The sequence below is a fragment of the Mustela erminea genome, chromosome 4 (assembly GCF_009829155.1).
Source record: "Mustela erminea isolate mMusErm1 chromosome 4, mMusErm1.Pri, whole genome shotgun sequence".
NCBI lineage: Eukaryota > Metazoa > Chordata > Mammalia > Carnivora > Mustelidae > Mustela > Mustela erminea.
Window position 1 is genome coordinate 105,506,369 of NC_045617.1, and position 72,089 is coordinate 105,578,457.

At 35.3% G+C, this 72,089-nt stretch overlaps 1 pseudogene; it reads left to right on the forward strand.

Moving 5' to 3' along the window:
* The first annotated feature begins 18,043 nt into the window (after nucleotides 1-18,043).
* Nucleotides 18,044-19,764, forward strand: LOC116589369 (annotated as a pseudogene).
* The last annotated feature ends 52,325 nt before the right edge of the window (nucleotides 19,765-72,089 follow it).

Genomic DNA, 72,089 nt, shown 5'->3' on the forward strand with positions numbered 1-72,089 from the left:
ATTTCCAAGTGCCAAAAATGAAAGGGTACTCAAAGCTGAAACTATAAATATGTCAAATTCTCGATAATTATAAGGAAATTGCAACTGTACATCTACTTGAAGACCTGAGTTTTCGGTTCTTTGGGAGTCAGTTGAACCTGCAGAGCTCCATGCATAAACCCATTAATGGGAGAGATTTCCCTGCATCTGATGATATTCAGTAAAGTGTTATCAGTGAATGGGAACAAACAAATAAAACATTTTACTTTGAACCAAAGTTAGAAATTCCCAAAGAAGAGTATCTCCCAGAAGAGGCAACATGTTTTGATTTGCACAAATTTGCTACATTGACTAGAAGTGATTTCATGTTTAGAGGCTAGATCATGCCAAACCGCATAAGCCATTTTAGGAAACCCTGGCTTCATTTTGGGGACAAGAGCAAGACATTACAATTTTCAGTGAAGGAGGGTGATATGATATGATCAAGTTTTTAATTTGAAAAATAGCATTAAACATATTAAGTATGGGTAGAGTACAAGCATGCATATATTGAACACTTCGGAGGGCATGGCGGTAATGCAGGTTAAAAAGACAGCATGGGTTATTGTAATTGTGGTTGAATGTAGAAAAGGAAGAGGGACAATCAGTATTTATAGATATAGAGGTGCATGGGTAGCTCAGTTGGTTGAGCGTCTGACTCTTGATTTTAGCTCAGGTCATGATCTCAGGGTCATGGATCACGCCCTGAATTGGGTTCTGCAGTGAATGTGGAGCCTGCTTGAGATTTTCTCTCTCCCTCTCATTCTCCCCTTCCCCAGCTCTCCCTCTCTCTCTCTCAATAAAAAAGGAAAGAAAAAAATAAAGAAAGGGACTAGTTCTTCCTAAAGATATGAATATGATGAGACAAAGAGAGAAAAAGAGATATCCAAAATTGCTCTAAGGATTCTGAAATGTGGTGATGTTCAGAGGTGTGCAAACTGAAAGGTCAGCTTTGAAAGAGAACCTGAGTTCTGCTTTGTATTTGATGGCTTTTTAAGATGGCTTAGGCTACCCAACAGCAAGTATCCAGTGTAAAGTTGGCTATATATTCCCAAAAGTTGTCTGGGCCTGAGCATGACTTACAATGTGATAATAATAGAATCTGCAGATATGGGTGATTTTACCTAAGGGAATACAGACTTACTAAGATGAAGTTTTTAGGACTTGAAATATCTTCCAAATAGAAAGGATGAGCAGTCCAAGAAGACCAAGAATCAACACAGATTGCTATTGAGAGGTCCCGAATAAGGTAGATTTTGAACATCTTTTGGAGTTAGTGACTTAAGATATTTTTTCCGTGAAGTGATGGATCCAGAAACCAGATTAAATTAGGTTGATTTGAAGAGCAGAAAGAGACGTAAGAATCTGGTAGCGTTAGCTGCCTTAGGAGAGAAAAACCATATGTCTGGGAAATGAAGAAGGTGAAAATATTATTTTTCACTGTATACCTTTTGCACCTTTTAAAATCTGTATCCTGTATGTTCTGCTTATTCAAGAACCAGACAAGTACAGGGAATTGCAATAAATGGTAAAATACAAAAATATAAACCTAAATAAATGTTTGGTTTTGGTACATTACAAATCTCATCAGACAATGAGTAATACACAAAGATGGCTCTCACGCATAAGCCCTCTGCTAAAGATCACTCTTTTATTATGTATAGCCCCTTAAAGAAATCTCATGTATAAGATTGTTAACAGCTCTCAATGACCTATTGTTACCAATGATCCTACTGAAATGACAATAAAATTTCAACCAGTCAATGTCATAAAGAATAGACCTACATGAATCAGATGATTTCTTATAGCACATAATTGTTATGATGCTTTACAGTGACAGTAATATCTGTCCTCATGCTGCTTGCTATTTAGTTATTGTGATCTGTGTGAGATATGGTCTGTTCCCTCAGCAATAATGTACAATGAGGGCACCCCTCCTGCCCCATCTTCACCCATCCCTGCCTAAGCCAACCCCTTCAACCCACATACCTCCCAGCTCTGTTCTACTTAACCTATGGTGATACCTATACCTTGTGAGACATGGCCACATCCCCAGCCAGCCTCTGCTTTGGAGGCTCCTGTTTTACAGAATCCACTTGGTAGTGGCTGATGCCCCCCACTTCCCAGCACTCAGTCCAGCAGCTAACTCCTAGTGTGTCTCTCTCTTTTTCCAGGGGCTCTGGGAAACAAGAAAAGTCTAATTTTCAGTCCCAGGAGGCAGTGGGTTCAGGCCATCTCTGAGACCTATAACTTCTCAATCTATTTATCTCTGTTTTGTCTCTCCCACTTCATCTCCAGCAGCCTGAAAAGGAAATATCTTCTTTGCACACCAGGAAACTTCCCTTAAGTCACTTTCTGCGTTCTTTTTATCCTGACTTAGAGGACCACAAATCTTTACTTTATTCTTTTGAAATTCTGGCTTCTGCAAAAGAAATCCACACTTTTAAGACTTTTCCTTCTTCTCTGGAAATTAAAAATTATTTTTGAAAATAAAAGTTGTCTGTAACTTCTTTATGCATTTTCTCTGGCTGTATCTCCCTTTCCCAAAACAAAGAATGCCTTAATTTCAATGAATAGAGTGCTGAAGAACAACATAAATTAGTGAGATTTTTTAGTGTGGTATTTCAAAAGCACTGTCTCACAATTACATTTATAAAAGGATGGGAATTGACCCATGTTTTTAAATCTGTTCCTTAATTGTTTCATACCATGTTGATGGTCCAGCACAAGTTCTTTGCCTATTATGTGATTATATGTATTTATAAGTTTTATAAAAATCAAATGGGGATATTATCATGGATTAGGAATATTCATGGTAGATAGATTCTTCTTCTATATAATTTTCATTAGAAATCAGTAATGTGTGTGTGTGTGTGTGTATAAAATTATTGACCAAATAATTGAATTATTATGAGCAAAGTCATTTGAATAAACATCTCTAAATTTGATTTTTTAATTAGCAAATAAAACTAAAAAAATGCATTCCCCCATATTATTCAGGTCACTTCAATTAATCATCCATGTATACATTTTTCACTTGTTTACCTTAGAGTATACATAAATAACTTACATAACTCCAAGCTCAAATTCTCTAATGTTGTGTATGTGGGTGTGTGTGTGCATTTATCTTGGCTTTTCTTATAACTAAAATAACTGTCTTTTCAAATACTGCATGATACCATATATATGGATATGTCAAACTCGTAGGAGCATAGAGTAGAATGGTGACCAGGAGCCAAGGGGTGGAGGAATTGGGGGGATGTGTAAAGGAACAAACTTGCAACTAGTAGGGAAATAAGTTCTGGACATCTAAAGCACAGCATACATATTATAGTAAACAAGACCTTATTATAAACTCCAAAGTTGCTAAGAGACTAGCTCTTACTAGTTTTCACCACAAGAAAGAAATGATAATTATGTAGTGTGATGGCAGCATTAGCTAACACTACAGTAGTAATCATATTGCAATATATGTGTATCACATCAATATATTGTGTACCCTAAATTTATACAATGTTACATGTAAATTGTATTTAAATAAAATAAAATAAAACTGTCTCTTAATCTGCTTTGAAAATCCATTAAGCCAAAAATCCAACAGAAATATGATCTCAGTTGGGTTTTTTTTTTTTTTTTGCTTACTTCCATGAAGACTTGAAATGGCATTATTTGTAGACTCTCTCCCCTTTCTTTACTTGGTTCTTCAATTTTTACCCTATCAGCTATTAAAACACACAGCTGTGCACTTACTTTATAAAGAATACAAGTATCCTAGCACTTGTCAAGGAGTATAACTTCAAAAACACTGTCACTAAATAGAAAGCTTTCAAAAGCTCAGTAGAGAGAAACGGAGTTAATGGATATTTAGTTCGTTATTCCAGCAATATAGCAGGAAGGATATGCAATTCATTCCTTTTTTAAATAATTTAAAATCTATCCCTGAAATAAGATAGATCATCAGAGAGCCACATGCCTTAGTCCCATTACTTTCTTTTCTTTTTTTTCTTTTTTTCTTTTTTACTTCTGTGTGCTTGTGCTTTGGTATTATGCTACCAACTAATATAAAGAAAGTGCCCTATGAAATATGTCACTAGGTTTATAGCAATAACTTGAATTTCAGTATCAAAATAAACATGTTTCTGTTTAGAAATATGATATCTAATAAACTGTAAATTTTAAGACTTGCAATGTCTCGTTCTGCATCTCTTTCACACACATACATACATACACAGCTGCCAATATTTGTTTAATGTCACATTTGTGCCCTCCACTTGATAAGCATACCATAAACTAATAAAAATAACTTAAACTGTTTACATTTTTTTTAATTTTTTATTTTTTATAAACATATATTTTTATCCCCAGGGGTACAGGTCTGTGAATCACCAGGTTTACACACTTCACAGCACTCACCAAAGCACATACCCTCCCCAATGTCCATAATCCCACCCCCTTCTCCCAAACCCCCTCCCCCCAGCAACCCTCAGTTTGTTTTGTGAGATTAAGAGTCACTTATGGTTTGTCTCCCTCCCAATACCATCTTGTTTCATTGATTCTTCTCCTACCCACTTAAGCCCCCATGTTGCATCACCACTTCCTCATATCAGGGAGATCATATGATAGTTGTCTTTCTCTGCTTGACTTATTTCGCTAAGCATGATACGCTCTAGTTCCATCCATGTTGTCGCAAATGGCAAGATTTCGTTTCTTTTGATGGCTGCATAGTATTCCATTATGTATATATACCACGTTTATAGCAGCAATGTCCACAATAGCCAAACTATGGAAAGAACCTAGATGTCCATCAACAAACTGTTTACATTTTTAAAAAGATTTTTATTTATTTATTTGACAGACAGAGATCACAAGTAGCCAGAGAGGCAGACAGAGAGAGAGGGGAAGCAGGCTCCTCGCCAAGCAGAGAGCCCAATGTGGGGCTCAATCCCAAGACCTTGGGATCATGATCTGAGCCAAAGGCAGAGGCTTTACCCACTAAGCCACCCAGGTGCCCCACCTGTTTACATTTTTTAATGTCCTATTTCCCTCTACCTTTCATTTCCTATTTTTATCTTTGATTTGTCCTTATAAATTGCCTTACATCTTGGGGGGGAATGAGGGGTGGCAGGAAATAAGAAAAGGTGTAAGTATATTCTGTTTTAATTTTTTTAATCCATATTATCAAGACTATAATTTAGCATTTCTTCTTTTCTCCTTATTCAACTACATGTACTTGTTTTCAGGCACTAGAATTGAAATATAGGATAAAAAATCTTCAGAGAAACTTCAGATTACATGATATTTACAATAAAACTCATTTTTTTCTCAATAAATTATATGGGAGTCTTATATACAGTCATTTGTGTTTCTACTGATGTTGGGAAATTTTGATTTATTCTACATAAAATGATAGCAGCCTGCGTGCACTAAATTACAATTACGTAATGCCAGTGCTGTATACCAGATTTTATTCTAGTATTTTCATTTTGTTTACTTCATTATATATGTTGGAGGTGTTGTAAATGTTCAGGATCATTTTGATTTTCTATTTGTCATTGCTATGATTTTAGGTGGAACTAGTCCAGAGTAATTTTGCAGCTGTAAAAAGCTGGCTTATGGAATCCTTGTTCATTATTTGTCTATTAAAGGACCTCTTAAAAGTTATTGTAATGAATAATGAATTTTTTACATGCTTGTTTCCTTCATTAGACTAAGATTCTGGAAGGAATATTGTCTTACTCATCTTGACATCTTCAATGTTAGTATAGGGATATAGAACTGAGAAGGTATTTCATGAATTTTATTGAATAGATTTTTAATGAATAAAATAAATCATAGTTTTTACTAGTATACAACCAAGAACTTATAAAATGAAATGATATATGGTACTCTTTTATTCACTGCTTTAAATTTCCAACTTTTTTTAATCTTGTGAGTGTTCTGCACTCCAATAAAGTTTCCCTATAACTATTATCTAAACTTTTAAATAAAAAACAGAATAATTCCCCTCCAAATTACCACCATTGGAGATAAATACAAAATCCAAACTATTTTTGAAATTCTAGTATTTGAAATACCTTGGTAAATAAAATATATTAATATATATTTATATTTGTGTGTGTATATTTGTGTCCACTAATTATAAAGTCTAAGTATACAAGGATTATAGAATTAAATCAGAAAAAAACATCCTGTCCAAATATTCACAATCCAGTGACACAGACAAGTACCGATGTAGTTACAATATAACACGATTATCAGTAAATATTTGTTATTTCATTGTCTTGAATGGTTCCTTTTTCAAAGAGGTTATCAAGTTCAAACTATTTTGTTGAATTTATTTTTCCTGTCCACAAACCGTGTGCCTTCTCAGATGTTTTCCCTTAATTCCTTCTTTCCAAAGAAGCCTCCCTCAGACAAACTCACCTGACTGGCTGGTGCCCAAGTTTCAGTTCCACACCTATGTTCAAATCCCATGTGCCTTGCCCTACAAACACTGAATTCCTCACCCTTGTGACATTTTCTTGCTTAAATGGATTGTTGCTCTGTTGAGCATGGGCCATAGCTTCCTGAGTGGTTTCCAAGCGGAAGGATAACAAAACCCAGAAATTAAATTTCATCCCATAGAATGATCCTTGACCAATGAGAAATGAGGCATGAAAGAGGAACACACGCAGTTCTCTCCTTATTCCTTCCCAACTCTTCTCTAGGGTCTGATTTCTCCTTATAATTCTTCCAGAGAAAGTCTCACATGTGAAAAAGACATGTCTGCTGGCTGAACAAAGCCTTATTTCACTTGGCTAATTGTGACCCAGAGGCCAGTTTCACATCTTTGTTTGCCTTGTTTTCTTTTTTCTTCATCCCGGGCACTCTGGGTTTGCACTTCCCAAAGAAAGTGGCAGCACTTTAATGTTTGCCCTCAGGTCTTGATTTCTTTTTACAGATTTTTTTAAAAAATCAATTTAGACAAAGAAAAAGAGAAAGAGCACAAGCCATGGGAGGAGCAGAGGGAGAAGGATAAGTAGACTCCCTGATGACCAAGGAACTCATGTGGTGTCTGATCTCACGACCCTGAGATCATGATCTCAGTCCAAATCAAAAGTCAGATGATTAACCAACTGAGCCCCCCAGGTGCTCCCAGGCCTTTGTTTCTAAAGATTTTATTTATTTATTTGAGAGAGAGAGATCACAAGTAGGCAGAGAGGCAGGCAGGGAGAGAGGGGGAAGCAGGCTCTCCGCTGAGCAGAGAGCCGGATGCAGCTGGATCCCAAAATCCTGAGATCATGACCTGAGCCGAAGGCAGGGGCTTAACCCTCTGAGCCTCCCAGGCACCAGCAGGCCTTGATTTCTAAAGGACCAAGTCTAACACAGTACTTAAAAATTCAGTACAACAGTGTTTTGTATTTTCCTCTCTGTTACATAGACTTTTCACCTTCATGAGCTAATGAACCTATTTCATTTACAATTACAATTACAATAGAATTCTGAACTGTTGTATTATATTTTTAGGACATAGTGTCAATTAGGTAAATCTCTGCATTAAGACCTTGATTGAAGGCAACATTTCCTTCTACAGAAAAGGTACAGATGCTAAGTGGTAAAATTAGTTTCTTATTAAGACAATAGTTAGGGGCGCCTTGGTGGCTCAGTGAGTTAAGCCTCTGCCTTCAGGTCAGGTCTTGATCTCCGGGTCCTGGAATCCAGCCCCACATCGGGCTCTCTGCTCAGCAGGGAGCCTGCTTCCCCCTTTCTCTCCGCCTGCCTCTCTGCCTACTTGTGATCTCTCTCTCTGTCAAATAAATAAATAAAAATCTTAAAAAAAAAAAAGACCAAAGAGATTATGCTGAGTGAAATAAGTCAAGCAGAGAGAGTCAATTACGATATAGTTTCACTTATTTGTGGAGCATAACAAATAGCATGGAGGACAAGGGGAGATGGAGAGGAGAAGGGAGTTGAGGGAAATTGGAAGGGGAGGTGAACCATGAGAGACTATGGACTCTGAAAAACAATCTGAGGGTTTTGAAGGGGGGGGTGGGAGGTTGGGGGAGCCAGGTGGTGGGTACTAGAGAGGGCACGGATTGCATGGAGCACTGGGTATAGTACAAAAACAATGAATACTGTTACGCTGAAAAGAAATTAAACAAACAAACAAAAAAAGAATTCTATCAGAGCTAAGTTTAAATATACCTTTAATATATGAATGAACAAACTTTGCAAAAGTAAAAAAAAAAAAAAAAAAAGACCATAGTTAGAAATTAGTTTTTCTAATTTTCTCTGTACAAGGTGCATATCTATTACATTTAGTTGTCTGAAAGGATTAAGCATGAAAATATATTTGTCTGGGAAACTATTTTGAAGGATACTGGTTAAGCTCTCAATTTTTCATAATATAAAATTGTAAAAAATGTGAAAATTTTAATAAAATTAAAGTAGGTAAATTTTAAGCCAATAAAAATAAGTCACTTTTAAAATAAGATACATAAAATAGTCAAGCAGAGCAATACTTTCCACTGCAGGTCGACAGCATGCATGCTGCAAGTTGAATATTTGAAAAGGGATAGCTAATTTTATAACCACTCATAAATATTTTCAAGCTAGGACAATGATATGGGTAATGAAACATTATATTCAAGATGCAAACTATTCACCTACATGGGTCAGGAATGATTTTCCTTTTGCCTACATATTTGGCATTTGATTTGTGTGTGTGTGTGTGATGTGGCAGAGTTACTTTCTGGAGCATAAAAACACTTTTTAGGAGGAAAAAAAAACCTTATAGATAGCACAAGCATTGCAGAATATAGAAACAAATTCCTCACTTTTAGAATTCCTTTAAAACACAAGAGTAAATGAACTCTGTTTCATAATCAGCATGGTGAGGTATGACCTTTAATCCTTTACTTCACTGATGACACTGTATCTCAAAATTATTTGTAATTTTGTCATATACCATTTAAACTAAGTAAGAGTGATGAGCAAACATAGGTGGGCCTGGTTTTCTAAAGAAAAATGTACTTTTTGCTCTGTATCTTAAAAAACAATACAAGCAAAAAAGAGTCTAGTGATCAGATATAAACTATTTTTAATTAATATAATAAAAGCTTAAAGGGGAAAAAAACTGGCATGCTGGCTATCTCTAGTTCCCCTCCAGATTTATTCTCCACCCTTATCTACCTGTTCTGTCTCTCACCTGTATAGCATTTACCATTGTACAGGAAAAGGGATTCCTTGCCCCTCTGGCTTCTGGTTAAGGTTAATCAATGGAGAGCTCCACAACAAATTAGAGAAAGAAAGAGTATGATCAACCTATTATTTATTCCCATAGCTTCTCCATCCAAGGCTAGATGTTTCCCTGGCAAAGGAAAGTAAGTCAGGAAACCTAGCTTTATGTTTAATATAGATGCATCTATGTTTCTTGGCCTCTGTCAGCTGGCCCGTTGGGGCCCCAGACTCCTCAGCTCTCAAGGAAGACTTCTGCATTTGCATCTAGAACCAAAATTCTAGGAAATACTTATATTCTACCATAAGTCATCACTTTAATGTATCTTATTACCATTTTCTTTGGTTTATGTCCACACCTGGATATTCTTCCAGAGCCTACTTCAGGTCACATCCTCTATGTGTTGTTGATAACTAGAAACATGTGAAGCAATTTTTTCAAGTGGTGACCGTAACTAATGAAATTCAAAAGTATTGCCCTTTTGACCAACCATTGAATGATTATTCACCTGCTCTCCTTTTAAAGTTTCTCTTCAGTAAACTGTGTAAAGATAAGCCCACAAAGTCTCAGGGTCTTCGAACAGCAAGTTATATCTATTTTAGTCAGAATTTGCAGGAATGTAGTGATTGTTTTTTATAGAATGGGATAATATTTAAATATTTTAACCTCAAGTCCCACTTCTCCATTTTCCGTTTTCTTTGTGACCCAAAGGCTCTTCCTCATTTTCTGACCCCGGCAATAGCATAATACCAGCTTAAAATATTGAAAGGATGAATGAATTTCTTTAGTCAGAGCATATGTAAGAGTCTAAAGCTGAACCATTTTATATTTGCAATCTGCTAAAGTTGGAGAGGAAAAAAATGTTATTGTTATGGTTTTTGAGTTTCAAAAGAAATTAGCTTTAGAATCTGATGCCAAATATGGAGGACAAGGGTAAGGATCTAGAAAAGTTAATCAGAGTCTGGCAGAATGCAGCATACAGCATAACGCAATTTCTTTGTACAGGCAAAGATGATCAAGGCCTTTTTCAAGCAAGGAAGGAAAAGATTTTGAGAGAACATCAAGGGGAATCTGAGTGGAGTCAAGATGTTTCTTAGGTCCTTGCCAGGGAGCCACTGTCTTCATCTGCAAGCCATAGAGAATAGGGTTCCTGAGGAAATGAAGGCTACTGGATCTAAAGAAAATCTTGAATCTACTAGGAAGTTTATATAGAAGAAAATCTCCTCTTAGTAATTTCAAATATTATCTCCGGCAGTCATGACTTTAGACTTAGCTGGTATGATGTTTCCCCATGAGATTGTAAACCTTTGCACAATGTACATAGGCCCATGGCAAGCCCTCTGTATATATGATCCATAAATATTTATTGAATGAATAGGTAAACCTTACAATCTAGCTTTTCTTCACTTTTGTGGTGATGCAACTGGTAGAATTAAAACATAGCATGGTTTTCAGGGAGGTACAAAAGTCCAAGTCTGTCAATAACATAATACGCTAGGTTCAACTTACGTTAAGAATACTATCCATTACCATTTTTAAATACACTCTTTTTTTTTAAATGTGATTATCACATTAGCTCCAAAATGATTTATATCATGTAATTTTACCAATAAACCCCAAAATCAGTTTTCAAATTAAATCAGATTTTCCATTCTAATATACTCTTTCAGTAAGTTCAAAGGCATTGACAGAGAATCAATTCTGGTAAATACGTCAATCATTCAATTCAGTTTGGTTAGAAGTCAATTCCTTTATGTCCTCTTAGAGTTAAGCTATATTCTCTGATATCTCGTATACTCTGTGGTCTTTGAGGGCTCTATCTATGTTTCTGCATTGGTATGGAAGTAGAGAGACACTTGTAAAAATGTCTTAATCGTTGTTGAGGTTGGTGCTTTCATGTTTATCCTTATTTTAAGCCAGTGTGGATTCTAGTGAAGAATGAAAGAATTGACTGTTCAGGTCTTTTTAGCTCTACAATTGTGTATAGACTCACCCTGAGTTATTGATTTGTCCACTCAGCTACCACCATTCTCTTCACAAAGACATTATTAATGCTGCCCAGCACTGGAGCTGAAGAACTTCAAAGGTCAGTGGAGAAACACAGCATTCTTTTTGCTAAGTGTCTGCTGAAACAGATATGTTTGCCCTCCTTTCTTGGATCTTTTTGTAATTAGTCATGACATTATTTTCTTTTTTTAGTATAAACTCATCAATACTCCCAGAAGCTGTGAATAAATTCTTATTCATCTAAGTATATTAAATACTCCATACTAAATACCATGAAACAGAGTTAGCATAGCACTTGCTTTGAAGAAAAAAAGAAAGTGAAAGAAGCCTTATTTAAGAAAACATATACAGTTATTTTCTAATACAATCAATCCTAAATATAATTTCAACCAGAGACAATATTGGGTACAAATCTGTTTTGAAAGCACAAATTCTAAATATTTATGCTTGTTTTATATCACAGGAAATAGCAGTTACACATTTAGAAACAGATTCTTAGTTTTCCACATTAGTACTTTCAAAAATATTTGTGTTCAGTGTAGCTTCTTGTGTATATTACCACTGGATTATCATTCATTTGCTCATTTACTTCATAATCTGGTTGCAAATCTCTGAGACATGGAAAAGGAATAAAATAATTGTTCACTTTGAAGAACAGTTTTTAAATCTATGTTAAACATATATTTAATATATTACTAAAGCTACATTAATATATTGTTTATGTCAAAATTGGTTATATCTTAAATATACATGTATATAGTCATTCTCACTTACATAGTAATATGGAAAAACCTATTGCCTATGACACCTTCTTTTTAATGTTTCATGAGAGAGAGAGACTTACAAATTATTCTGTAAAGATCTTTGTTTGTTTGCTGTTGGGTTTGATTTAGGTTTTAACTTTCTGGTATGAAAGAATCAGATTCTTTGTCTTACCAATTTATAAACCAAAAAGACAAACCTTCATAGGAGTCATAGGAGATTTGATAAACTCTTCCTTGAAGTAATAGAAAAGACTGATCCTGTAGTTAATGGCTATATAATGGAGAATGTTTTCTCCCAAAGAGTGAAAATGTTTAGCATTTTATTTCTAATGATCAAAATTATATTTAATTTAGTTGTATTTGTTTAACAAATACTTTGTGTATATAGTCTGGTTAAAAATTTATTAAATTGGTTTAAAGATTCTGGCTGTCTACTGAGAGTTGACAGAACTTATTTTTACTACTATAAAATGTCATAAATATCAATGAGGATAATATATTTCATTGACATTAAGCCAGATAAATTTAGCTGATTTCCTTTGTTATTCATCTTCCACACATTCCATGTTTTTCTAATATTTTCTATGGAGCTCTCAGTAAAAAATAAAGTGTTGCCAACTTTAATTCAATAATGATTTAAGTTTCTATAAATGAAACAATAGCCATTGATTTGATTTTAACTACTGTAGTTCAGTTTCAAAGTTCCTTGACATTTGGGTTACCTAATTTTTCTGACATGTTTATGGGTAAACTTGATTAGTATCTTTCTAAAAAGTTCTTGTGATCCTGAAAAGAGATACCTTTTCAGGTCGCCTATTATTTGTTATCTATTTCTATTCAACTCATTGCCTTTTGAGAAGTCGGAGTTACAGTAGCTTTAGAGGCAGACTAAGACGTGAGAATTGTTGTAGAATCATTTCCACAGACTTGGTGCTTATTAAATTTCTAAGCAGAAATCAGATGAATGTTGAGTAATGGTAAAATGAGGTATCCCTTCCCTTTCATGATTCTATTTCTGCCTCCAGCTTTCTAATGACTGTAAGTCATGACCATAGACTGTGGTTTGGAATTTTGAGAGAGCAAAATTCACAGCCTTTGAAAGAATTAAGCACCAAATCAAGTCACTTTTACTTTGAAGAAAATTTCCTTTTACCTACACTTTTTCTAAGGTTGGCCTTACCCATTAGCTCCCCTGAGCTGCCAGGTGGATTTGTGCATCGTGGGAGTAATGCAGCAGCCAAGGGTTGAGGCCCATTCTGCTAAAAGATTTAGGCAAATCAGTAGCAACTTCTAAGAGAGAATTAAGACTGGTTAAATGTATTGCATTAGATTTACACCTAATGGTTCAAGGCACAAATTTTGACCTGTAATACACAAAAATTTTGGACACGAGAGCCAATTTGGGTTAAGCATTTTATACTGTTTTAGTCATAAATAGTCATTCAGAGTGTCAGACTTTCTGCTAATTATGAAAAATTTCAAAAGATATTTTTCCATCCCTGAGAAAGTTCTATTATGATTTAAGAGTCCCCCAAATAAGCCACTTAGAGAAGCCCCATTAAAAAAAATCATTTGAAATATTTCAACTTCCTTACATAACTTATACATTTGACCTATTATTCTATCTTCTATTGCACATTGCATAAATCTGGAGATATGCTTTACAAGTTGTAAAAGAGTAGCCACAGGAACAAGGATTGTGAAACTTTTAGGCTTTCTTAAAGACAGCAAGATTATTTTGCTGTGTTCTCAGGTGTTTTCTCACATATTTTAAAAAAGGAAAGTGATTAATTCCCAAGGCTTTTTTTAAATGGCATTTGTTCTTTAAACATATTTTTGTTCATTTGAATAACTGAATTTATTTTGATGGGAAAATGCAGTTAGTAAGATGGAATTAAGTGGTATTTCAATGCATAAAAATAGAATACACAGTGCTTTATTTGTTTTGGTTTTGTCTTTTATATCTCTGCTTCTACACTTATTATGTTACCAATAGCAGTGTATCTTTTACATAAATCCTAAGGTGATCTTGCAAACATCATTCCTTCCTTCCTCTCTTTAAAAAAAAAAAAAAAATTAACCTGTGTTTTGATTACGCCAGGTCAATCATGAATCTTTGGCAATTTTTTTTTCAGAAAGCCAGACTCAAGCCAATGGTATGTAGAATTCTCCTAGAGATTGTTAATGGTTTGGAGAGAATATAGGGATCAGACTCAAGATGAGGACTTAGTATTCTGTACTTAGAAGAGAGTTTCCATTTCCTACCATCAGTGAACAGGATACATGCTCAGTGCGTGCTGGCAGCCATCTACTGACCAAGACAAAGCCTAAATCAAGACCAAAGGAAAGAAATACTGAGTGGCAGAGAAATGAAATCAGAGCCCTAATGGTATGAGGCAAGGATCCTGTCCTACCTCTAGATTTCCTTCTCTGTGTTATGGATAAGAAACACTACTACATTCCGGGTTTCATTATCCTGTAGTCTAAAACATCCTAAATTACACAGCTTCTTAAGTAATCTTTAAGTAAATTGTAGTATATTTTTAATGTTGAAAATTACAGTTATTGGGTGCCTGGGTAGCTCAGTGGGTTAAGCCTCTGCCTTCAGCTCAGGTCATGGTCTCAGGGTCCTGGGATCGAGCCCTGTATCAGGGTCTCTGCTCATCAGGGAACCTGCTTCCCCGCACCCCTGCCTGCCTCTGCCTACCTGTGATCTCTCTCTCTCTCTGTCAAAAAGTAAATAAAATCATTAAAAAGAAAAAAGAAAAGAAAGTTATAGTTATTAGTTCATCCATTTATTTTAATATTACAGATGGCTTCTATGTTAAGCAGGTAAAACAAAAACAACCTATTTCATTTCTCCAGTGCCATCAGTAGTCTGAGAAATTCAGACGAGTCACATATAAAACGTACAAATGGCCCCAAATTCTCACTGACTCTATCATAGCACAGAAGATTCTGACAGTAGGTCTTTACTCACTGAAGATGGATGTCTGTGTGGTATTAATAGCTCCTTCTGGACTTGACAGTTTGCTCCTGGATCATCTCTAAGTCTCTTAAGAAGGCTTAAGAAAAGAGCCAGTCATGCAATGGATACTAAGAAGGTGCCTTGGACCTCAAGAAAGTATGCACAGATTTCCCCTTAACCTCAGGACTTCAAAGTGCTCAGCTTCTCCACTTCTGCTCCTGTTTATCTTTCAATTACACACTTGACCCTCACTGATTCAAAACCCAATTTTAGTACATCAGAAATGTTAGTATAGTTTTCATTATTCTATTTCTTTGAAAGACCTACTTCTATTAGCAAGAGTTAAGAAGCTCAGCTGCTAGATTTTGTTTTGAAAACAAGTGAACAATGCACTAAAATTAGACTATCTTTATGACCAAGTCTCACGAAATTACACCAAATGTGCTCTAATACACTTTTTCACAAATATACATTGATGTCCAAACATATATGCTATCAAAATTTAAACACTTTCAACACAAATCTTACTTTCTTCTTTTACCAAGAAAAGATCTTAATGATTTTCAGCAATTCCTCAGTAAAAACAGGCTAACAAATTTATCTTTCTTCATAGGAAAAAAAAATCATAAAAGGAGTTTTAAGCAATCTTGCACGTAAAAAGTATTTACTGAATACTCCATAGTCACAGAAATTTTAAGTGTTCGGGTAGACACGTGGAGGTACAGATGAATCAGACATGAATCTTGCATTCAAGTGACTCAGATGGACTAATAGAAAGTTAAGACAAATGAAAAAAGGTTTTGATTTTAAATGAAAATTACCATCAACAAAAGAGAAGTATAGAAAAAGTAGAAGACGACAAGTAGAGAGAAAAAGCATTTGCAGCTTGGAAAAGCATTAAACTTATTAGATGATATTTTGATTAATTTTATTTTATCTTTTAGAAAAAGGCAAAGAGGTGTGCCTGGGTGGCTCAGTGGGTTAAGCCACTGTCTTCAGCTTGAGTCATTATCTCAGGGTCCTGGGATAGAGCTCTGCATCAGGCTCTCTGCCCTGCAAGGAGACTGCTTGCCCCGCTTCCTCTGCTTGCTTCTCTACCTACTTGTGATCTCTCTCTGTGTCAAATAAATTTAAAAAATCTTTTAAAAAAAGAGAGAGAGAAGAAAAGAAAAAGGCAAAGTCGCTCTCTTTGTGTAAGGCAAAAAGAAAAAAAGATTAAGAATGATTTTTTTGAAAGGCTGGGAGTCATACAGGTGTTTGCTTTATTTAGTCATTCATTCACTTAATTATTAACTATTCATTTCCTTTTATATGTTTAAGCCATTTTTAAAGTAATCTTTAATTCTCAAAATGGGGCTCAAACTCACAACCCTAAGATCAAGAGTCAGATGCTGTACTGACTGAGCCATCCAGGTGCCCCAAGGGTGATTTATTTTTAAGATGGGCAAATATTAATTGCTAAAGTGATGGGTCAGAAATTGAATTTTTGGATTATTATTTAAACTAATGATATCTTAAAATACTATTTCTACTTCTTTGTCTTAAGAATGTCTTATATTCAAAAACTTCTGCTAAAAATAGGAAATTCCTGGGGTGCCTGGGTGGCTCAGTGCATTAAAGCCTCTGCCTTTGGCTCAGGTCATGATCCCCAGATCCTGGGATGGAGCCCCACATCGGGATCTCTGCTCAGCGGGGAGCCTGTCCCCCCCTCCTGCCCGCCTGCCTCTCTGCATACTTGTGATCTCTGTCTGTCAAATAAATAAATGAAATCTTTTTTAAAAAATGAGAAATTTCTGGTAAAATTGAGTACCCTAGAATGTCAGCCATTATCTAACTGGATCTCTTAGAAACATCTTTGAATATATTTTAGCTTATGAAAACTGAGGGCAGAAGACATCTTTAAACTGCTGATAAAAATTGTCAACACAGAATTCTATATCCCATAAAGCCCAACTTTTAAGAATGAAGAAAAATAAGCATTTTCAGGTTTTAAAAAAGTGTACAATTTCCACCAGGAGACATGTACTACAACAAAGGCTAAGTAGACAAAAAGAATATATTATCAGGTGGAAACTCAAATCTTTAAGAAAATATGAAGAACATTAAAAATAAAATATTGTGGGTAAATTTAAAAGACTATTATTCCTTCTAAATTAATTAAATAAATGTAACTTTAAAATTATAATATTGTTTTGTGAGGTGTATCACTTATGTAACTCTAATATGATAACTCTTACGTAACTCTCCATAGGATAAGAAGTGGGTCAAATGGACCTATACAGTAGTGAGATTTCTATGTTTAATCTGAAGTGGTACTATATTAACTCTATGTATACTGTGAGATTTTAAGGATAAACATTCCCACAACTAATGCTAAAAAAATGTGAAGTGGCATAGGTGAAAACAATAGATAAGTTAAAACAAACTTTGGATACACATTCAATAATTCTAAATGGAGGAAAAAATGAAAAGAGCAAAATAACACCAAGAGCAACAAAAAGAAAAATAGAGAAGACAAAAAACAAAATAGTAAAACTGTAGACCTATATACAATCAAATCAATACTTAAGTGCTAATTGACTAAGGGGTCCAATTAAAATCCACAGATTATAAAAATGGATTTAAACAAACAAACATGAAACCCAACTCTGCTGCCTTCAGAACTTACATTAAATAAATGCATATTTCATTTTATTGTGCCTTGCTTTATTGTGCTTTGCAGGAAATGAAAGTTTATGGCAACCCTGCCTTGAGCAAGTCTATCATTTTTCCATCAACCCTTGCTCACTTCATGCTTCTGTGTCCCATTTTGGTAATTCTCACAATATTCCAAACTTTTTCACTATTGTTATATTTGTCATGGTGACCTGTAATCAGTGATCTTTGATTTACTATGATAATTATTTTGGGTGCCATGACCTGTGCCCATAGAAGACAGTGGACCTAATACAGATGTGTGTTCTGATTCCTCCACCAGGTGGTCATTCTCCCATTTCTCTCTCTCTCCTCAGGTCTCCCTATTTCCTGAGACAAAACAATTTTGAAATTAGGTCAATCAATAACCCCACAATGTTCTCTAAGTATTCAAGTGAAAGGAAGAGCTTCATGTCTCTCACTTTCAATTTAATGTTAGAAATGATTAAGTTTGGTGAGGAAGGCATGTTGAAAGCCAAGACAGGCCAAAAGTTAGGCCTCTTATATCAGTTAAGTTCTGAATGCAAAGGAAAAGTTTTAAAGAAAATTAAAAGTGCTACTCCAGGGAATACATGAATGATAAGAAAGTGAAATAAATGCATTGCTAGTATGGAAAATGCTGTAGTGGTCTGAATAGAAGATCAAACCAGTCGCGACATTCCCTTAAGCCAAAGTCTAAACCAGAGCGAGGCTATAATTCTCTTCAATTCTGTGAAGGCTGAGAGAAGTGAGGAAGCTGAAGAAAAATTTGAAGCTGGCAAAGGTTGGTTCATGAGGTTGAGGGAAAGAGGACATCTCCATACAATTAAAGTACAAGGTGAAGCAGCTGGTGCTGAGGTAGAAGCTGCAGGAAGTCATCTGGAAGACCTCACTGAGAGAATTAGTGCAAGTGCCTATGCCAAATGACAGATTTTCAATGTAGATAAAATGTAGATGCCATCTAGGACTTTTATAGCTAGAGAGAAGTCAAAGCCTGGCTTCAGACCTTCTGAGAAGCTGACTGTCTCATTAGGGGCTAATGCAACTGATGACTTCAAAGTTGAAGCTAGTGCTCATTTACCATTCTGAAAATCCTAGGACCCTTGGGAAGTATGCTGAATCTACTCTGCCTGCGCTCCATAAATGAAACAATAAAGCCCAGATGACAGCACATCTGTTTGTAACATGGTTTATTGAATATTTAAGCCCACTGTTGAGACCTACTGCTCAGAAAAAAAAAAAAATTTCTTTTAAAATATGACTGCTCATGGAGAATGCACCTGGTTACCCAAGAGCTCTGATGGAGATGCCCAACCAGATTAATGTTGTTTTCATGCTTGCTAACACAGCATCCACTCTGCACCCATTAGATCAAGGAGTAATTTCAACTTCCAAGTCTTATTATATACAAAATATATTTTATAAAGCTCCAGCTGCCATAGACAGTGATTCCTCTGATGGATCTGGGAAAAGTACATTGAAAACCTTCTGGACAGGATTCACCATTCTAGATGCCATTAGGAACATCTGTGACTCACGCAGAGAAGTCAAAATATCAACATTAATGGGACTTTGGAAGAAGTTGAATCCAAACCTCATGGAGGACTTTGAGGGGTTTAAGACTTCAGTGGAGGAAGTAACTGTAGAAATGGTGACACAGCAAGAGAACAGAAGGGAAGCCTGAAGATGGGACTGAGTTGCTGCAATCTTGTGATAAAATTTGAATGAATGAGGAGTTGCTTCTTATGGATGAGCACAGAAAATGGATTCTTGAGATAGAAACTACTCCTAGCAAAGATGCTGCAAAGATTGTTGAAATGACAATGAAGGATTTAGACCATTACCTAAACTTAATTCATAAAGCAGCAGCAGAGTTTGAGATGACTGAGAGTTTGAGTTTGAGACCACTTTTGAAAAAACTTCTGCTATGGCTAAAATGCTATCAAACAGCATTGCATACTACAGAAAATCCACCAGAGGAAGAGTCAAATGATGTGCAAGCTTCATTGCTGTCTTATTTTAAGAAGTTGCCACAGCCACCCACACTTTCAGCAACCACCATCATGATCACTCAGCAGCCATCAAACTCCCAGGCAACACCCTCTGCAAGCAGATGATGAGCAGCATTTTTTTAGTCATAAAGTATTTTAACTAAGTATGTAAATTTTTTTAGACATAATGCTATTAAACACTTAATAGACTGCAACAAAATATAACTTTTTATGTACTGAGAGACCAAAAAATTTTTGTGATTTGTTTTATTGTGATATTCACTTTATTGTGCTCTGGAACTGAACTCCTGATATCTCTGAGTTATGTCTGTATTAAGAAACAAATCAGTTGAAAGTAAGTACATGGAAAATAGATGTCCCAAGAAAACAGTCAATACAGAATAGTTGTAGTAGCTATATTAATAGAGTAACTTCAGGACACAGAGTATAACCAGAAAGTAGAAGGTGTATTTCACAGTGGTTAAAGTTTTAGTAAATTAAAAGAATCTAAAAATCATAAATATTTACACTTCCAATTAGAGAAAATCTACTACGTGAAGAATCAAATCAAGCACTTTTGATGTTTTTCAGAATTCAAAATTCTTTAATCCCTTTCTCTACATATTTCACTTTTATTAAGATAAAGTTTTGAGATATTTGTGTTTATATACTAAAATCATGTGGGTGAGATTTTAAAATTCCTTCATATTAAAAATCAGCCAGGTAAATTAAATAATGTTGCCAATAATCTAACTAAATCCTTAGCCATAAAGATATTTTAAAGAAAGGATTATGTAACTCCCAAATACTCTTTCACTTTGAAAAGGTTTCTAGGATTTTTTTTTTCTTTTAGCATTTCAAATTCTCCACCTATTTGTGAAAGAGTTTAGTTAGAGTCTTAGAACCTACACTTGTTATCAAATCCTTCTTTTTGACAACATTCTCAGGTTATTGAATACTTAGTATCTTATGGTACAACCAAACCTAAGAGATTGCCCCTCTTAAGGACAAAATGAAAGTTAAGATACAGGTGGTTCAAGGTTTTCTCCACCTTTGACCTTAAAGATTTGGTCTTATGGGTATGGTGGAGAATGGCAACAAAATAGTACACTTAAAACACTTACGTACCAGAATATTTTGTAAAAATGTTACAAAAGCAAAAACTATTTTAAAAGTTATATAACTTGCTTATTTTTAAATTTTCTTAACAAAGAAGAGAAATCATGAGTACGTCATTGACGGTTCTTGCAGGTTTTTTACTCCTTTTCTGGTAGGAAAAACATCTCCTATTTCTATTTTTAAAAATCATTTATTTCAATGTCATCATATTCTCAGTAATGTGGAGGTATAGCAAACCAGATTTAGATTCACACTCTGAGTATTTACTTACATTAACATTTATACCTGCATAATAGAGATACATAAACCATTTATGTGAGGAATATATGAAAGATAGTATTGTGAAATACAAAGCAGGTTAAGTTTAACTTACTTATTTTTTTTTCTCTTGCCCCTGAGATATATAATACTGAAATAAATTACTGGAATTATTTTATAATAATGACAAATGTCAAAACTCAAACATCTGAGATCATCTAACTTTAAACATAAATAGAAGATCTTTTTGTCCAACATGATATACTTTCTGTAAGATACTCTGGATAAAAATTAAATCTGTAGGAAGGATAATTAATAAGTCATTTGAGAAAATTAAAACGGCAATACATATAAGATTTTAATATTTATCTCCTTTAAAAGTTTAATTGACACATTAATAAAGAACTTACTGAATATTGTTACATACAGCATTTGACTTTGGATTCAAAATTTAATATTTATGAAATATAGAATATATATACCAATTTTACATGCATGCAGACCTTGGTTTCTTTGAAATTTATATAGCTTAATAAAGAACAAGAAGTACATTTTACTACATAATAGATGTTCATTCATTTCTTTTAATGAATAAAATTGCACATTTTCTTATTTTGTACATAGTTATTTGTATTTTGTGTATAATCTGTGAACTTGACTATATTACCTTTATATGAAAATTCATCCAAATGATAAACATAACTTTTAAAATGATTGTAAAAATTTTCCATTGTTAAGTGTCTTATTTTGCAGCCTCTTTTTGATTCTCCTAATTGGTTTTTTAAATTCCCCTAATTAGTTTGATCAGATTTCATATCTCATTTTCTTGCTTAGTCAATCAATTCTGTTTTAAATAAGTTGGTCCAAAACAAAAATTGAAAGAATTTTCAAACACCAAACCAGCTCTACAGGAAATATTGAAAGGGGTCCTCTAAGCAAAGAGAGAGCCTAAAAGGCTCTTTCTCTCTCAGAAAGGAACAGAGACAATATACAGTAACAGTCACCTTACAGGCAATACAATGGCACTAAATTCATATCTCTCAATGGTTACCCTGATGTTAATGGGCTAAATGCCCCAATTAAAAGACACAGGGTATCAGAATGGATAAAAAAAACAAAACCCATCTATATGTTGCCTACAAGAAACTCATTTCAGACCTGAAGACACCTCCAGATTTAAAGTGAGGGGGTGGAAAACAATTTACCATGCAGGGGTGGCAATCCTTATATCAGATCAATTAGATTTTAAGGCAAAGACTATAATAAGAGATGAGGAAGGACACTATATCATACTCAAGGGATCTGTCCAACAAGAAGATCTAACAATTGTAAATATCTATGCCCCTAATGTGGGAGCAGCCAAATATATAAACCAATAAATAACAAAATCAAAGAAACACATCAACAATAATACAATAATAGTAGGGGACTTTAACACTCCCCTCACTGAAATGAACAGATCATCCAAGCAAAAGATCCACAAGGAAATAAAGGCATTAAATGACACACTGGACCAGATAGACATCACAGATATATTCAGAACATTACATCCCAAAGCAACAGAATACACATTCTTCTCTGGTGCACATGGAACATTCTCCAGAATAGATCACATCCTCAGTCCTAAATCAGGTCTCAACCAGTATCAAAAGATTCGGATCATTCCCTGCATATTTTCAGACCACAATGCTCTGAAGCTAGAACTCAATCACAAGAGGAAATTTGGAAAGAACCCAAATACATGGAGACTAAACAGCTCCTTCTAAAGAATAAATGGGTCAACCAGGAAATTAAAGAAGAATTGAAAAAACTCATGGAAACAAATGATAATGAAAACACAACGATTCAAAATCTGTGGGACACAGCAAAGGCAGTCCTGAGAGGAAAATATATAGCGGTACAAGCCTTTCTCAAGAAACAAGAAAGGTCTCAAATACACAACCTAACCCTACACCTAAAGGAGCTGGAGAAAGAACAAGAAAGAAACCCTAAAGCCAGCAGGAGAAGAGAAATCATAAATATCAGAGCAGAAATCAATGAAATAGAAACGAAAAAACAATAGAACAAATCAACGAAACTAGGAGCTGGTTCATTGAAAGAATTAATAAGATTGACAAACCTCTGGCCAGACTTATCAAAAAGTAAAGAGAAAGGACCCAAACAAATAAAATCATGAATAAAAGAGGAGAGATCACAACTAACACCAAAGAAATGCAAACAATTATAAGAACATACTATGAGCAACTCTACGCCAACAAATTTGACAATCTAGAAGAAATGGATGAATTCCTAGATACATATAGAACTACCACAACTGAACCAAGAGGAAATATAAAACCTGAACAGACCCATAACCAGTAAGGATATTGAAACAGTCATCAAAAATCTCCAAACGAACAAAAGCTGAGGGCCAGACAGCTTCCCAGGGGAATTCTACCAAACATTTAAAGAAAAACTAATTCCTATTCTCCTGAAACTGTTCCAAAAAATATAAATGGAAGGAAAATTTCCAAACTCATTTTATGAGGCCAGCATCACCTTGATCCCCAAGCCAGACAAGGATCCCATCAAAAAAGAGAACTACAGACCAATATCCTTGATGAACACAGATGCAAAAATCCTCACCAAAATACTAGCCAATAGGATTCAACAGTACATTAAAAGGATTTGTCACCACGACCAAGTGGAATTTATACCAGGGTTGCAAGTTTGGCTCAACATCTGCAAATCAATCAATGTGATACAACACATTAATAAAAGAAAGAACAAGAACCATATGATACTCTCAATAGATGCTGAAAAAGCATTTGACAAAGTACAGCATCCCTTCCTGATATAAACTCTTCAAAGTGTAGGGATAGAGGGCACATACCTCAATATTATCAAAGCCATCTATGAAAAACCCATGGCAAATATCATTCTCAATGGAGAAAACTGAAAGCTTTTCCACTAAGGTCAAGAACATGGCAGGGATGTCCATTATCACTACTGCTATTCCACATAGTACTAGAAGTCCTAGCCTCAGCAATCAGAAAACAAAAGGAAATTAAAGGCATCCAAATCGGCAAAGAAGAAGATGTTCGCAAAGAAGATCTCTTCACAGATGTTATGATACTATATGTGGAAAACCCAAAAGACTCCACTCCAAAACTGCTAGAACTTGTACAGGAATTCAGTAAAGTGTCAGGATATAAAATCAATGCACAGAAATCAGTTGCATTTCTCTACACCAACAACAAGACAGAAGAAAGAGAAATTAAGGAGTCCATCCCATTTACAATTGCTCCCAAAACCATAACATACCTAGGAATAAACCTAACCAAAGAGGCAAAGAGTCTGTACTCAGAAAACTATAAAGTACTCATGAAAGAAATCGAGGAAGACACAAAGAAGTGGAAAAATGTTCCATACTCCTGGATTGGAAGAATAAATATTGTGAAAATGTCTATGCTACCTAAAGCAATCTACACATTTAATGCAATTCCTATCAAAATACCATCCATTTTTTTCCAAAGAAATGGAACAAATAATCCTAAAATTTATATGGAACCAGAAAAGACCTCAAATAGCCAAAGGAATATTGAAAAAGAAAGCCAAAGTTGGTGGCATCACAATTCCGGACTTCAAGCTCTATTACAAAGCTGTCATCATCAAGACAGCATGGTACTGGCACAAAAACAGACACATAGATCAATGGAACAGAATAGAGAGCCCAGAAATAGACCCTCAACTCTATGGTCAACTAATCTTCGACAAAGCAGGAAGGAATGTCCAATGGAAAAAAGAGAGCCTCTTCAATAAATGGTGCTGGGAAAATTGGACAGCCACATGCAGAAAAATGAAATTGGGCCATTTCCTTACACCACACATGAAAATAGACTCAAAATGGATGAAGGACCTCAATGTGAGAAAGGAAACCATCAAAATTCTTGAGGAGAACACAGGCAGCAACCTCGTCGACCTCAGCTGCAGCAACATCTTCCTAGGAACATCACCAAAGGCAAGGGAAGCAAGAGCGAAAATGAACTATTGGGATTCCATCAAGATCAAAAGCTTTTGCACAGCAAAGGAAACAGTTAATAAAACCAAAAGACAACTGACAGAATGGGAAAAGATATTTGCAAACGACATATCAGATAAAGGGCTAGTTTCCAAAATCTATAAAGAACTTATCAAACTCAACACCCAAAGAACAAATAATCCAATCAAGAAATGGGCAGAAGACATGAACAGATATTTCTGCAAAGATGACATCCAGATGGCCAACAGACACATGAAAAAGTGCTCCACATCACTCGGCATCAGGGAAATACAAATCAAAACCTCAATGAGATATCACCTCACACCAGTCAGAATGGCTAAAATTAACAAGTCAGGAAATGACAGATGCTGGCGAGGATGTGGAGAAAGGGGAACCCTCCTACACTGTTGGTGGGAATGCAAGCTGGCGTGACCACTCTGGAAAACAGCATGGAGGTTCCTCAAAATGTTGAAAATAAAACTACCCTATAACCCAGCAATTGCACTACTGGGTATTTACCCTAAAGATACAAAAGTAGTGATCCAAAGGGACACGTGCACCCAAATGTTTATAGCAGCAGTGTCTACAATAGCCAAACTATGGAAAGAACCTAGATGTCCATCAACAGATGAATGGATCAAGAAGATGTGGTATATATACACAATGGAATACTATGCAGCCATCAAAAGAAATGAAATCTTGCCATTTGCGATGATGTGGATGGAACTAGAGGGTATTATGCTTAGCGAAATAAGTCAATCGGAGAAAGATAACTATCATATGATCTCCCTGATATGAGGAAGTGGAGATGCAACATGGGGGGTTAAGGGGGTAGGAGAAGAATCAATGAAACAAGATGGGATTGGGAGGGAGACAAACCATAAGTGACTCCTAATCTCACAAAACAAACTAAGGTTTGCTGGGGGGAGAAGGGTTGGGAGAGGGGAGTGGGGTTTTGGACATTGGGGAGGGTATGTGCTATGGTGAGTGCTGTGAAATGTGTAAACCTGGTAATTCACAGACCTGTACCCCTGGGGATAAAAATACATTATATGTTTATTTAAAAAAATAGATAAATTAAAAAAAATAAATCAAAAATAAATTAAAATAATATATCAATAAATAAATAAATAAATAAATAAGTTGGTCTGTTTTGATCTCTGTTGTAGTGTTATGGAGGAATTCCCTCAAGAACTTATAAGTAAAGGAGGGACACCTTGAGGACTAAGTCAATTAAGCATCTGCCTTCAGCTCAGGTCATGATCCCAGGGTCCTAGGACCAAGTCCTGCATCAGGCTCCTTGCTCAGTGCTCATCAGGCTCCTTGCATCAGGCTCTATGCTTCTCCCACTACCTGCCACATCCCCTGCTTTTGCTCTCTCTCTCTCTCTGGCAAATAAATAAATAAAAATCTTTTTAAAGAACTTTTTGAAAAAATTTTACTTACTTATTTTTTAAACTTCATTTTATTTTTTCCGTGTTCCAAGATTCATTGTTTATGCATCACACCCAATGCCCCATGCAATACGTGCCCTCCTTAATACCCATTGCCAGGCTCACCCAACCTCTGACCCCTTCTCTCTAAAAACCTCAGTTTTTTTCTCAGAGTCCACAGTCTCTCATGATTTGTCTCCCCCTCCAATTTCCCCCAACTCACTTCTCCTCTCCTTCTCCCAATGTCTCCATGTTATTCCTTGTGCTCCACATGTAAGTGAAACCATATGATAATTGACTTTCTCTGCTTGACTTATTTCAGTCAACATAATCTCCTCCAATCCCATCCATGTTGATACAAAAGTTGGGTATTCATCCTTTCTGATGGAGGCGTAATATCTCATTGTATATATGAACCATATCTTCTTTATCCATTTGTCTGTTTGAAGGGCATCTTGGCTCCTTCCAGAGTTTGGCGACTGTGGCCATTGCTGCTATGAATATTGGGGTACAGATGGCCCTTCTGTTCACTATATCTGTATCTTTGGTGTAAATACCCAGTAGTGCAATTACAGAGTCACAGGGTAGCTCTATTTTTAATTTCTTAAGGGATCTCCACACTGTTTTCCAAAGTGGCTGCACCAACTTGTATTCCCACCAACAGTGTAAGAGGGTTCCCCTTTCTCCACATCCTCTCCAACACTTGTTGCTTCCTGTTTTGTTCATTTTGGTCATTCTAACTGGTGTAAGGTAGTATCTCAATGTGGTTTTGATTTGAATCACCCTGATGGCTAATGATGAATAACATTTTTTCATGTGTCTGTTAGCCATTTGTAGTCTTCTTTGGAGAAGTGTCTGTTCATATCTTCTGCCCATTTTTTGATGTGATTATCTGTTTTGTGTGTGTTGAGTTTGAGGAGTTATTTATAGATCTTGGATATCAGCCCTTTGTCTGTAGTGTCATTTGCGAATATCTTACCTCCCATTCTGTGGGTTGCCTCTTTGTTTTGTTGACTGTTTCCTTTGCTGTGCAGAAGCTTTTGATCTTCCCAAAAGTTCATTTTTGCTTTTGTTTCTTTTGCCTTTGGAGACATATCTTGAAAGAAGTTGCTGTGGCTGATGTCAAAGAGGTTACTTCCTATGTTCTTCTCTAGGATTTTGATAGATTCCTGCCTCACATTGAGGTTTTTTATCCATTTCGAGTTTATCTTTGTGTATGGTGTAAGAGAATGGTCAAGGTTCATTCTTCCATACATAGCTGGCCAATTTTCCCAGCATCATTTATTGACGATGAAGGAGCAGGAGGCTGGCTGAGGACAAAGCAAAAGCTGGCGCCTTGCACCCCCCCTTCACCCGCTCCCCTCCATATGTGTAGCATTCCTCAGGCACCCCTGACTGCCATAAAACGATAAATAGTTAACTTGCAGAGATCACAGTCCTGCAAGGTAGGAGTCTCCCTTGGTTTGCAAATGTCCTTGAGATTTACAAACAAAGAAGTTAACTTATCAATAGCCCAATTTCCAGGGACACAGAACTCAGTTCCTCAAGCCCTAATGTCACCCTCCCCTCCATAAAAAACCGAAAGAGGTGGAGGTAGAAGGAAAAGTAAATAAAGTTAAATTTCTTCTAAACCTAAATCTCATTAACAAGGATGCTTGATAGCAGGAATGTAACATTCCACCAGGAGACTCCCAATTGTCTTTACTTGATAGTAACCAGGCCTTCAATATCCTGATAGTGCTTTTTTCCGCATGCGTGGGCTAACCGGCCAGTTCTGCTTCTGTAAGATTGCTTTGTCTGCCGAGTGCCGCAGAGGTCCAGGTTCGAACCTGCAATAAACGACCCTTGCTGATTGGCTTTGACTCACGTCTCTGGTGGTCTTTTAAGGTGGGGGTAATACTCTATTGGCATTTCAAAGAGACTGACTTTTTCACTGTATATTTTTTCCTGCTTTGTCGAAGATTATTTGACCACAGAGTTGCAGGTCCATAATTGAACTCTCTACTCTGTTCCACTGGTCTCTGTGTCTGTTTTTGTGCCAGTACCATGCTGTCTTGGTGATCACAGCTTTGTAGTAATGCTTGAAATCAGGCATCATGATGCCCCCAGTTTTGTTTCCCTTTTTCAACATTTCCTTAGCAATTCGGGATTTCTTCTGGTTCCATACAAATTTTAGGACTTTTTGTTCCAGCGCTTTGAAAGATGCAGCTGCTTTCTTATACACTAACAATGAATATACAGAAAGGGAAATTAGAGAATTTTTCCATTTACTATAGCACTAAGAAGCATAAGATACCTGAGAACAAACCTAACCAAAGAGGTAAAGGATCTGTACTCAAGGAACTATAGAACACTCATGAAAGAAATTTAAGAAGACACAAAAAGATGGAAAAGCATTCCATGCTCATGGATTGGGAGAATAAACAATGTTAGAATGTCTATCCTGTCTAGAACAATCTATACTTTCAGTGTCATCCTGACCAAAAAAGAACTTTTAAATAGAGGAAATTAGATTGCTCTCTGAGACTTAAACTTTAAAATCAAGGTACAAGAAAAGAGTTAGAAAGAATTTCAAAAAAAAATACATTCACTTCTAGCCCTGCAAGACCTGACATGAACTATAAAGGTTATGAAGACCTAAAACCTAATAAGTCTACAGCCCTCTTGTGAAGGAAGCTGACAGAAGCAGGAATTTTTTCACACATATCCATGTCTTTTGTATTGAGATCACAGACCAGCATTCTAACAAAGGCAGCCATCAACAAATCAAACATAGAGAAGACAAATAGCTTATGGAAAGAGATGACCTAGGAACCCCACCCAATGTGGGTATTTCTCTTAGTAAGAATGAAATCAAATCATAACCTCTCTCAGGATGCTCAAAGAGGACTGGCAGCAATGGAAGAGAAATATAAAGAAAAGCTGGGTTAATATAAGGTCACTAGAGTCATTGTTGTATCATGAAATATATTCAATTCCTCCACTGTTGATAGATATCATATACAAAATTATTCCTTCCCTGAAATCTTATAATACACCAGCTTTCATTATCACTTGTGGAAATCTAAGAGTGTCTGTTCTTTGCAACTTCTGTGAGTCAGTGCTAACAGAAGACTAAAACCCAGTTAAATGCATTATCATATCTAGAGAAAGCATGTACCTATAAAAGAACAGTTATTTAGCCATGAAAGCACAATGGAAGGAAAGTCACAGAGGGAAATGTTGGCAGCAACTATCCTCACACTGCCCAGAGGAAAGGAAATCCAGCTATGGGACTGTGGTGTTCTAGACCATTATTAGACCGTGTCTGTTGTGATACAGATGCTTCCATCTCCTTTTTGTCTGGAGGCATGACACTTCAATTAATCTAAGTACTCTCTTTGTTCTTATATCATGGCTGGCAAATGACCCTAGGTTACGTTTTCATTTCTCATGTACATGATCTATAGGAATAAAATGCATTAATCAAGGAGACATTAGTATTTCACTCTGTGTAGCAATAATTTCTCATTGTGAATTGATAAATTGGCATTCTTATTTGTTTTCATCAGTTGAGTTACTTTGGTTAATAAACATATAGCCTCCAATGGTTGTATGTACTTTCAGACAAAGTAGGGCTTCTAGGTCTGCGAAGACTAGGGACCAGAACCAGGCCATTTTAAATTTACCATGGTAATACATGGCACCCTAGTAGGCCTTTAGGAGAGAACATGCAGCAAAATAAAAAACTCATTGTTATGGGTTACACACCAAAGCCATCCTTTCCTGTCTAAATTCCTAGAGCCACCATCAAAGAGGCAAATAGAGGCACCCATTATCTCCTTCCAGACCTCATCCATTTAAGTGTGCGGTCTCTGTTATCACCATCCTACCTGCATCATCACCACCATCTTCATTCATGCTGCATTCATTCCTAATCCATTTTCTGGAATCTAACAAATATAAAAGACTTCATATTAGTATAACATTTTGCAGTAGTCAAAGTTTTTTCTCTTACTTATTTCATATCTCATCCCAACTCATTTCAAAGCTTAATGAGTTGGCATAAACTCTGTGTTCGCCAAAGCAGTACTTCTCAACATGTGATTCAAGCTCCTTCTGCATCAGAATCACTAGTGAGCCTGTCAAGACGAAACTCCTGAGGGAATTCTATGCATACTGAAATTTGATAAATATGACTCTGAAATGAGAATAACAACACATGGCACTAATTCCTGGGATGCTGTGAGAATTAATGACACGTTATTCTTCCCCAAAGGTTTTAGCCAGTGGTTCTCACCCTGACTGCCTATTTCAATCACGTGGAAACATACCAATGCCTGGCCTCACCTTAGACCAACTGAATCAGAATCCTTGGGAAGAGGGTTCAAAGAGTGGGATTTTTTTTTAAAGCCTCCCAGGTGATTCTAATGTTTACCCAGGGTGGAAAACCCCGTATTCTATCTAGCCTACATTTTTCATTTTCGACATGTTTATTCTTTCTCTGGGGTTTTGTAAGACAACTTTAGCATGACTACCAGATATTAAGAAATCTTTAATATGTAAATTAAAACCACAAGCAATACTTTAATAGGAAAGTGGCTACTCATCATTAAAATATGCAAATATAAGGGGAAAATAAATTGACGTGTACATAAGTGAAAAGAAGTAAACTATCTCAGTCACTAATAACACCTCAGATTTTCCCTGAAGGTAGAATGCTTTGGGGAATTAATGAATATCAAAGAGCTATAAAATATTTTTCCAGTTACATTGTTATATTGTTGATAAATACAGGTAAGCTTAGAATCTTAGAATGCCATAAATCTACACAGTCTGTAAATAAAATCTTTAAAAAAAAGAAAAAAAAAGGGTGCCTAGGTGGCTCAGTGGGTTAGAGCCTCTGCCTTCAGCTCAGGTCATGATCTCAAGATTCTCGGATCGAGCCTCACATCAGGCTCTCTGCTTAGCAGGGAGCCTGCTTCCTCCTCTCTCTCTCTCTGCCTGCCTCTCTGCCTACTTGTGTCTCTGTTTGTCAAATAAATAAAAATCTTTTTTAAAAAATCTGCACAGTCTGATGCACTAGCCACTAGATCCATGGGACTATTTAAAATTAAATCAATTAAAATTAAGTAGAAAATTCAGTTCCTCATGTGTCTAGTGGATGTACGTACAGTATAGCCAGTACAAAGTACTGCATCATTTGCAGAAAGCTTTATCGGACTACTATTAGACTCTGAAGGTTAGTTCTACCTTGTAGTTGAGGAAAATGGACCACAGAATACTTAAGTGACTTGCCTATGTTGTATATGAGTTTAGTAGAAAACCAAGAGAAGAACTAGATGCAAGTATAGTGTTCTATATACTGTTACAATTTAATGAATGGATGGATAGTTGTCATGATGATCATTATATTAATAATTGGCATGATAGAAGAAAATTATTGATTATTTAGTATAAGCTAAATATCCTGAATGTGTTTCTTTCTCACAGGAAACTTTAAAGATAGGTATAATGCTTATTTTACAAATATGGTAACAGTACAACAGAGGTTATCCAAGGATGCACAGCCTCTACTTAACAAAAATGGAATGACCATACATATATGTATGTATGTCCAGAAGTGTGCATGTGTATTTGTGTGTGGGGTTATAACCATAAATTATTACATAAGACTACTGTAAGAGATTCATTATATCAAATTTTAATCACAACATTTAAAAAATGTGTTTTTATGACATAATTGTAGTGCCACCAGATATTAAAATTTTTAACATAAATGTACCAGGCTATTTTTTAATAGACCACTTAAGAAGATTATGGTAAATTCATTTACTTCATCAGTATAAGGAATCATAACATGCCCATCTCATTGAGAATAAAATGGTTTAATGCAATGCTTCAGAGAAATTCTATTTGAGGACATACTTAGGATAGGGTTCAGTTTCAACAAAAATTCATCTTAATTAGATTGTTTTTGTGAAAGTGTACTGAGAATTTGAACTCTGTGTATATGTCTATATACATTGTATGCATATATAACTCTGTGTATATGTACACTTTACTACATTGGCAGTAGATCAGACCATGTTAATTGATTTCAAGTATATCAATTGTATGTTGATAAGCATTTCTAGTTACTTAGGTTCTACTTTATCTTTTATTTCAAGCAGTATAGGATACCCATATTTCCTTTCCTTATCCTGAGATACTGTGTTGGTAGTGTTAGTACAACTTAAATTTTTTTAGCATTTGCAAGAAGAACTAAATTAATGTGGATAAGACAAACTGAAAACAAAAGGCAATTAAAAAAACAAGGACTAAGATATAGCATCTCTGTGATGAAGAAAAAATGTATTAGTCTCCCCTTACCTGAGGGGATGTATTGCAAGACCCCCAATGAATCCCCAAAACCACAGATGGTAGTAAGCCCCATATATACTATGCTTTTCCTATACATGCATACCGTGATAAAGTTTAATTTATAAATAAGACACATTAAGAGATTAACAACAAGAACTAATAATAATATAGAACAATTATAACAATGTCCTGCAACAGAAGTTATGTGAATGTGGTGGTTTTTTTCTCAGAGTATCTTATTGAACTGTATTCACCCTCCTTCTTTTGATATTGTGAGATGGTAAAATACCTACTTGTTGAGATGAATTGAGGTGAATGATGTAGGCATTGTGATGCAGTGTTAGGCTGCTATTGACCTTTTGACCACAAATCAGGAGGAACATCTGCTTCCAGGTGTGGTTGACCATAGGTAACTAAAACTTGTAGAAAACAAAACCACAGATAATGGGGGACAACTGTAACATCATTTTAGTGTTCAAACTATAATCACCACTCTAATTGCCCTGGAATGTTCTAGCAATCCTAAGCAGAATGAAATTTTTTAAATGACTCTTGGGCAAACTTAATTTCATTTTTTAAAACTGAAAAATCAGAACAAATTATTTTCTGTGTTTTCCCCCTTAGATTTTCTCATAACTTGCATTTTATAACAGTACTAAGGCAAAATTTCTACATATTGAGTGTGACAGAATCTGAGAATTGCCTACTCAATTGCCATTTTCCACTTCTTCACTAACAGAATTGAGTGTTGTGTCATACTAAAAAAACAGCTGTCCTTACATATGGGAATGGTCAATTAAATATAAAGGGAATTTATTTAATGGGAAATCCATGCTGCCTTCCCCCTTATTTCTGCTTCTGCCTTTAACTCAGTTGTGAAGACTGAATTCCAGAAACCACTTGCGTTATCAGGAACCCTTGGGTTGAAAATTATATGCTAACTATAAGAAAACAGAAATCTTAAAAGGGGTAGAGTCCCTGATAATAGTAACCCTTTCTCATCAACCTTGGACTTCCTGTACCTGAATTTGTTTTATGTTAGCACCTTGAAAGCTTTGTCTAAGCCAATGTTATCTCCGGTCTCTATCTCTAAAAGCCAAATGAAATTCCTAACATATTCAGTTTTACAAAACCCTGGCAACCAAATCACAAAAAATCAAATACAACAGTGATGGAAAGCAACATGAGAATTATATAAATTATTCACATTTTTAATTTTTTACAAATGATGAAGTATATTTTCTAAAGTTTAAACAATGCAAATAATTTTAAGTGAAATCTAAATTACCTACCTATGAAAGGTTATCAAAGTAGGGGAATAAGTGGAGTTGACCTTTCCTAAGTTTATAAGGCCATCTTCAAATTCACTCACTACTGGTTTTCCATAGTATGTATTTCTTATCAAACGTGTTCTATTAACTGGTTAAAGAAGATATTGTGAAAATAGTAACCCAGACACTACTATAAATTGAATCTAGTTGCATTAGGGGCAAAGAAATTTTACTGCAGACACCAAAGAACCTAACAAGGCTAAGTCTATTAAGACTTGCATTTGTTTGTTTGTTGTTGTTGTTCTGTTTTTCTCATTTAGGAGATTCAGAAGGCAAATAGTCCAGAACTCATACCATCAAGGCAATTCAACTCACTTTGTTTATTATATGGATTTGTCCTTATGGTTACAAACATTAGGCATCCTGTTACATATCATAGGCAGACAGAAGAAAAAAGACAAAGCCTGTAGAGTCATGCCAACTGAGTTTGCACTTTACAAAGCTTTCCCAGAACCCCTATGAAGTGACTTCTGACTATCTCAACTTACATACTATGCCCACGCCCTTACTGCAAGCCGGTGGGAAAGTGAGTATCTGACTTTTTATACTTTTTATGATTGGAGGTACTAGGAGTTTGAATGGTTAGGCAACCATCAAGGTATGCCATATTTGCCAATTATCTTCTGTTGAATTAATAATGGAAAAGCTTTCTTTCAATTTGTGGCCACACTTTTAGGTTCTTTCTTTGCTTAGCTTCTTGTTGGCATTGCCATTTTTTGTTGTTGTTGTTCATAGAACTAACAGCTTTGTCAGAGGGAAAAGAGAAGACCTTTTACATGAACAGGGTTTCATTCATGAATCTTACTACTCTCATTTTCCTCGGAAGGGAAAAAGGTGGACATGTGAAATGGGGTGACATTAATCTGTGAAGCTGAATGAGGCTTCATTGAGGGGTCTCTACAAGAGAAGAGAAAAAAAAAAAAATCCTTTCTACAATATCCATATCTAGATCTCTGCTCTCAACTCTTGTTTTGAGTGAATAGTAATGTTTTAAAAAAATAGAATTTGTGGTTATTCTTCAATAAGTGCCAATCCTGTCTCCTTAGAGAAGTTCTGTTAAACCGAAATTTCAGCCAGTCACATAACCCATCTGACAGCATCTCTGTAAGCTGCTCATTAAAAAGAAGGATTCTGGGATTAGACAAAGCAAACAGAGCCCTCCTCTGCCCTGTACCTTAGAAAGGATGTTCTCAACACTATGTTAGTCTAGAGGAGGAAAATGAAACACTTAAATATCTTTGACATTTAAAACCCACTAAAAATGAATTAAATTATACTGGTAATAACTTATGTTTATGTAGCACTTTATGTGTTTCAAAATCTTTTTAACTGTGTTATTCCCAGTTGATAGAGCAGTCATCGATACTTAAAGTAACTTGCCTAAAAGAGCACAGAAATGTAGTATAGGTCCCTTATAACAGAGCTCCAAGATTTACATTTATCTTCCTTCTCTCTAAATCTGACCTTACCAGGAGAAACCATCGCCACTAGCAGACAAATCCTGTATTAGCTGTGACTGCATGGGACTCCCACTGTAGGCCTCACAGTCACTTTGCCAGCTAGGCTACCCCATAACCAGAACCCTGGCATTTGCAGGTCCTTCATCTGCCAGAAGACTCCTACTCACTGAGATCACAGAATAGGGGAGAACCTCCTCTCTCCTGACAACTCTGCTGCTTTGCTGTAACCTTATCAGCATTGAATTATCATTTTAAGTTTGGAAAATAAAGCCATCACCATAGATGTACATAAATTATGAAGTAATTTTTTCTTCTTTGGGAACCATTACAAATGTGATCCATGTAAAATGAAAAATTCTCATTTATGATTACTATTGAATCATTTACTTTCCATGCCACACACAATCACAGAAGAGTTTTAAAGTATTAGAATATAAAGACACATAAATCTCTGTTGCTCCAAGCTAATGCATTTGTTATACATTTCAAGATGGTCTTTTTGGCATGGAGCCATATAGAAGTGTTTAGTTCAGATCTGACTGCAGTGGTTACATCAAAGTGATCAAAATCCTGACCTAAATTACATTTTCTAGAAACAATCAATGTTCTAAGAAATATTTCAAAACTCCCAAAGTATGTAGACCAGTAAAAGAAATCTTTTTTTTTTTTTTCAATCTGGAACTTTGGAAATAGACTGAGCCCCACTCCTAATTTGTGCCAAGGTATTTGGTCTGGATCCAACTTGGGTGTATTCAAGACAGCTTTTTGGGGTGCATGGGTGGCTGAGTCATTAAGCATCTGCCATCAGCTCAGGTCATGATCCCAAGGTCTTGGGATCGAGTCCTACATCAGGCTCCCTGCTTGGTGGGAAGCCTATTTCTCCCTCCCCACTTCCCTTGTTTGTGTTCCCTCTCTGGCTACCTCTCTCTGTTAAATAAATAAATAAATATATATATATATATATAAAATCTTTTTAAAAAGAAAGATAGCTTTTCAATAAGCATGAAAATTTAAAGAAAGTATTAGTTTTGGGGAAGTTCAGAAAAAAATATATGAACTTCATTTCTCTCAAAGTTTTAAGTAGAATATATGCTCAGTAATTGTTTCTGTTTTAATTTTGCTAAGTTTAACTACTCAATATATGGATACAGCCCTAGCTCTACTTCTCTGTGACCAGGTTAGAACATTTTTTTAGAACAGTTTGCTGTCCTGTAAATAGCTAAAGATTGTAAGGCCCATATTATTGTAACTTGAAGCAGACTGATAGTTTTAATAACAGAACAAAATGTTTTCTTAGTTCAACAAATATCCTAGTGTTTATGTGATTAATAAAGTTTTATTTAAGAGATGTGCTCATTAACAACTATAAAAAGTTCATTTTTATCATGTGCCTTGCATTTTAAAATGCATATATATGAAAATATATGTATAATATATATATATAAATCAACTCATCTAATCCTCACAAATTTGAATTAGTTGGTCTAGATGAGAGTTTTCTCTTATATGATTTCTCAGATTAAATGCTCACATTAGGAAATCCTGAATTTCCGAGTATTACTGATGCATTAATTGTACAGTGAGGTTTGTCAACTGATGAGCATTGTGTATGAACATAGATACTATAATAATAATAGTAATTACTATTATTTACTGAGTTCTTTTTAAGTGACATAGTGCTTCCTATATGTATTAACTCATTTAATTATCTTGGAAATCTGAGGGAGTAGATATTCAGTATCCTCATTTAACTTACAAGGAAGTCTAGGCTCAAAGAGCATGGTGATTTCCCCAAGGTCACAGTTATAAAGTGGCAAAGAAATTCAGTCCCAAATCCTTATACGCTAAAATTTCATTTCGCCCTGCTGCCTCTAATTTTAGAGCATAAACCAGTCCCCATTTAGAAAAACATGCTTTCAAATTAAATGAAATAGGAGAAAAGATGCAATGAACAGCTTGAGAATAAAATCATACATAACTTGAGAATAACCTCATAATTCACAAAACAAGTTTGCATCTGTTATTCTAATGTACCGCCTGTGTTATAATAGCATATTTTCATAATTTATTCATGCTGCTACATTATTTTTCTCAACATAAATCCAGTGTATACCTCTTTTACTTAGTGAATCTTTTCTAATAAACCTTTTTACAGAAAGTTCCCTGCTAGCTGACACTGATTGGTAACAGACAATCAGAAAAATTTCACTGCTGCCAACAGGTTATAGAAGGTTTGGCTCTTGTTTAAGAGCTGTGCCTCATTCCAGCTAGAAAAGGTGCATTTCAAAAAATTATGAAAAAGACATACAATAATTTGACATGTAGCAGGTCCTCAATGAGTAGATAGTAAGTGTGAATGCATGAATGATGGACATTAGTAGTTGATATTTCAACTGGGCCAGCAGGAAGAAATTTCAGCATTCTGCAAGTCACACTGTCCTGTGTTGGGTGCTCCAGATAGAGACTCTGAGACAGATTTCCTGAAAGGAAGTTTCTTGGGAAATGCTCTCAGAAGCAGCCTGGTGGGGGAGGGGGGAAGGAGGGAGTGAACAAAGCAGGATGGAGCAGAGGGAGAAGTGCAATGCAGTTGCAGCAAAGATCAAAACTAGCCCACCAGGGAACACTGGAGCCTGGACTGTCTTTCAGAGATGTCCACATTCAGGCAATGGGTCCATGCTTTTGAACTCCTGATTAGTCAGTCATTGGCTTAGCTTTGATCACTTAGCAGCCAAATGTCCCAGTGGCTGGCGGAATGAGTGTTTCATTCACAAAGTAAGAATCTGTACAGCACACCACAGCATCCACCATGCGCAGTCATTTCTCTTATGGGTGGAAGAGAAGTATTCTTTCACCACAATCCATAAAATAAGAATTACCAATTTTTAAATTTACTATGTGCTTTGCAACATACATAAATTATTGTTTTATTTCATCACCATGACAACACCAAGTGGTATATTCTTCTCAGTCCTGTTTTACAGATGAGGAAAGAGTCAAAAATATTAGATAACTTGTCTGCAATCAGACAATAAACTTTTCCCCTTCCATGGCAGACTGTTATCCTTTTGTGTTAGCTAAAGTGATGGGGCTTTTATGGGACATCAATTCTTCACTCTGATGAAAGCATAATTGCCAAAATGAGGTGACTGCCAAGAAGCATCTTTTCTTAAGTCTCTTGTCTTGTGTTTCAATACCTGTTCCTGACATCTTCCTTGAGCTAACAAGACACATGATTTAGGTTAATTTCTTGATATTTTTCTTTTCAATTAAAAGGAAAAGATGATATTTTTCTTTCCAAAGTTAATTCTCTTCTGCAACTTAAATAAATCACTAAGGAATAGCATATCAAGACACATTTTCTGAAATTTCTTTGTTTCCATTAATTGTGGTTGGAAACACAATATTTTTTGGATGTAATATTGAAGTCAAAACAACATAAATGTCACCAGCAGGGGTGCTTTTGATTTGTTCCACAAGGAACGTGTAGATATTAAAAGTTTATTAAAAATTATATAAAGATAACGAAGAAAAAATATTTTGTATTGGAAGAAGAATATGAATATGAATCTTGTATATGAATAAAAGCAGAAATTAACAGACCACTTTTATGCAACTGTTTCAAAGGCATAATCATTTCTTCATCACCAAGGAAATAGCTAGGAAAAGATGTTAACTCTGAAAAGTGTTTTGAACAAATTGAACATGAAGTTATTTGAGATGAATAATTTGAGAGGAACATGTTGACCACATGCATCAGAATTTCCCCCCTCTGTTCCTGGAAAGCATGCAAAACACCATGGAAAATAAAGAAAGCATGCAAACACAAACTCTGCTTTCAGTGAAATTAGGAAAAAGAAATATCCACCAAATTCAAAATATACATAAGACTCCCAGAAATATCTAAATACTGGCAAAAACCATGCACACAATGCCATCAGGAGCATCCAAGGGCCTGACTAGTAGCAGATTTCCCAAAGTGGCTCTCACATCCTCTGGAGGAAGCACAGTTCTGAAGTCCTGTCCACCACAACTCTGGTGAAATCTGCCAAGATCAAACAGAACTGAGATTGAGCAGGCAGAGCTCTTGGAGGGAGGTGAGAGGAGAAGCCAGCAGCAGATCTCAGAACTAACAGTTATTCATTGAGTGAAGGTCCAACTTGGACTCAGAGGTCGTGTGCCTTGACTGCAGCAGTGTTGAGGGAAATGGGGAGAACATGGCTGGTGGCAGATATTCTTCTGGATGTGATTTGGTTGGAGGAAACAGAAGAAACCAGCTGGCTCTTAGGAATACAGAGAAGCACCATATGAAGAAAAGAGACCATCTAGGTAGCAACAAAAGAGAGAACTTATAATTACAAGCTCGGGAAACTACTTTTTCCCCCCAGGCTGAAAGAATATCTTAGAAATGGTTCTTCTAAGAAAACTCATCTTTCCTACCATTAAAAAAAAAAAAAAATGGAGATATCATAGAACCAATAAAATGTGGGGACATGGGAGTGGGGAATAAGCATAAAACATATCCTCAGTCCAAAAAAAAAAAAACCCAAAAAACAAAAATGAAAACCAAAAAATATTATAATTAAGTGGCAACTGTTATAAACATTTCAACATGAATTAATATAATACGATTAATATGTAATATTAGATTGTAACCAATATGAAGGAAGACCATAAAGAAGCAGAAACACAAAACTCAAAGAAGAGCTATTTTTTCTACTAAGAAAATGGTGGTAGCTTCATTCTGAGTTGTCCTACTGGAAAACATAAGGGGCAAACCAAAGAGAAAGATAAAAACCTGAAGGACATAATTACTAAAACAGAGAGAAAACTCACCAATTTCAAATTATATGTGTGCATGGCAACTGGCAGTTGAGACTAATGGAACAGGCAAAACAACATGTTCAGGAAATGCTGGGCCTGCTGCCTGTGGCAAAGAAGACAACCATGAAGTTATGTGGTAGCAACAGTTATCTTGCTCATGATGCCAAAATACCTGATATCTAACTAAAATGTGCCCCATCCTGAGAAGGAAGGTCTCTACAGGCTGCCTTGAATTGGTCTTGAGCCCTGGCAGAAACAGAGTTTACGGGCACAGAAGGGAGACTGCAGACATAGGTGACAGATCTAGGAAGCACCAGCAAGATCACTTTTGGCATATAAGGTATTACTGTGGAAATGGGCCCCATGTTCCTAGTGAAAGACTGGGAAAATCCAGGGACAGAAGCAAAAGTCATCCAGAACCAGGTTAATTTCTGAGAATCAGAGGAGGTGTGTTGACCCAGAAGTGTGCCACCAGTGTGGATGGAGGGAGCATTGGAATAACGAAGTCTAGAAAGCTACTCTGGCCTCATTTTACATGCTGCAGTGAGTTCTGGCTAGTGATCCAGGAGGATCCAACTCATTCTAATGTGAGTGACAACAAAAGAAATAAACACAGCATCAATACAAAACTGTAGGAATTTCCCCCTTCTGTTCTTGGAAAGCATGCATAACAGTATGGAAAATAAAGAAAGCACACACACACACACAAACTCCATTTTTAATGAAATGAAGAGAAAGAAAAATCCACCAAATCCAAAATATACATAAGGCTCCCAGAAAGATCCAAGAAATGGCAAAAGCCACCCAAACTATGCTATGCAGAGAGTCAAAGAGCCTGAGCAGAAGCAGATTTCACAAAATGGCCACCCTTATCCTGAAGAGGAAGCCCAATGCTGGAGTCCTATAAAAGACTATGATTAAAAGAGAAAATACTCTGGAGATACAATCAAGATGGTGGAGGAGTAGGAGAACTTAGTTTCATCTGGTCCTCAGAACTTAGCTAGATAGCTATCAAATCATTCTGAACACCTGCAAACTCAACCAGAAATCTAAAAGAAGAATAGCTGCAGCTCTATGAATAGAAAAGTGACCACTTTCTGCATGCATTATTTATAACAGCCGATGTTGGAAGCAGCACAAGTGTCCATCGACTGATAAATGGATAAAAACCTGGTATATGTACATGGTGGAATATTACTCAGCCATAAAAAAGAAGGAAATCTTGTCACTTGGAACAACATGGATGGAGCTAGAGGATATAATGCTAAGTGAAATATGTCGGTCAGAGACAGACAAACACTATCATTTCACTCATATGTGGAACTTAAGAAACAAAACAAATGAACAAAGAAAAGAACAGAAAAACAAACAGACTTACATACAGAGAACAAACAGATTGTTACTAGAAGGGAGGTGAGTGGGGAATGGTTGAGATAAGTTAACGGAATTAAGAGTACACTTATTTTGATAAGCGTGGAATAATGTATAGAATTGTTGAATCGTTATATTACACAACTGAAACTAAAAAAATAAATAAATAAAAGATAAAATATTGTGGCAGATGAACAGTGTTAACTTGTTATTCTTCTGCTTTATAAGGAGGGTGAGAGATGAACAAATTTGGAATCTGATGTGCCAGTGAGATGGAAATCAACAATAAGTTTCTTAGGTTTGGGATGAAAAAGGCCATATATATAGTGAAACAACAAATGCATAAGGGACCCAAAAACTGTAATTCTTGTCCCATCTATGTGACTCTGAGCTGTTAGAGAAATCATTTTAATTTCTTGCTTCTGTTTTATCTTTGTAAATTGTGAAGGAATAAACAATAAAATGGTTTTTATCTTTTTCTGTATATTTTATTTTATTGCTATTGCTGCTTGAAGGTTGGGTTACATTTGTTTATTCAGCAAATATTTACTTAACACCTACTATATGCCAGGAACTGTTCTAGTGAATAACCAAAGTTCCTATTCTTGTGGATCTTACATTTTAACTGGGACTAGGGAAGAGAAACCAAACAAGATTATAAAAAGATTCTATGGTATGTTACAAGGTAAGAAGTATTTTTTTAATTCAAGTATAATTAACATGCATTGTTATAGGAGCTTCAACAATGCTATAATGATTTAACAGTGCTATACATTACTCAGCACACATCAAGATAAGTGTACTCTTTATTTTTTTTAAAGATTTTATTTATTTATTTGACAGACAGAGATCACAAGTAGGCAGAGAGGCTGACAGAGAGAGGAGGAAGCAGGCTCCCTGCCGAGCAGAGAGCCCATTGCGGGGCTTGATCCCAGGACCCTGAGATCATTACCTGAGCCAAAGGCAGAGGCTTTAACCCACTGGGCTACCCAGATGCCCCAAGATAAGTGTAAGCTTAATTGCATTCACCAATTTCACCCATCCCCCCACATCTTTTTTTTTTTTTAACAGATTTTATTTATTCATTTGAGAGAGAGGGAGAGTCAGAGAGAGCATGAGATAGGAGAAGGTCAGAGGGAGAAGCCGACTCCCCATGGAGCTGGGATCCCAATCCAGGACTGATCCCGCCACTCCAGAATCATGACCTGAACCAAAGACAGTCCCTTTACCAACTGAGCCAGCCAGGTGCCCCCCTGCAACTTCATTCCAGTAACCACCAGTTTGTTTTCTATATTTAAGAGTCTGGTTTTTTGTTTATTTCTTTTTTTCCTTTTTGTTGTTTCTTAAATTCTACATGTAATTGAAATCATATATTATTTGTCTTTCATTACTGACTTATTTCACTTAGATTATACCCTCTAGGTTCATCCACATTGTTGCAAATAGCAAGATGTCATTCTTTTTTATGGCTTTGTAATAGTCCATAATAAATATATATGCACCACATCTTTATCCCTTCATCTATGAATGGATGCTTGGGTTGCTTGGTCATTGTAAATAATGGTGAAATAAACATAAGCATGTATATATCTTTTCAAATTTGTGTTTTCATTTTCTTTGCATAAATACCCAGTAGTGGAATTACAGGATTATATAGTAATTCCATTTTTAATTTTTTGAAAAATCTCCATATGGTTATCCACAGTGGCTACACCAATTTGCATTCCTACCAACAGTGTGCAAAGCTTACTTTTTCTCCACATCCTCACCAACAAGGCCATGGAAAGAATAGAACAGAGTAAGGAAGTATAAGAAGTGCTGGGAGAACTGTTCTGTTTTTGTTTTTGTTTTTTTAAGATTTTATTTATTTATTTGTCAGAAAGACAGAGGAAGAAAAAGAGAGCATGCATAAGTTCACAAGCAGGTGGAGTGGCAGGCAGAGGAAGAAGTAGCCTCCCTCTTGAGCAGAAAGCAGAACACTGGACATGATCACAGGACCTTGGGATACTGGCTCAACCCAAAGGCAGATGTCTAACCAACTGAGCCACCCAAGGCCTCCCAAAACTATTGTTTTTTTTTTTTTTTTTTTAAGATTATTTATTTATTTATTTAACAGGCAGAGATCACAAGTAGGCAGAGAGGCAGGCAGATAGAGAGGTGGAAGCAGGCTCGCCGCTGAGCAGAAAGCCTGATGCGGGGCTCGATCCCAGGACCCTGGGATCATGACCCGAGCCAAAGGCAGAGGCTTTAACCCACTGAGCCACCCAGGTGCCCCAACTATTCTGTTTTTAAAGGCAATTCAAGGTAACTCTAATTATTAGATGTAATTAGACAAAAATTAATCATGCTTTTTAAAATGGAACACTTTTTACCTTTTGAGATTCTCTAAAATAATTTTCAAAGCCCAATTTTCACTTATTTTCAGATTAACTTTCCTTTTTAAAAAATTGAATTAACTATTGATTTCATAAGATATTTTGCTCTCCAAAGAATCAACCCATCATTTTCACATCTCTTATTTTACTATCTTAATATATTGATTCTGATTTTAAGTATTTTTGTTCCTTTTATTTTCTCTCCTTAAGTTTTTTTGTCCTTTTTCTAGCCTCTAATGGTAAAAGTTTTGTTGCTTTATTTTTACTATTTCTCATTTAATAATATAAGCTTTTAAGACTACAAATTTTTATCTGAGTAATTTGGTTATATCTAATAAATTTTTATAAAGAATGTACTAATTATTCTTATTCTCTATTTTGTAATTGCAATTTTAAATTTTTATTGTGCCCAAGAGTCATTTAGAGAGAGTTTCTTTAATTGCCAAGACTTTGTGTTTATACTTTAGTTATTAATTTCCAGTCTATTGTATTATGGTCAGCAAAAGAGTTCTGGATCATTTTCCACTTTGTTCTTACTGTATGAACTTTTGCTCATAATACACAGCAAAATTTAGTAAGTGATACCTGGAAGCCTGAAAATAAAACATGTTCCTGTCAGTAGGAAGCAGATTTCTATGTATGGATATATACTACTCAATATATTACTATGTTATGAGAGTTTATTTGATATCTCCAATAACTAGTTAGTATTTATTAAATATTATGGTGTTCTTTTAATATGTTTTCTAGTTTTGATCAATAAAAAGACTCTCCTTCACCTGTTTATAAATAAAAGAATTTAGCAAAGAAATGGCAGGACAACTTGAAATAAAATGTGTTAACAGAACTCACAAAAAAAAAAAAAAGTAGACCAACACACACACACACACACACACACACACACACACTATATAAAAACAAAACTGAAAGAAGTAAAAAATGACTAAACACTTGGAAATACCATAAGGGACATTGAGAAAGAAATAAAGTAAAATAGAAATTTGTTTAAATGTTTAACATACTGAAGATAAAATAATTTAAATAAAATCAAAAGAGAGCCAAAATTCACATGATTTAAATTCCCTAGGGAAAACAAAATCAGCTATATGTAAATGAAAACACTCTAATAAGTTGGGGGCCCATACATAATAATTGGATGAAGATGGACCTGGTTTATAATGATTTACCCTGCATCTTGTGTGGTTATTTCTCTATTTTCTACCTAAAATTTCTTGCTCTTTAAGATCTATTACCTAATCACTCTGTGTATAAAGAGAAAAGATAGGATGACTTCAGATTTCTGTGTAGCAACATTCAGTATCAGAAGGTAATTAAGCAATATTTCCAAGGTATTCAAGTTAAAAAGTTTGAGCCTAGAAATTTATAACCAGCCATAATCTACCTCTGTTATAAACACTACAGATAATCAGTTTTGAACATGCAAAAACTCTGGTAATATTGTTTTCATAAGCTTCTCTTAAAGAAATTACTAGATACTTAAATTTAGCTAACTAGAATATGACTACAGAAATTTGTCATAAAACCCAAAAATAACATTTAATAATATATATAAGTGAGTAAGACAAAAAGTTATAGGAAAAGGGAACTTAAAAATATAACTTTTTAAAGGATTTCTAGACAAAATGTGTAACTCTGAAAGAAGTTGGGACATAGAAAAAGATGGCTGCTTAATACATTTTAAGAATTAAAAGGCAAGAAAAATATCAATTAAAATAACTCAAGTAGTAAGAGTAGTAGCACAAAGGAGACAATCCAAGATGACAGAAGAGTAGAAGACCTTAGTTTCTTCTTGTCCTGTGAATTCAGCTAGATAGCTATCAAATCATTTTGAACACCTGCAAACTCAACCAGAAATCTAAGAAAAGAATAACTGCAACTCTACAGATAGAAAAGTGACCACTTTCTACAAGGTAAGATATGTGGAGAAGTGAATCTGAGGTGATGTATCAAAAGATAAACCACAGGAAGAGGGAGCCTCTGTAATCTCTGTAATCATCAGAAAGTGATATAGCAGAGAAGCACAAAATCAGAACTTTTAGTAGTCTGTTCCAGTGAAGAATGTCTCTGCCTGAAAGGCTGTCAGGTGGTAAAGCGGGGCAGAATCCTGGTTGGGACAGTGGTATCAGGATCATCAGGGTCATAGGAAGACTGGGGGGTGCCTGGGTGTAGCAGAGTTCCCAGGCATCAGAGTAAGTAAGCTAGCTGCAATCAATGAACCCAGGAGTGGGTTTTCAACTTGGCATTGCCATAAACCTCAACCACAGCACAGTTGGGTGACTTATGTTCATGCAATGGCTCAGTAAGCAACAGAACCAGGGAGATCCTCTTTCCAACCCCAGGAAGACAGGAGCTTGCAGGGTTTGGAGACTTGAAACAGGGTCACCGCCTGAGATAGAAACACTTGGCCACAGGCTGGGTGAGCAGAGAGTGCAGATGGAGACTAGGGGGACAGGATGATTGACTGCTTTTCCCTGAGGGCACACTGAAGAGTGGGGCCCTGAGCTCTCAGCACCTGGGTGGTAGCATTTTCATTTTCATCTTCTAAAGCAGAACAGAAAGCCTTCAGGGAACAAAAGCCATATAAAGCAATCTGGAGCACTTACTTAGCCTGGCTCCTTGGCAATGGTGATACAATTCCACCCAGGAAAAAACAACTGAGAATCAGCATAAACAGGGCCCTTGCTCAGAAGATCAGGAAGAACATCTGGCTAAAACCAAGTTTACCAATCATAAAAAACTGCAAAACTCCAGTGCTAGGGGAAAATAGTATACAGAATTCATGCTTTTTTTAATTCAGGATTCTTTAGTCTTTCCAATTAAATTATTTTTCCTTCCTTTCTCAACCTATTTTGTATTTTATCAATGCTTTTAAAAAAATCTTTTTTAATTTTTGTTTTTACAACTACAATCTATCCTTTCATTTTATTTAATTTTATTTTTGCACATATAGAAGTTTTTCTTTCCTTACAATTTTGGGATACAGTTTTCTAACGAACAGAGCAGAATGCACACAGGATCCTCTTTTTAAAATTTCTTTTTTTTTTTAATTTCTAATTTTTGTTTGTGTCAGATCTCTTCAGGTTTCTTTAGTTTATGTTTTGGGGGGTCATTATCATTTTAGTATTTTGTTCAATCATTCACCTATTCTTCTCTGGACATAATGACAACATGGAAAAACTCACCTCAAAAAGGAGAACAAAAGGCAGTTCTGACTGCCAGGGACCTAATCAGTATGGATAGCTATAAGTAAGATGTCAGAACTAGAGTTCAGAATAAGGATTATAAAGATACTATAAAGACACTGGCTTTAAAAAGGCACAGAAGACACTAGAGAATCCCTTTCTGGAGAAATAGAAAAAATAAAATCTAATCAGCTAAAAATCAAAAAGGCTATTAATAAGATGCAATTAAAAGTGGAGGCTCTAAATGCTAGGATAAATGAGACAGAAGAGAGAATGAGTGATATAGAAGACTAAATGATGAAGAATAAAGAAGCTGAGAAAAAGAGAGATAAACAAGTACTGGATCATGAGAGGAGAATTCAAGAAATCAGCGATACCTTAAAGTGAAACAATATTAGAATAATTGGGATCCCAGAAAAGGAGAAAAAGAGAGAGAGAGAGAGGGTGAGTGAACATGGTAGAAGGTATATAGGAGCAAATTATAGCAGAGAACTTCCTTAATCTGGGGGAAGGAAACAGATATTCAAGTTCAGGAGGCACAGAGAAAACCTGTCAAAAGTAATAAAAATAGGTCAACACTCCAACATGTAATAGTGAAACTTGCAAACATCTGAGACAAAGAGAAAACCCTGAAAGGAACTCTGGATGAGAGGTCCATAAGCTATAAGTAGAGAAGCAGTAGATTGACAGCAAAGCTATCCACAGAGACCTGGCAGGCCAAAAAGGACTGGCAAGATATATTCAGGTGCTAAAGGAGAAAAATATGCAGCCAAGAAAACTTTATCCAGCTATTCTGTCATTCAAAATAGAAGGAGAGATAGAAAGCTTCCAGAACAAACAGAAACTGAAAGAATTTGTGATCACCAAACCAGGCCTGCAAGAAATATTAAAGAGAATCCTTTAAGAGGTGAGAGAGCCCAAAATTAACATTGACCATAAAGGAACAGAGACAATATACAGAAACAGCGACCTAACAGGAAATACAATGGTACTAAATTCATATCTTTCAATAGTTACTCTGAATGTTTCCAATAGTTACCTTAAATGCCCCAATCAAAAGACACACGGTAGCTGATTAGATAGAAAAGCAAGACCTATCAATATGTTGTCTTCAAGACACTCCTTGTAGACCCAAAAATACTTCCAGATTGAAATTGAGGGGGTGGAAAACTATTTATCATACTAATGGACATCAAAAGAAAGCTGGGGTGGCCATCCTTTGATTTTAAACCAAAGACTGTAATAAGAGATTAGGAAGGACACTATGTCATAATTAAAGGGTCTATCCAACAAAAGGATTTAGCAATTATTAATATTTATGCCCCTAACATGGGAGAAGTCAATTATATAAGTCAATTAATAACAAAAGTAAATAAACACATCAATAATAATACAATAATAGTTGGGGATTTTAACATGTCACTCACTGCAATGGACAGATCATCTAAGCAGAAGATCAACAAGGAAACAATGGCTTTGAATGACATACACTGGACCAGAGAGGCTTCAGAGATATGTTTAGAGCACTGCATCCTAAAGCAGAGAATACACATTCTTTTCCAGTGCACAAGGAACATTCCCCAGAATAGATCACACACCGAGTCACAAATCAGGTCTCAAGGAGTAACAAAAGATTGGGATCATTCCCTGCATATTTTCAGACCACAGTGCTTTAAAACTGGAACTCAGTCACAAGAGAAAAGTTAGAAAGAATGCAAATACATGGAAGCTAAAGAGCATCCTACTAAACAATGAATGCGTCAACTGGAAAATTAAAGAAGAATTGAAAAGACTCATGGAAACAAATGAAAATGAAAACACAACTGTTCAAAATCTTTGGGATGTAGCCAAGGTGATCCTAAGAGGGAAGTATATAGCAATACAAGTCTTTCTCAAGAAACAGGAATGGTCTCAAATACACAACCTAACCTATCACCTAAAGGAACTAGAGAAAGAACAACAAATAAAGCCTAAACCCACCAGGAGAAGAGAAAGAATAAAGATTAGAGCAGAAATCAATGAAATAGAAACCAAAAGAGCAGTAGAACAGATCAAGGAAACTAGGAGCTGGTTCTTTGAAAGAATTAAGAAGATTGATAAACCCCTGGCCAGACTAATCAAAAAGAAAAGAGAAAGGACCCAAATAAATAAAATCATGAATGAAAGAGGAGAGATCAAAACCAACACCAAAGAAATACAAACAATTATAAGAACATATTATGAGCAACCGTATGCCAACAAATCAGGCAATCTGGAAGAAATGGATGCATCCCTCGAGATGGATAAACTACCAAAACTGAAGCAGGAAGAAATAGAAAGCCTGAATAAAGACAGTCTCTTCAAAAAATGGTGTTGTGTCGGATAATTGAACAGCCACATCCGGAAGGATGAAACAGGACCGTTTTCTTACACCATACACAAAAATAGTTTCAAATGGATGAAAGACCTCAGTGTGAGACAGGAATCCATCAAAATCCTAGAGAAAAATAGAGGCAGCAATCTCTTCAACCTCAGCTACAGCAACTACTTCCTAGAAACATCGCCAAAGGCAAGGGAAGCAAGGGCAGAAATGAACAATTGGGACTTCAAGTTAAAAATCTTTTGTACAGGAAAGGAAACAATTGATAAAATCAAAAGAAAACTGACATAATGGAAGAAGATATTTGCAAATGTCTTATCAATAAAGAACTAGTATCCAAAATCTATAACAAATGTATCAAACTCAAAACCCAAAAAATGAAGAAACCATTCAATAAATGGGCAGAAGACATGAATAGACATTTCTCCACAAAGGACATACAAATGGTCAACAGACACATGAGAAAATGTTCCACATCACTGGGCATTAGGTAAATACAAATCAAAACCACTATAAGATACCACCTCACAGCAGTCAGAATGGCCAAAATTAGTAAGTCAGGAAACAACAGATGTTAGGAAGGATTCAGAGAAAGGGGAGCCCTCTTACATGGTTGGTGGGAAAGCAAGCTGGTGCAGCCACTCTGGAAAATAGTATGGAGGGTCCTAATAAAGTTGAAAATAGAGTTACACTATAACCCAGCAGTTGTACTACTGGGTATTTACCCCAAAGATACAAATGTAGTATCCAAGGGGCTTTTGCACCCCAATGTTTATAAAAGCAGTAAGCAGTGTTTATAACAGCAATATATTTGTTCACAATAGCCAAACGATAGAAAGAGCCCAGTTGGCCATTGACAGATGAATGGATAAAGAAGATGTAGTATATAGACACAATGGAATACTACTCAGCTAATCAAAAGAATGAAATCTTGCCATTTGCAATAACATGGATGGAACTAGAAGGTATTATGCTAAGTGACATAAGTCAATCAGAGGAAGACAGTTATGATATGATCTCACTCATATGTGGAATTTAAAAACCAAAAACAGAGGATCATAGGGGAAGAAAGGAAAAAATAAAACAAGGCAAAATCAGAGAGAGACAAATCATAAGAGACTCTTAGTCATCGGAAACAAATTGAAGTTTGTTGAATGGCGGAGTGGGGGGTGGTGGAGATGAGCTAACTGGGTAATGGACATTAAGGAGGGCTGTGATTTAATGTACACTGGGTTTTATATAAGACTAATGAATCACTGACCTCTAATTCTGAAACTAATAATACATTATATGTTAGTTAATTGAATTTAAAGTATATTCAAAGGCAAAAACAAAAAACAAAAAGGAAAGTGCATATGAATATCCGTTGCTTCTTTTCTTAGGTTCACATAGCTCTTACACATGTGTATAAACACACTACATTCAAAAGTTTTAACAAGCTCATTATATCCTGACATACAAGTTGTATGTACAATAAAGAGAAAGAAAATTTTAAAAATAAAATTAAAAAGAATAGTAGCATATTTAAAAGCAAGAAAGGTAAACACCAAAGAATAAGCATTCCTCCTGGAAGAAAAGAAGGGAAGAGAGAGAAAGAAAAGTATTAAATTTCTTAAATATAAAAAGAATTACAAAAACAGACAAAAATAAAACAGTCCATGTTATTTAAGAAAAAAAATAAAAAGAAAATATTACATGGTGGAATTAAAACCCAATATGTAAATTAAATGTAAATGAGCTTACTTACCTATTAAGAAAAATCAGATTTGATCCTACTCCAAGCACCAACTCTAGGATGTATATAGGAAACACACAGAATTAGTGATAGGCAACTGTAAACAAAGAAATAAAAATTAATATTGCTGAATATCATACTACGTGAATTTTAACACAAAATATTAAATGTGGTACAAAGAATAATATAATTAATAAGGTCAACCTAATAGATATATATCAATTACTAAAGTAGAGAATATATCTTCATTTTCAAATGTAGTAGAATATCAACAGTCATGCCTACTGAGTATCTTTAAAGTTTGGCTTGATGTCTTACATAAATTTTGGCGACTTCTTGGTGCACTCTCTCTCTCTCTCTCTCTCTCTTTTTTTTTTTTTTTTTTTTTGAAGAAAATGAGAGTGTGCAGGAGGAGGAGCAGAAGGAGCCAGAGATCTCTCTCTTTTTTTATTTTGGAGAAGTGAGGAAGACAATTTAATGTTTCATCCGGATCCAGAGGTGCATCAAATTAAAAGACAGCTCCCATCAGCAAACAGGTGTTTCATGATGATATCCAAGAAGAAATGGTTGGTGATGGACAATTCAGAAATGCTTCTCCAAAAGGCAGTTGGTTCTTTAAAAAGTTTCAGATCACACCCTTGCAGAAAACACTGATGCCCAACACACTGATTCTTGGTCCAGGAAACACAGGTCTTCCAGGTTCCATGTGGCTGGGGTGTCCCTACAATCATGTTTCTGTGTTGTAACTATGATGGTCCTTTGGACTGGACAGAGAGCAGGTGGGGTCTGTACACCATCAGTCATAGTGGATGGCAGTGTAAAAAATGATCCAAATAACCATGAACAAGACAAAAGAGGTCATAAACCCTTCTTTTGTGAGCTCCCATGTGCCACCATATTCTTCCTCATCTATCTGTAGGTAGTTGCTGAAGTAGAGATACTATTTTAAAAATAGACATGCCATGATACAGAACCAAAGAACTTAAAAACAAAAGAAAAAACCAAATACTAACAGATATAAAAATGATTGAGATATTGGAGTTATTAGACATGGGTTGTAAAAACTATAATTAATGTATTTGAGGATGAATGAAAAGTAAAGATTTCTACCATATAATTGGAATCTATATAGAAAATCCAACAATAATTATGGAAATTTAAAAAACTATCATTGAAATTAAATATTCAATTAATGGTTCCAAACCAGATTAGACATAGTAGAAATTAGGATTACCATTGATTTAAGATGAGAAAATACTTCAATTTAACAAATAGAGAAAGTCTACTTCTGGAGTCCCAGAAGTAGATATTATGAGGCAAAAGCAATAAAGAATGAGAGCCAAGAGGCACCTGGGTAGCTCAGTCAGTCAAGCAACCGACTCTTGATTTCAGCCAAGGTGAAGATCTAAGGGTCCTGGGATCAAGTTTCGGGTCAGGCTCAGATGCTCAGTGCAGAGTCTACTTGAGATCTCTAGCTCCTTCTGCTCCACCTCCTGCACACTCTCTCTTTCTTAAAAAAAAAAAAAAAAAAAAAAAAGAGAGAGAGAGAGAGAGCGCACCAAGAAGTCTACAAAATTTATGTAAGACATCAAGCCAAACTTTAAAGAAAAGAATTTTTTTTAAAGAAAAAAAAAAAAAAAAAAAAAAAAAAGGAAGGAAGAAAAGGAGGGAGGGAGGAAGGAAGAAAAAGAAAAAGAAAAACCATCATCACTAGTCACAGGCTTTGAGAGATGGAATAGTGATGTCAGGAAGGAGGCATAAAGGAAATCTCTGAGATGCTGTTTAAATTCTATCTCTTGACCCAGTTGGTGGTTATACAAGTATTTTCACTGTGTTAGAAAAAATTAACAAAGTTCAAGATTTGTACTTAAAACAAAAAAATTATTTATTTATTTGAGAGAGGGCAGGGAGGGGCAGAGAGAGGAGAGAGAAAGAATCTCAAGCAAACTCCCCACTGATAATGAAGCTCTGTGCAGGGCTTGATCTCACCACCCCAAGATCAAGACCTGAGTCAAAATCACAAGTCAGATGCTTAACTGTGCAACCCAGGTGCCCTTAGATTTGTGCATTTTACAATACAAGTGCATTTAAGTTTTAAAAGTTTAAAAAGATAAATTTTTGTTTCTTGTTTGGCCACCTACTGCTCTCCCTACACGTCTCCTGATTGCCACTGAACGCACAGAAGGAGGGAGTGTGAGTAACACTTTAGAAGAAACAGGATGTAACATATAGGATCTGAAAAATAAAATCTGTCCCTTCTTGCTTAGCAGATTTCAAAAGAAAAAGAAAGGAATGGGGGGAATGAATACAGACAGTACATATCCTTCTGTGCATCCTCTTTTAATGGAGCTCAAAGAGGGAATGTCCAGTAAAACATATTTAACTATATTTAGAGAGACCAGGACCACTGGAAAGCCTGGATGCTGCTGGAATTCTCTCCCTGTCAAGTTTGGGCAGCTTAAAGCCTCTAGCAGAGGACCCCCTCCCATGATTAATATTAACACGGTGTAGGATAATGGTGCTGCGCTGTTAGTGGAAGATGTCCAGATAAATGACCTACATGCCGGCAGCCCTCCAGGCTTCCCACGGCAGAGATGTAGATGTTGCCAGGAGCATCCGCAGGGCAGCAGTTATGGGAGCGGCCAGGGAGGCAGAGGCTGTGTTCCAGCAGAGCAAGCAGGGGTCTCGTGTCAAAACAAAGTGGCTGCTGTGTGTTGGGATTTACTGTTCAGGGCAACAGCTTCTGTATGAGGTGCCAATAGTCACTCCCAGAAGTCGCAAATCATCAGTGGCATCAGCGGTACCTGAATATTTACTAATACAAAAATCAGAACCCACATCAGCCACTCCTCAACAGAAATTACTGAGTATCTGGGGAACAGGCAGAGAGCTGAGGCCTCCTCTGTCCTTTCCCTGTAAGGACAAAATAGTTCCCCTTAGACTTCCCCTCCAGACTCCAATATGAAAAGGTGGAGGAGGTTGGGTGCAACCATAAAAGACTAACCATTTCCCTAAGGACCTATTCTGAGACTGAGCATTACCTAAGGCTTACCATTTACCTAAGACTGAACAGTCTTAAAAAGCTAAATCAGTTCTAGTAAAGAATTAACTCTGAATAGACTAAGTGTTAAGCAGAGACACTATCAACTGACACATAAAAAGAGATGAGATTGCCTAGGAAATAAAAATAACTGCATATTTTTTTATGCATCAGAGCATAGGGCACCAGTTTATGGCCCCGCTACATCAAAGAAACTAATTAAATAGCACATACCATTTCACACCTTCTAAAGCAACAAAAATATAAAATAATGATAATTCTAAATGCTGGTGAAGTCATGGTAATGTTATTGTGTTTTTACACTGCTGACAGAATAATTAGAACATAATTTGGCAATGAAATGCATGAATTACAAGGAGACTCATGAATTATAAGTAAATCTATGGTAGTAGGTTCTTCCTAAGGAACTATTTTGGAAAAAACCATTGAAGCATTATTTGCAAAATAATAATAACAATTATAATTATAATTATAAAGAGTAAAATGGCTGACAGAAAATAATTTAATAAATTCTGGTATATCAACTCCATGAAATATTAGACATACATTCCAATGTAACTATTAAAAGCTGCATTGGGATATGTAATTACTTAGGAGAAAGACAAAATAAATGGAATATAAAATTATATATTAAGCTTCCAACAATATAAAAATTCCTTATGCATTTGAATAAAGTCCAGAATAACAATGAATATTAATGGAAAAATTTATAATGGAAAATTATAAATTTATAATGGAAAAAATGATGTAACCATGGAGAGTGAGAACATAAAGAATGGTTTATTTTCTTTTTTAAAAAAGCATTTTTGCAATTCTAATATTATTTTGCAATTTTACATCCAGAATAGGAACTAATCACCTTCATCAGAAATCAGATTCTGACTTCATGATTGGGTTTCTCTAATTTGCTGCCCTCTTTCCAAAAACAACAAAATAGAAAATTTACAAGCCCTGGAGCCTTATTATTTGGGTTTGATTCTGGGCTTCTCTACTCACTAACCACGAGACCTCAGGCAAGTTCCTTAACCTCTCTTTGCCTCAGTTTTTCATCTATAAAGCAACATTATAATAATAACAACCTAACTGTGTGGTAGAGAGGATTAGATAACTTTTATATTAAAGCACTTTATATTTTTATATTAAAGCACTTCAGAAAAAGTCTCAGCAATTAGTAAGAATTCTGAGAGAGTTAATTGCTGATATTGTGTTCTTGTCATTTTGCTTTGCTGGATGGTGTGAGTAGCACATCATGGATTCTGAACAAAGCATGTGGCAAATACTAAATGATTCTTGAATTGAATTAGCTTCACAATCTAATGAAAGAGTCCCAGTACATCTGTTTTTTTGTTTTGATTCTTTTTGTCTATTTGCAGCTTAGTTAATGTGTATGATCTCTTCTGTTGGTATTGAATGGGTGATTTTACTAGCAAACAAATTGAGTTATTAAGTTAGAATGTTCTTTCTTCTTAGCAGTGTCTTAAAAGCAAAATAAATACTGAGTCCGTGCAGCTGACTGATGATGTTCAGACAAAATGTTCTAAGTATCTGAATTTGCCACTTTTCAATATGTGTTGTGGTTGTTGTCGTGATGCAAACAGACTTGGTATGTTTTGCCTTTGTCTTCATCAGCTACATTTGCCAAGCTGTCACAATCAGTGATCTCTGAGTTTCCCACAGGAGCATTTAAGACCATAATCAATCATTTCATGCTAAACCATGAGATTTTATAGGCTCTTTCACTCTCTAATCATGTGTACAGAAGTACAGAAGTGTACAGAAATAAAATACAAGTGTACAGTAGTGTACAAGTGTACAGAAATAAAATAATATGGAATTTTACCTAAAATAAGATTTTATTCTTTTCTTTCCAAGTTCTTGTCTTCATAATACACTCTTTAAGTGAGATAAAATGAATACCCTAGAAAACAATCATTTGAATTAAAAATAACCAAAATAGGGGCATCTGGGTGCCTTAGTCAGTTGAGCAGCTGGCTCTTGATTTTGGTTCCGGTCGTGATTCAGGATCATGGGATCGAGCTCAGCATCAGGCTCCACGCTCAGCAGGGAGTCTGCGTGAGATTCACCCTTCTTCTCCCTCTGCCCCTTCCCAACCATTTCTCTCTCTAAAATAAAAAAAATAAATAAATCTTTAAAGAATAATAATCCTCAAAATATATTCTGGCCTACCTTTACCTTTCTCTAAATATTTCTTCTCTTTCCTTCTTTTACTTAACCATAACTCACCTCTACCTTTCTGTATCTCTCTTGCCTTTTTCCTCATGTATGTTCTCTTTTAGAGCCTGAGCACACAGGTGGGTGAGTTGTCTGTGTTGATTTTTGCCATTGACACTGGATGAAATGGAACTCCCACAGTCAAGACCCAGTAACACAAACACCCCAATCTTCAAACAGTAAGTTATATTTCTCATTCATGCTCATAGTCCATCCTGGTCTAGCTGAGGTTCTGCCTCATGTCATCCTCGGGATGTCTGGGAAACAGGCTAATACAACAGCCATTCTCTGGAGTCAACATATCAGAGAGAAAGACTGAGAGGTAAGTCACAAGTTAGCTCTTAAAAGGGTCTTCTGGAAATGACCAGTATCACTTCTTACATTTCACTGACAAGGCAAGTTGCATGAACGCAGCTAACTTCAGAAGGCAACAAATTGCCATTCTGCAGATTTCAAGGACAATCACAAATTACTCTGAGATTTTACTAATGACTACTACGAAGAGCCACCTAAAAATAGAGATAATGTGATTCCCTATACCCGCACAAGTAAGTAATAAGAGATGTGATCCCTTCTGGTATATACCAAACATTTAAAACTAATACTCATCCTTTCATTTAAAATTAATTTTTATACAATTTTTCTTTATTTTGCATTCTTTCTTACTCAAGAAAAATAGCTTTATGAGATGATAAATCTGTAGCTCCTTCAGACAACCAAAAAAAAAAAAAAAGAAAGAAAGAAAGAAAAGAAAACCTATTTTCTACTCTTTGCGGAAAAAGGCTTTAGTACCAAACTATGTATATTTGTTGGTTTGTTTGTGTGGTGGATTGGTTTATAGGTTGGTTATATTTGATTTAGGTAATTCCCCAAACTTAGCAAACCATAAAATAATGAAACGTGTGGTAAGAGATATTTCTCTGAGAAGTCATAGGTATTTACCTAAGAGAGCTAAGTCAAGTCTAAAGGAAAATTTAGAACTTTTATTCCATTACATGGCCATTGGGATTAAAGTAATAAAAACTCTCTGACCCATTTGTTCTGATTTATCTGCATTAGAATTTTCCAGTAAGTGGTGAAACTTGTGATCAGCTTTGAAAACTACTGACATATATTTTGCATTCAGCTAGTTTCCTCTAGTAGTCTGATTTTGAGCATGCCACGTTCATTTTGTTTCTCAGATGAAAAGAGAGTCTGACTCTACATATAAATAAAGAAAACAATTATTATCTAGCTGACAAATTATTAATTATTGTTTTATAGTGTCTCTATTGGAGCATTCTAAGCTGAGGGAATATTGTTTAAGCACTACCACTTATTTATTTCTACTTTCACCTCACTTTTACAACTTTTTCCATGCCTGTAAGAACACTCTTCCCCAAAGATCTCAAATAAGTACTTGAATAAAACTACAATATAAGCATAGCTATAAAGAATGCATTTAATTTCAAGGGCTGCTATAAAGAATTTTACAAATGGCATGACAGGGTCCTTTTATTGTCCCCGATTTCATTACAGAGCCTTCCTAACAGCCCTCCTGAGAGCAAAGGTAGGATAGTGTCAATCCTTTTTATCAATTCGCTTGGTTACAAAAGAAGAACATTATCCTGACATTATGGCTATTGTTCTAGTTATTTGCAGGGTCCCCATTGTAACTTTCCCTGAAATATAGTGCTGAACCTAGATGCAGTTTTGGAAGAACCTGCGAGTATTGTTGGCATTAATGGGATAAGCTCAAATTTTGCCCAAGTAAGCTGAAAAGGAAACAACTCATTAGCTAAAAAACCAATGTCTTTCTGAATCAGCACTGGTACCCAACCAAGTTAAGTGGCAAAAGAGAAGTTTTGTTTCTCTTCTGAAAGAGTTTCCCCATGAAAGCACATCAGAACCAGCTGTTACTCGGATATCTGTCAAGGCTTAAATGAGTAGGTACTAGAGAATTCCTCCTTCTAAATCAGGATATACCAAAACAGAGCCCACAGATTTTGGAGTTCCACAGATGATCTGTTGAAATTTTTAATTTTGTACTTTTGTGATGGTTATACTCTAAAACAAAACAAAAAAAGGTGGGGAAAATGCATAATCAGAGGACACATGCTAGTCTGGGATTGTCAAACACCACCAATCAAGCACATTTGTCGTCAGCTTGTGCTTGTGTTTTCAGAAGCAATTGCATGTTAACAAAAAGCACTCATCATTGTGTTAAGGAGAGTTTTTGAAGAGTCTCAAAGACAGCATACTAAAGGAAAGAAGGAAGATATGAAGGAATCTGTATGTTCCTATTTATATGAATTTCAGGAAGAAGAAAACTAGCTTCAAAATTGTGCCTACACCTGTGGCAAAGCAGTGGATGGTGACAGTACTGATTGCAAAAGGATATGAAGTAGTCCTTTGGGGATCTATAAATATTTTATATCTTGATTCATGAGGTCATTACTTGGGTGAATATAAAAATAAATAGTGTGGGGGGCGCCTGGGTGGCTCAGTCGCTTAAGCGTCTGCCTTTAGCTCAGGTCATGATGTCAGGGTACTGGGCTCCCTGCTCAGTGGGGAGTCTGCTTCTTCCTCTCCCTTTGGCTCTCCCCCCAACTCATGCTCACTCTCTCTCTCTCAGATAAATAAATAAACAAAGTGTATAAAATTCATACAACTTAAAACTTGATTCATATACTTTATTATAGGTATGTCTGTTTCACTTCAATAAAACATCTTTTAAATATCAATATGATTAGTTTGAAATTGTTTTATTTTTGTTATACTTTTTGTGTATCTGTATTGTTTCAAAGGTATATAAGAATTATAAACATAAGAAATTAATACCCATTGTGAAGTTTATACAGTAATATGGTATACTGTAATTAAAGAATTCACTTCTGCATTAGGAGTTGTTGAGAAAAATTTTCTTTGAAAGAGGATTTGTACAAGCAAAAGTTTGAGATATACTGTCCTGAGTTATGACACTTGTCACAGAACAATTTCTCCAAAACAGGAGGAAGCTGGGAATACTAGTCCTCTGTCTCAGAGACATTGCTCCTCAGCCATAAATGGATTCCATTTGGGTCAAAGAAATGATTCATACTTCCTGCTGTGACCTAACAGGACCTCTGAGAGAGAGCCAGAGTCTTAGAAATCCAAGCATACAACACTTCTCTTTCCATTTTTGTGCCAGCATCAGACAGCCTTCCAGTTTTCCATCTAATTCTTTGCTTCTGACCTGCTGGGAAACTGGCAAAGTGTTTCAAGTGATGGAGAGACTAAGGAATGAGGTCTTTGGTTTTAGGTCCAACGGCAGCTTGCTGACAAATGGTTTGAACTTGAGCAAATTATTTGATCTGTCTGAGCTTCAGTTTTCCCACTTTCTAATTTGGAAAAACTACTCCATAAGGATTTTTGAAGCTCTTATGTAAAAATATGCAAAGCACCCAGTACAGTAACTCAAAAAGGTGCTCAAAAAGTAACTATTACATAAAAAGTAAGTTAGAGACACTAAAACTAATTAAAAGCCTAAAGCGTAAAATTCATGGCTTTACCAAAAGCATGTTAGGACTGCTTTTTAAATGCTCAGAGGGTCAGTTCCACCTTCACCTAAATTCTAAGCTATGTTTCTCAGGACTGAGTTGTCAGAAGACTTCAGTGTAGGTGGCTTGTACTGTATTATATTCCTTATAGCTTGGGGATCCTCATTCTAATAATACTGATCACTGCTTTGAGGAGGCAGCCTACCTAATGTGATTTCTAGCTATCCAGACATTGCAAACATAAAAATGTGTTTTGAAATTTTGTTTAAAAAATAGGACTCCAGGCGCCTGGGTGGCTCAGTGGGTTAAAGCCACTGCCTTCGGCTCAGGTCGTGATCCCAGGGTCCTGGGATCAAGCCCCACATCGGGCTCTCTGCTCAACGGGGAACCTGCTTCCCTCTCTCTCTCTCTGCCTGCTTCTCTGCCTCCTTGTGATTTCTGTCTGTCAAATAAATAAAATCTTTTTTAAAAAAATAAATAAATATTTTTTAAAAAAATAGGACTCCCCTATGTTAGTGAGTAAAAAGACCTTATCAATTAATTATTAAATGATATCTTGTATGATTTTTACCTCTATAGGTCTATCTTTCTTTATTGTAGAAATCCAGAATTATGCTGGGAGAAACCAAAGGTGATTATACAAATTCTGGTGGCCTGGGGGGTTGGGGAGCTAATGGATAGTGAATAGGTTCATTAGGCATCTCAAGTTCCAGATACCTTCACAAGTGTTTGGCAGGAGCTGGGTCACAGGTCATATGCTATGATACAGGAGATAGGATCTATTAGATATTAAAATCTCAAAAGGATCTTAATCATATTTATGAATGCTTTGTGGTAGTCCAACAAGGAGGAATTCCTTACCTCCTGAAGAACTGAGCAAGCTGACCTGTGATGTATATTTCAGAATGACAATTTTGTAGCTAAAATGTTATTTCCCATGCAGTTAAAATAGACCTGATTTTTCAGGTAATAACCAGCTGGTATAACCTACTGCTCATTGCTCCACAGAAATTGCGTAGATTATGTCCATGCAGCATAATGCTAAAATATGATAAAAGTGTTCAGTCCATGTTCTAGGTATTTTGCTTTAAAAATACCATGTGTCCCGATATATTAAAATATATAGATTTTTTTTAAGATTTTTAATTTATTTATTTGACAGAGAGAGATGACAAGCAGGCAGAGAGGCAGGCAGAGAGAGGGGAAGAAGCAGGCTCCCTGCTGAGCAGAGAGCCCGATGGGGGGCTCGATCACAGGACCCTGGGATCATGACCTGAGCCGAAGGCAGTGGCTAATAAATAGATATTTTTAAGTTTTTGTTCAGTTTTATTCAAATGTATGGCATGTTTATGGGCAAGTCATACTCATCAGAGGTATATAATCACACTATTATTGATATAACTTTGTCAATGCTTTGAATATGTTTAATTTAGTAGCTGTAGAATCACTTCAGACTATTTCTACAGTGCTGCTAGAACTATAGAGTTTTACAATGTATAAATAATCAGATATCTCTCCAGAATAGAATTTTACTATAAGAACTCATAAGCCCATGTAAATGTTTGCCTACATTTCAAACATCTGACACAACTTCCTGAAATTTAACCATGGAAAGAAATTTATGAAGTTCAAGTGAAAAAAACCCATGTTCTTTATTGATGATTATAATGAATTCTGAACCAATCAGTAGCTCAACAATTTCATTGTTTACCCAGTATATGCCAGAGCTGGGTCAAGCCCTAGTGATATTATCCTACCAAGATCCAGTCCTTGATGTTTAGGAGGTCAGGTATTGTCACTTAGCCAAAAAATGAAGTTCATCTGCAGACTTCACTTCTGATCCATAATCCATTACTCTTAAAAATGGGGAACTTGTGCCTGCAGAACACCAAACAACCAGGCAAGTTCTTTGCTTTTGCTTTCTTTTAGTTCTTTTTCAAATGCAGACCCGTATGAGAAACTTCCAATATACTGCATTTTGAGTCTTTATTTCATCAGTCCTTACATTTCTTCAATTATCTTCGAAGTAGATATATGGATACACAGAAGTTTCTTATGTGTTCACCATATTTGTAAAGATCAGCACTTCCTCTTTATATATCAATCTTAGCATTTATCTCTAGCAATACTCCAAACCCCAATAGATTGAGATTCTTGGCAATAAATATCATGGACTTTGCAAGTTTGATATCAATTGTTTCTACACAATAAATACCGAAAGAATGAATAAGTGAATGCATATAAGAATGAAAAATGTAGTGTAATTAAAATTCTGTATATGTAGATCAAAATGATATTAATGCAACTTAAGTGGGGGGGGGGGAGAAATACCAAAATTAAGGAACTCTATTATTAAAAGTTATGTTGCACTTTAGAGAGAAAAAAAACTACTTCTGCAATTTTAAAGGCAATTTTCAATTTTTGAGTTTAAGAAGACAGATGCAGTATTCTATTACTGGAGGGTGTTGGCAAGGGATCCCAATTAAGAAAGGTTTCTAAGTTGAATAGAAGGACTTTAAAAAAGTCTTGGTGCTTGTCTTCTCATTATTAATTTATCGCTACCTTATAGGATCAACTTTATCATAGGCAGAATATTTTTAAACTCAAATGGTTTTCTTATGAAATGTTTTCAGAATGACAATTTTATTCATATCTAGAATTCATATTTTAGAACCTATTATAACTTTTTGTAAAATATTCACATATGTCTAGCAAACATTAGTATTTTTATTTTGTATTTAAAAAGAGCTAACATTACACAGAACTCCAATAGTCAAGTAATTAGACGTATCTTGCTAGATAGCATGCTGCTTAGCATTGACTCTAAGGCTGGATAGCTTGGCCTTGGTTTAAGATGAATTTTGGACTGAATTTAGAAGAATTTTACAGAGGATAGAAACACCTTCAAAAGGACAATGCCAAGAATCTAGCCTATGACCCAGCAATTCCACTTGTGGGGATTCATCCAAAGGAAATGAAATCACTATCTTGAAAAGATATTTGCACCCCCATGTTCATTGCAGTGTTATTTCAATAGCCAAGGAACGGAAACAACTTAAGTATTCATTGATGGATTAATGGATAAAGAAAATGAGGGTATGGGTATATATACAACAGAATATTATTCAGTCATGAAAAATCAGGAAACCCGTGATTTACAACACTAGATGGACTTTTAGGCATCCTGCTAAGTGAAATAAGACAGAGAAAGACAAATACTTATATGTGGAATCTTAAAAAACAAACAAATGCACAGATAAAGAGATGGATAAGTGGTTGCCAGAGGTTGGGGATGGGGTGCAAAATGAATGAAGATGATCAAAAGGTAGAAACATCCAGCTATATGATAAATAAGTTCTGGGATGTAAAGTACAGCATGGAAAGTATGGATAACAATAATGTATTGTACTTGCAAACTGATAAGAGAATTGATCTTAAAAATTTTCGCTACAAAAATTTTTTTTGTTACATTGTGTTGTGATGGATAACTAAACTTACTGTGATAATCATTTTGCAATACATCCATATATTAAATCATTAGGTTGTACATCTAAAAATAATAAAATGTTATATGTCAATTATGTCTCAGTAAAAAATAAAGGAATCTCATCTAAAATAAACAAACAAAAGGAACCAGAATATGAGACATTTGAGTAAGATTTAGGACAAGTATGAACTTGTCATCTCCTTTCAAGTTATTCTTTGTTTTCATATATGAAATAAAATTATTATGATAAACTTCTTTTAAACATATTATAAAAATTAAATTAGGAAATAATAATTTATATGATGTTTAGATTTCTTAATAGAGCAAATGAAAATGTATGAGACAAAAGGAGAGTTCCATTAAAAGTCATATTTGTTAGATTATTTTATCAGCTTTGATAAATTATTTTATTCAGCATATATTTATTGAGAACCATTATATACCAGTCATGGTGCTAGATGCTGAAAATCACCAAATTATAATTCTCACAACAATCTAATGAAGCAGGCATTATCTTTTAAAATATATTCTAAACTCTCTGGAATATGGTAGACACACATTACATATTTACCAAATGAATGAATAAGTGCAAAGTCGTTCTGATAAAGAATACCAGGCAACTGACCCCAAAACACTCATGGCTTAAATTCAGTTTGTTCTAGCTCAGAGTCTGTATCATTACTCAAATGAGAGTTAAGAGGAATAAATAGATATATAGGTATATTTATATCAGTATATACGTATAGGTATGTATAAATCACCAAAGCTCTTATTCTTCATAGGACCTGGAATTCCAATTTCTACACTCCCATCATGATCTATAATATTGCTCAGAATTCTGCTCAGATGCTCAGGCTCTCGATCACCAAAGAAAGGAAAACCAACGCTAAATATCAGTTTCATTTTTTTATTCTCTTTTCTTGAGATCTTAAATCCTCTAATCCTTACTGCCTGTGTAATACTCAAGAGTTCAAACTGATATCTTGTGTTTTATTCAGGTTTCTAGTAGTTCTCAAGCTACTTCATGATTACCAGAGTCAAACTTCAGGACTGGGATTTTAACAGCAAAAAAGGTTAGTATACCAAACACATATCTTTAAATAACAAGTATCCTGGTTGGTCTTTTCCCCATTAGTAAAAGTACTAAATCTAAAAACTTTGGCATAAATCTTTTGATTGACATATCACCAATTATGATCTCCAGAGTTCCTGCATGGAATAAACTGAGGCATTTATTAAACATATGGTTTCTGAACCCCATTCCCAATGTACTGAATTAAAATAGTGACAATGGAATAGGGAATTTTTATTTTTAATTAACTTTCTATCTTATTCTTATTTTCTTTGAAATTGAAGACTTACTATTGATCCTGTTGTGTGCAAAGAGATAATCTGGTTACATAAGATATTTACTTAACATTTGAAGAGAAATTACAGGATTTTAAAATATATTTTCACATTATGAATTTCTTAGAATCTGATATACTTAATAGTGTAGTAGAATTAAATAAAAACTAAAATTTGTCAACTTTGCTTTAGACAGCTGTTATGCAAAACACACTATTTTATGTCCAGATAGAGTTTAATCCTCAAAAAAAGCAAGGAAATCTATGCACGTATGATATTCTAGAGTTTTCTTAGTCTCATAATGCTATTGTCATGATTGTTGTTTTTGTTTTTATTAAAGAAGAGTTAAAACAAAATTTAAAGATTGGAATTATTAGTAAAAGCTTCAGAAAATAAAGCCTATTGTATTGTTTTAGACATTTCCATTGCCGAACTACAATTTTTTTCTTAAACGTAAAAAGCTGCTGGGTTTAAACATTATAGTGACTGATTACAATTAAAACTTTGGCTTCCAGATATTTTCTAAATAGAAAATGTCAGAAGACATTACATCTTTTCAGGACCTTTTGGCTACAGATTTATTAATAGCTTTTCAAGATGTAGAAAAAGCTGCTTTAACATTTATTCCTTTAGTAAATAGCTTTTGTATTGAGGAAGGAGAGTTTGCTTGTTTGTTGTTTGCTCATTTTTTGTGAGGGCCCAACTAGCTCCAGCCACCAGGATATTGATAGCCATAATAAATTTAAATCAGAATTTATCAGAAGGATTTAATTGTGAAACACAAACTTAATTCAGACAAGTGTTATTAGCCTTGTAGGTAAAATGCTGGAGCATCCAATCATGAAATAAGCTATGATAAAGTTTTAAAAATTAATTTAGAATGAAACTAGAACCTTGTAGCAAAGTATGCCATAAAACAGACGAATTATATTACCTGTAGAGTGTCTTTCACTTACAAAGCCTGGAATTGTCTATCATCTCAATTTCTATGAGTATATTATTTATCCGCAGCAGTATTATGAGGTAGTGATGTATCCAAACTTTAAAGTTCAAGATCAGCCAATAACCAACTGAGATCTTGAGAAAGTTACTCTTTCAACTTCAGATTCTTTATTTGTAAAATGGGAATAATAAAAGATCTAATTCACAGACACCACTGAGTAACTCTAATAAGATAATATAAAATATGTGACATAATGCCTGACACATAGAAAATGCTCCACAAATGTTATGTTCACATTTTTCCTTGTTTCTTTTATTTTCTTTAGTTTTTAATGCCATATTTTGAGTAACTACTCATTTTTATGTGATTCTATAAATAGTCAAAGCAGGAACAAAATGTCAATAACTTAAAATTCCTTTTTAAAAACCCATATGGTTTTGGGATCATTTTTCTTTATTCTTATCCCTCCCACAAAATATCTACTCTCTCTCTCTCTGATGTTCTGTACAGTTACTTTCTACTCAATATCATATCCTCCACCCAAATTTATCTCCCTTTCCAGGCATTAAAAAGTATTTTTATTTTTTTCAGTGTCTTCCTAATGTGTCATTCCCTCATCAACTTCATCATAAAATATTGAAAGATGATAAGGTTAACAGATGTGACTTTTGTACAAATACATGTTCAAAATGCTTCTTTAGGTAAAATGTCACCCTTAACTGTCATCTTAACTGCCACCCAAATATCTCTCTCTTACCTTCTTTTATCCTTGGATTTTCACTCTCCTGATGCCCTGTCTCCTTCCTCTCTGCCTCCCAAAGCCTTCTCTATCTGTCAATACACATTAACCTACTATCGTGAATTTTTCCCTGGCCATCCTCTTCAAAAGCTCCTATTTAGTCTTTGGACTGTTATCTGAACTTTTCAAATACACATCTAGTCTCTAAATTTTTACCTAATCTTGTCACCAAACAATTTATTTGCTTATGTCTTGCTTCTCTAGATACAGTTTACTGAATATAGAAATACTGATTTTTACTAATATATCTAAATATCTGTATCCATTCAGTGTAAAGTGTTCAGTGCTGTAGATGGATATTAGTTTGAATCCTAACTTGTCTGCTTTTTAACTTTTATTTCAGACCAGTGAATACTCTGTGAAATTAACAAGCTTATTTTATAGTGTATATAGAAATGCAAAGAACCAAGAATAATCAAAATAATGTTGAAAAGGAAAACATTTACAGGACCAAAGAGCAAGACTTATAAAGGAATGGTAATTAAATAATTAAGAAATTAAGACAAAATTCCACAGGACATGAATAGAAAAATAGGATATTGTAATAGAATAGTACATGCAGAAACAGATCTACACATTTATGAAAACCTAATTTATGAAAAAAGTGTCACTGCATAAATAGCAAAGGATTGCTAGTCCTTTAGGTACAAAGGATCGATTAAATATCCAAATATCAGAAATATCTATATCTTCACTCTACCTCATGCCATTTTCAGTAATTAATTTCATGTGGTTGTGATCTAAATGCGAAAGATAAAATAACAAAGCCTTCTATTTTTCAGATAGTATTTCCAAAGATATTGCAACAATACCTCCCAATCTACGTGCTCTCCTACAGTCAAAGGAAGATAAATTGTATTGGATATTATTATCTAAAATAATTATCCTTCCCACATCTGCTTAGATGGTCCAGAAAAGGCTTTACAAAGAAAGTGACCATTTGAGATTTGTCCTTGTATGTAAGATACTGACAGGTGGAGAATAACATGTGAAAAATATATAGATGGGAACCTGCAAGGAATATTTGGGGACTAGTCAACAGGCCTGCTTCATTGTAACAAAGTACAGCTAGATTCAATGTAGCATTTCAGTAAATAGATTAGAATAAAAGGAAACTGGAATTGCTTGTTCATAATTCATATGAGGATATTAAAATCCTGCAAAATAATTTAGCAATGGAAATGGAAGGCGAGAGCCAGATTCAAGAGACTTTGCAAAAAGAAAAGTACAGAAATTGGCAGCTAATTAGATATAAGCATGAAGAGCAAAGAATCTAAGATGATGCCATGGTTTTGAACTGCAGTGATTAGTGAAATAATGGGTTCACTAACAAAAATGGAAAATCCCACAGTTCAGAAAGCTAAAGAAAATTTAAGCATCAATTTTTCAAGAACTTTCTATCTGTATATTATCATATGATCCTATAGGAGGTTAAGATGCAGAGACTGAAGACAAGACTATTCAAATTTTAATCCTGGCTCTGTTATTTAATAGCTGTATCACCTTGGGCAAATTACATAAACTGTTTGTTTCAACTCCCTCATCTGTAAAATAAATAAAAATAACATGCCCTACTTCAAAACACTATAAAGTGCATTGTCTAGCATACTTGCATAAGTGCTCGATAAGTGTTAGCTAGTATATTTACCACAATTTCAGTTGATATATGTTTGAGATATACATTCCGTAGACATGCACTGTAAAGTAAGACTATACTCCTGCTCCCCAAGGTAAATGTTATACCTTTCAAAGAAACTGCAGCCCTCACAATGAAGAAATATAACTTTCTGTTGGTAAATTGTGGCCCACACAGATTTATCAGCCAAAATGTTTAAAATGGTAGTGGAAAAACAGGAATTGAATATAGGAGTAGTTAGATAAAAAAAGATGTGAAGAGCAAAAGAAAGGAGTCTCATAGACATAAAGAATAGACTTCCATCTCAATCAATCCATATATTGGCCCTTCAAATCCTGCTGCTGGAAGCTGCTTCCAATTAAACATACACATCTGTGATGTTTTGGATTTGCATCAGAAGATTAACTTTTCCAGAATGAACCCTTACATCTTTTTCACACTCCTCGTTGATATGTATTACGCTATACAATGAAGGGTTTTTCTATCAGATGATTGTCCTCTAAATATCATCCATATTTCGTGTAGTTTAAATATGATGTTCGTATTCTCCTGGAGGGGAAATGGGGTTGTTCCATACCGTCAAGAATTTTGTATTATTGAAAAAGAATTCATTGATTTTTGTTGTTGTTTGTCATCAATTTCTTGTGGAATTTCAAAGATTGTGGGATAGAAAAATCCTTCCTTTGCATGCTCAATGTGCCATGCATCTGGAGGAAAAGCATAGCTGCACACTTTGTACTGATCTGCCAGACTTCGAAGATACAGATGCAATAAGCCAATAACTCACGATTAATTTTGTACCAACAGAATCCTTTCATTCAGCTGAAAACGTCATCAGTTTCTGCTGAATTGTATGTCTAATTCTCATTAGGCTTCCACATAAGCACTTCTCCTTGTTGACCAATATAAACACCTGAAAAACTGTGTGAGTGATGCATTTAATTTCTTCTTAAAACGGAAGCCTTCAAGTATACAAAAATTACGATAACTTTATCCTTATGAAAACATAAGTAAAAGCCTTATGCTCAGTACAAGCTTCCAGATAGATGCCACATTAACAACTTGTGATTTTGGCAGTGAGTACCAATGAATAGTTAGATCTCAGAAAAGATAATAAACACCACATTCTCAACTCATTAAGCAGGTGAAAAGCCGTTTAGTCAAAGTCACTTCTCATCTCTTTTTACAACTCAGTTTTGAGCTAAGCAAGTAAAAAAGTTAGACATGTGAGCTGTTTGTTTTTCTGTGAACTTGAACTATACAGCCAGTCAATTGGATACTTGAGTGAAATAATTTCATATTTTCTTGTTATTTCTGTACTTATTATACTCAGCCCTCACTCCTTCCCCCAGACTCTCCTGATTTATAATTATTCTCTCAATAATGCATGCATTTTTGTAAAATCAACGTGGACAAACACCCTTGTTATCAGAAAATCCAATAGGAAATAAATATTATTGGCAAAGAATTATGCACCTCTTTGGGCACACATTGCATGAAGAGCAGAATAGAATTGGACAGATGAGTATTTTATCAAAATAATTCCTTCACTTTGGTTTAAGTTTACAGAGAACAAAAATCCTTCATTAGACTAGGTGGATATATCTAAATCATGTAAAAATAAATTCAAATTCTATTATGAAATCTTACCTACAACTTGACACTATAAATTAAATAAAAGAAAAAGTTAAAAATTACTAAAACCATAAGTTGACTATCTATTACCACTAAAGTGAATACTATTTGAGGGTCATATATTTACCCTGTAAACTGTAGAGGATTTCATTGGCTTGAAAGCTAAGAGGTCCTATTATCTTGCTGGACATAATAATGTTTAAACCAATTTCCACTGAATTATAATCTACTCTAGCAAGAATGATTCTTTTTCTATAGGAAAGAGAGCATCCATTTATACTGTGCATCCATTTACACTGTGGAAAGGAGAGAAAGCAGTAACCCACCATGTTTTAGTGTGCCTGGGAACGTGAGGGATGCAACAGAGCTGCCAACACACATTACTACAGGAATATAATGTATGTTCCCTCATTTTCAAGCCTTATATCAGAGGTATAAATGCATGTAGTCTCAAAAGAAAAAATTCATAGTAAGTTTGTAAATCCAATCACTACATGATGGAATGTCTGAGATCTCATTAGAATGTAATATCTATAAACATTTATTTAATAGTCATCTGCTTTGTAATAAGATGAACTGCATGGATATTAAATACAAGTAAGCAATGATGAACTTGTATATATATATATATATATAAATATTGTTAGGTAATTCATAACAAATAATGCTATTCCAGGTATTTAATATCTGAAATTCACACATCTTTATGTCAGGAACTCTGTAAGTTAGGTTAAATTATTTCATTTGCCCTGATTATTTCTATTCAAGTTTTTTATTAAATTTCAGGATTTTCTTGACTTTTAATGACCCTTAGATTGGTTAATTAAACATCTATATGGAGTTTATGTAAATGTAATGCATTTCTCTCTAATGTTTATGATGACTTGGGCAATCCAAAGGAAGTTAGGAGTCTGGCTGGAAAGTTCTAAAATACATCCAGTGGTGCAGAGTGCTGTTAAATGTTAACCAACCTGATTTCCAACTGGAGGACAGAGCAAGGGATGATTTGTAGCATTTGCTAATTTCTGAGATGTAAATACTTGCACCTCAGATGGCTGATTGCAAGATACCATATGATGTCCCTGAGCTGGGAAGAAATGTGCCAGTGTGAACTGGCCCCAGCATACGACTGACCTCCTATTTTGCAACTACAGTGTTTGACAATGATCACATTCGATTACAGCTATCCTTGAATGAGAGGAGGCTGTTAGAAGGATCTCATCTATTCTTTAGTAGAAATATTATGAAGTTGCTAGTATGCCTACTCTCCCAAGACAGAAAGCAAGAAATAAAAGAAATTTGCAGAACACTTCATACATCTTTCTTTCCATACGGCCTGGCAGTATCATATTCTAGGCACACTGGTGACACTTCTTGAAGCTCATATTCTTCTAGATGGAAAAAAGATTGCTGTGTGACAAATGGTGATGAGTCACCCCCACCACCAGCAGACTATTATATTGGATTTTCCAAAGTTTCCTTCACGCACACAGGCTCGTGTTGATCAAGAAAAATGAATCATTAGAAAAACTAAATAATATGTCCAAAGCGTCAAGCCAGGTCTGTCTACTGAAAGTCTGGAACTTTTGACCCCTTATGTAATTGAGGGGCCTCTTTTGGCCCCACTATAGGCATACTAGAGTTTGATTTAACTTTCTTCTCTTACAATTGATCCTTATATCACCAAATCTTAGCTGTTTATCACTTCTAGTAAAGTATTAAGGCTGTCCACCCTTTATATAAATGATTTTATAGATTTTAGCTTTTCCAAAGAAGGTTTTACTGCCACTAAGTGGTTTTTTTTTCCTTAAATAATTTAATTGGTTATGAAGAATTCCTCTACAAACACAGGAATCATGATAGTAAACAACTTGTCCTGGTGCTTTATATACTAAGTACTATATACTATATACTAAAACTGTAATTATCTGATACCATTATTTAACAATATTTATTTTTCTTTTT